The sequence below is a fragment of the Akebia trifoliata genome, chromosome 5 (assembly GCF_017979445.1).
Source record: "Akebia trifoliata isolate Shusen 1 chromosome 5, ASM1797944v1, whole genome shotgun sequence".
Taxonomy (NCBI): Eukaryota; Viridiplantae; Streptophyta; class Magnoliopsida; order Ranunculales; family Lardizabalaceae; genus Akebia; species Akebia trifoliata.
The window spans coordinates 24,187,168-24,259,256 of record NC_141379.1 but is presented as its reverse complement, the minus strand read 5'-3'; the positions used below and the strand labels follow the sequence as shown (position 1 = coordinate 24,259,256).

The following is a 72,089-nucleotide window of genomic DNA, read 5'->3' as shown; positions in this document are numbered from 1 at the left end:
ACCGGTTCTTGGTTTGGCCGATCCAACGTGCATCCCTAGTTAAATAGGCCCTTTTGGTGGAGTGAGAACAAGAATTTTGAAAATTTCTTTTTTTGTAAACATTATTTATTACATATTTAAGCTATGTTTGGTAACACTTCTGAAGACTGAAGTCTGGAGTCTAGAAGCATCTGAAGTTTGAAACTAGAAATCATACTTCAGAAATTTCATCCAGCATCCCTCTATTGCTAGTTCAAAACTTCTGAATTTTGATTTTGAAGTTTGAAATCTGAATCAAAACAAACGTAAACTTCTACAGTCTGAATTTTAAAAGTAGACCACCTCCATTCAGACTTTAGAAGTGATACCAAACACACACTTAGTTTTGTTTTCTGTTTTTATTTTTATTAATTTCCCTTTTCTCTAAAAAATTGGTAGAGAAAATGAAGTGATCCAAAAATTCGATTGACATGAGAGAATGTAACTCGTGGCATGATGGTTATCCCTATCAAATTTATGAGAGTCCCGATCATATGCACCCGGGTTGGAGGATTGAAACCTCCTCCCACACCCCCTAAATGCAACAATTGCTGACCCTTTGGACACTCGGATTTCAAATACCCCAGAGGGGGAAGTGCCAAGAATCCAGAAACCTAGAAGGATAATCCATGTGAGGCTGCAGTTGGGGCTGCTAAGGCAGCAAATACTGGTGGACATGTTACTGATGAAGGTTGGTCCAAGGTTACTCACAGCAAGAATCCAGAAACCTATAAGGATAATCCATGTGAGGCTGCAGTTGGGGCTGCTAAGGCAGCAAATACTGGTGGACATGTTACTGATGAATGTTGGTCCAAGGTTACTCACAGCAAGAATAAGCCTTGTCACAAGTCTGTGAACACCAATGAGGTCGAGGGGATTGATGGCAGCCAACCTCCTGTGGATAACCAGAAGGAAGAAGGGGAGGTCTTAGAAGATGAGGAATGGGCCACTGGGGTTGAGGAAGGTGGAAGCTCCATCATTCTTGATCCAAAGATGGTCGGATTAGTCACTAAACCAACCAAGCTAATCCATTGTTTCTATTATCATGAATTAAGCAACGAAGAATGTGAGTTATATATAAAGTTATACAGCCTGAATAAATTAAACATTATCATAAGTAACTCAAGGAATGCACGATGGACAGATTACTAAGGTTAATAAAAAAATAATACAAAGAAGAATAGGAGACAACAACAACATCAATGACAAAAACAAAAATAAAGCCGTATACCAAATATTTGGGGTTGGCTAAATGAATCATGCTCCTTCACTCCATTTAGAACAACCAAGTCTTTTGTTATTGAGAGCAAGTTCATATCCCTTTCACAACTTCCAACCATATTATTATAGGCCGTCCTCTCTCTTTTACGACCTTCAACTTCATTTCTTTTCTTTTATTTTTTGAAGCATTATGTGTTTTTGAATAGATGTTGATTCAATTTGTGTGACTGATACAATCCAACTTACATTAAGAAGCTGCTTAGGTCCGTTTTTTTTTTTTCTTGCAGTGGGCACATTTTCCTTACATTCACTTTAGGCTAATGGTTGATGGCAGCAAGCGGGTAAAAATGGATTAAGATTTTTCAGGGGAAGGATCCCAAAAGACTCAAGAATTCTATTATGATGACAAAAATTATAAGTAGAATCTAGTGTTTCTATATATCCCTACTGAACAAAAACTTGGGATCATGAAGCCTTTGAGTCTAAGAGGGAGAAACTCCCAAACATTCTTAAATATCTATTCCTTGTATTATCCTCTTTTGATAAATGTTCCTTCAAGGGGATTGCATTTCTCTACAATTTTCCTAAACATTACTAATCTCCATAAAAGGGATATGAAATTACTCTCTCAAACATAGAGATGATACAAAATTCCAAATTTTAAGTGTTAAATGCATAGAACTAGAAAAAAGCTAAAGATTTTGAGCATACCACACAACCTCCTCCATCAAAATTGTCCAGTTTCATCAACAGGGATCGAGCAGCCTCTAATGTGTATTGTTTCAATTGGTTTCCAACTATTTCTAGACTCGTTTGAAGGCGTGTTCTCTAGGGTTCTACATGTAAATTTCAACTGATAATTAGATATCAGCAAACAACTAAACTTCAAATGAATCAAACAAAATATGATCAAATAACCTGTTGATAGAGAAAATAAGCAACAATTTCATCTTTTGAACTTAATATTCAATTGGATTCAAAATTACAGGTATCAAAAGATATTTTGTGGAATCAAAAATCCTAAATCTCATCTTCAAAACCTAAATAGTGTTATGGATCCAAGAGAAATTTCAAGAGTGAATTTGATGTTGAGTTTAATGGTTTCTTCTTCACTCAATCTTTCCGATGTTGAGAGACTGAGAGATCATTTAGAGATATTAGAAAGAAAGAGAGAAATTGATAGATCACTTCGAGAGATGAGAGACAAAGAGAACGAGTGATCATATATAGATTGAGATCGATTGATCAAATAGAAGAGGAGATGAGATCTATCGAAGGAGACAGATTGAGAGAGAGATCGATCAATCGATTAGATAGAGGGGGAGATAAGATCAATCGAATGAGAAAGATCGAGAGAGATCGAGGGAGAGAGAGAAATGGAGAGTAAGAGTGAGAGAGAGAGAGAGAGAGAGAGAGCAGATGTGTTTAATGTAGGGAAAAAATAACAAAATTCATGGTCCAAAGGCCGTGGAATTTGGATTACTAAAATTCGTCGGGCCAGGCCCAACAATTTATTTTGTTAAAATTTGCAATTTTCACGTTGTGCCCTTGGTGCAAAACCTCCTAGTTCAACCTCACGTCAAGACCAAGAGCAGAACAAACACAAAATCTCTCTGTAATATTGGAATCACTCCAAAGAAAATTCGAATTCGTTGAATGGCCAAAAAACTACCCTCATTCTATTCCACTTTTCTTAAATATCAATCCAATATTACAATCTCCAACTCCAACTAGGAAAGCAATAAACTAGGAAGAAGTAAACTAGGAAAGCAATAAACTCGGAAAGAAATAAACAGAACCAAAAAAAAAAACAAAATTGCAACAAATAAGTAAACTTCCTAAAAATCCTCTGCATATCGTCACAGCTCCATTGTTTACGAGATTATGGAGTATCCTTCTCCTGATTTGCATCAGCCCTAACCTCAAATTTCATATACCTCACCTATAAACCTCATGCCATTCTCTACCTTTTAAATTTTCACCCCATTAAAAGTCACCTCCGAAATCCTATAAACCTCCCCCCCCAATTCTCTCACAAACCCCTAATGCTTGAATAGCCCCCCTCAAGTCATCTCTTTCAACTCTCTCATCACTCAACTCTCATCATCTCTCCCAATTTCAAAAAAAGAACTCCTCAACTTACTACCTCAACCCACTCAACTCTCAACACAAAAAATCCATCAATCTTCAAGTTCTACATTATAATTTACTGAAGTTAAGACAAAGAAAAACACCCCAAAAATACAAAGAAGAAAAATCAAAGAAGAAGAGTCAAGAATTAGGTAGAGTAAGGACAAAAAAAGAAAGGAATTAATCCCCATTCTCCTCGTTCCGTTTTTCCCTCTTTTACTTCTCCCCTTTCTCACTTTTTTTATATTTAAAAGAGCCCTAAGATATAATGGATTCCCTCCCCTATTTTTGGTAGATTGGGCTGTGGCTCAGTCAAAGATTAGGGGTTGAAAACTCTTTTCAAAAATATCTCTCTTAAAATCCCAACACTTGTGCACACACTACAAAATGTTTTGAAACTAAGGTCTTGGAATCTTAATCGAGTAGTCTAAAGTTTTTAAAAAATGTCTAAAAGCGTGGAACATGGAAGGCCCTTTTCCTCAATAAGGAGGCTCTCTTTGGTTTAAACCGAAATCAAAGCTCTTCGCATTTAAGGGCACAAATCAAGTTTTTTCCGAGTTTCTTTTCATTTTTCAAAAATTGACTGAATCTGAGGTTTCTATCTATGGTGGAGGGAATAGGGTACCTAACACCTTCCCTATTCCCTAACATGAACCCCTTACCTAGATCTTAGGTAGCCCAACATGCCTTTATTTGTACGAGTGTCAATACAAAAACTATTTTTCTCAAAATCATATTTCGGGTGTCCATTCACACCCTTTTCTAAAAAACAATGGTGACTACTCCATATCCAAGTAGTAGAGATCTTCAGACTCAAAAATCTTATGTCTACAGTTTGGCGACTCCACTGGGGAGCATGTAGGTCCCCCATTTTTTGATTCGATCATTTTTCAAACAAAAAAATATATGTTTTCATTTGTTTGTTTTTTCTTAACTACTAACGTTTTTTATGTCTCTTTTTTTATTTTTCATTTTTGCAAAAATGCATATGCACATGCACTTCACAACCCCTTACACAACCACCCTCCTTCATTGTTCAAAAGTAAACCTTGGTTGCCAGTACTCTCAAGTCCCCGAGATCGTTATTTTGAGTGGCAGAGAAGAAAACATCCACCTTATTCACCAACATAAGATGTGGATACTTTGGTGTACATCAAGATTTGAAGAATGGGTATCTAGAAACTACATATGAATCCGCATGCATCAAAGCACAATTAATAGACTTAGGATACTAAGGTCTTTAAAATTAAATGCGTATCTATCCTATGTTCATGGTGTTGTAATTTCGAAAGCCTACGAAGGCAAGGTTGTAAATCCTATGAAGGCACCCACGAAGGTAAAATTGTATAGATTTAAGTGGTGTTTTTCCTCCTAGGTAAAGGATGAGCACATTTTTTTATTTATTATTTACTATCTCATTTGCAAAAAAAAAAAAAAAAAACATATGTGACAAATTTTTCGCCCAAGGAAAAAATCAAAGGCAATGTGCCTTAAAATTCGGACCAACAAGCTTAGAAAATTGCTTGAAATTGAACCTATTGGTTTGTATTTCAAATACGGACCAATATAAAATACCCCAGTCCGTACTTGAAATACAAACTTTTTTTAAAATACTTTTTCTCTCGTTTTTTGACTTATGATCATAGTTATTATTATTTTTTTTCTCGTTTACCTCTTAGATTTAAAGCTTAATAAGTTAAAATGTGCCAAATTGTTCAATCCTTTAACCCATCAATTTGTGGCTCTCCGATTAAGTGATGAAACCTTTGTTTTCATTTAACGTTTCAAAATAAACTTCAAAAAAGAGAAAAGTTTCAAAATTCTCAAGTACTTATGTCTTATGAAACCCACACTTAAAATTCATCAACAAATTTTCACTAATGGGCCTCAATCGAGCCCATTCATCACTCGAGCCCATTCATCACTCCCCACTGATTCAAATCCACCACCTTTCTTTAAAGGTGGGACATATTTTCTCCTATTATTAATGATGATTCTTCAAATGGGATTTTATCAGTCAATGTTAACACGAAAGAATAACCAATTTTGGCTTGACATTGTATATCATCGACCACTCAATCTTAATCGGGCTTATTCACTCTTGATTTGCCATTTACTTGGGATCCTCATTAGGTTCACATTTTCAACAAGTGTCTACTAATCATAATGTTTGCTTGTTATCTCTAATTTATTGTGAGGCCTAAGTTGGCCAATCCTTACGTTCAACCCTTATTGGGTCCAATATCATCCAATCAATCATTATCAATCAAAGTCAATACCCTTTACTCGACCTGAACCGAGTCATCCACGATCAACCTGAACTGGGTCCACAATTCATACTCGATCTAAATCGGGTCCACGATTCAAATTCAATCTAAATCGGGTCCACCACTATCCACAATCGCCTCCAACCAGGTCCATGATCCAAACTCGACTCAAACCGGGTCCATGATCCAAATTCAACCCAAATCAGGTCCACGATCCAAATTCGACCCAAACCAGGGTCCACTATCAACAATCGACCCCAATTGGGTCCACAATCCAAATTCGACCCAAATCGGGTCTACGATCTAAATTCGATTCAAATCGAGTTTATGATCTATACTCGACTCTTACCAGAACCACGATCCAAATTCGACCCTAATTAGGTCCAAGATCCAAACTCGAGCCGAACTGAGGTCCATGATCCAAAATCAACCCAAACCAGGTCCACGATCCAAATTCGACCCAAAACGAGTCCACGATCCAAATTCAATCGAAACCTGGTTCTCGATCTACGATCGATTTACCATCTATAATGGATCCCAACGAGAACTACTGTCATCCGATCAACCCTAATCATGTCAACGATCGATCCTAATTGGGTAAACTATCTTTTGATCACCACTATTAGATCCACTATCAGCGATCGACCCAATCTGGTCCACAACCATCCAATCGACTCTAATCGAGTCCACTATCCACCATCCACAATCGACTTCAATGGGTTGACGATTCAAATTCGATCCAATCAGATTTACAATCAACCTAATTAGGTCCACAACTATCCAATCGACTATAATCGAGTCCACTATCTACAATTGACTCCAATCAGGTTCACTATCTTCAATCAACCTTATCGGGTTCATTATCTTCGATCAACCCTAACAAGTTCAATTAGTTTTTCAAGGAACTCTAATGAGTTCAACTATATGTCAATCGATCCTAATCGAGTCAACTAATCACAATCGATCACAATCGAGATCGTCATCATCCGATCAATCTTAATCAAATTCACTATCATTCGTTAGCTCCAACTCGATCCATCATTCTTGATAACCTTTTTTCTTAAAATAAATAATAAAACATGAAAAAAGTTTGAAGATTGAAGGAACAACTTGTAAGGATCACAAGAACTCAAACACCCTATATTTTCCAGTTTCTTATCGATACTAGCTCCATACTAATGAATTTTTTAAAAAAATCTTTTCTTTTAAAAAGTTTTTCCCAACTCCACGTTGATGCCAACTCCTTGCTAATTCAGTCTTTTACCAAATCTCTAAGAGAACTTTTTCAATTCTATACAAATGCCACTTCGTGTTGATGACATATTTAAAAAAAAAAAAAAAAAAGCTCCCCAGCTCCGTGCTAATGCTGATCCACGCTAATAAAACATCTCGTAGGATAATATCCAACTCCACGCTGATGCGAGTTCCATTCTGATGTATCATTTGCACTCCAACCCCGCGCTGATGCCAGCTCTGCGTTGATGAATCTCGTTTTAATCTTATTCATCTTAAAAAAAAAAATTTGATACCATTCCTAAATAATTGAACCGAACCTAATAAATCATCATGCATTTCATTTTGTTACCTATATAATATTTTTCCTAGTGTGCAAGTGACAAGTGATAACATAAATTCATTCAAGATGACAATTGATATTTTATTTATGACCTACAACATCAAAGAAAGTTCTTGAACACTTTTTTATTTGAAAAAAAAAAAAAAAAAAAAATTCCCTTCCTAAGAATATTTATCAGACATTAGTCATCAGGAATGCATTAATTTAGAATATCCATCTTTTAAAAAAAATTCAAAAAAAAAGGGTTGTATTTCCTTCATGGGGATATTTATCGGACATTCACCATCAGGAATGTATTAATTTAAAATATCAATCAATCTCTTAAAAAAATTAAAAAATTTCAAAAAATGAGGGTCGCATTTCCTTTCTAGGAACATGTATCGAACATTCGTCCTTAGGAAGAGTATTAATTTATAATGTCCATTTTAAAAAAATTAAAAAGAAAAAATATGCATCTCTTCCTGAAAATATTTATTGGGCATTTTTCCTCTTGAATGGTATTAATTTAGAATGTCCATCTATTAAAAAAATAACAAAAATTAAAAAAAAAAAACAATATATGCATTCCTTTCCTGGGAATATTTATTGATCCTTCGTTGCAAGAAGGGCTTTAATTTAGAAAGTCCATTTAAAAAAATAAAAAAATTATTATTATCCATCCCAATATATATATATATATCTATCAAAAAAGTCAAAATATTTCAAAAACATCTTTCACTTGTGAGCTTTATGACTACATGGGTGTCGTGTCAAAATTTGAAAAGTTACTCATTTCGCTAAGAAGATTGAAGATGACTTAAGAAACTTAAATATTATCATCATACTTTCTTCAACTATTTTGATTACTCATAGCCCGCATGAGTATAAATTGTGAATGGTAAAAGAATAAAACTTTTACGTTTAAATTGGGGCATTTCCCATATTTCTCAGTCCCATGCGATTAAAAATCTCATTCAACCACCAAAAACCTTCATTTTAAAAAAGTACGAAGTTTAATTTCAACCAACTACTTCTACTTTAATGTCTAATTCTCAAATGAAACTCACAACTTAGAAAGAAGTTTATGTCAACGATAAACTAATTTGTTCTTCTTTAATGATTTTTCTTGCAAGACTTATCGAAGAAGAAAATGAAAAGTATATGTGTCGATTCAGGGGCAAGTATAAACAAACAATCCTAGGGATTCCTGGAAAGTATATCGAAAATAATCAATAATTAAAGAAGAATGTCGAAAGATTATCGAAAAGAAGAACAAATTAACAAAAGTCCAACAAAATGATTTAACTCTCATGCAAGGAGATCTTAAGAGAATAGTTTAGTCCAATCACGAATGACCATTCATCATCAAGGATTCAAATCTACAAAAGGTCTATCTCTTGAGCTGACAAGCATTAAGTAACATCAAAAGATGTTATTGAAAAATCAAATCTCGAAATGAAGAGTGGCCTTCTTTTTACTATCCTAACATGTCTACTATTAGTAAACCCATTCGAGCCTTCATTATCGTTCAATCTCCTAGAATCGAGGCATGCCATCCCATGCTGGGAAAATTTTGAAAAAGTAAAAAAAATATATCATTTCAAAAAAGAAAAAAAAAAGAAAAGAAAAAAGAGGATCTCGCTCAAAGTTACTCGGATCAAGCTCAATGAAGTATGGCTAAAAGCATCAATCATCATAAAATTCATCAAATTTAAGATTTCAAATATGTGTTATCATCCTCTCCACCCTTCTAAAAATATCAACAATCACCCCTTACACCACCATTCTAACTAAAACCCACTCCCATTAACCCCACCTAACATTTAACCCAAACGGGTTGAAAGATCCAACCCATTTGAATAAAAAAACCCACTTACACCACCCACCACATATACCCACCCCCTAACCTCAAATTTTATATACCTTACCTATAAATCTCATGCCATTTTATACCTTTTTACAGTTTCACCCCACTATACCCCTAAAAGTCACCCCAAAATCTTATAAACATCCCCATACTCTCACAAACCTCCCAATGCTTAAACACCTCCCTCAAGTCATCTCTCTTAATTCTCTCATCACTCAACTCTCAACTCTCATTTCTCCTAATTCAAAAAGGAACTCCTCAACTCACTATTTCAACCCACTCAACTCTCAACATAAAAAGTCTATCAACCTTCAAGTTCTACACAACAAGCTCCTCAAGTTAAGACAAAAAAAAAAAACTCCAAAAATATAAGGAAGAAAAATAAAAAAAGAAGAAGCAAGAATAAGGTCGAGTAAGGACAAAATAAGAAAGGAATCAATCCCCATTCTCCCCCTTTCATTTTCCCTTATTCTACTTCTCCCCTCTCTCACTTTTATTTTATTTTTAGAATAGCCTTAAGATGTAATGGATGCCCTCATCTACTTCTGATAGATTGGACTTCGATTCGATCAAAAGGGTAGGGAATGAAAATCCTTTTATAAAAGACATCTCTTAAAATCCCAACACTTGTGCACACACCACAAAATGTTTTGAGACTAAAGCCTTGGGCCCTTTTTTATGAAAATGGACCATTGACCAAAGAATCTAAAGTTTTAAAAATATGTCTCAAGGCGTAGAACATGGAAGGCCCTCTTTGTCAATAAGGAGGTCTTCCTTGGTTTAAGTCGAAATCAAAGTCTCTCGTACTTGAGGGCACAATTATTGTTTTTCCCGATTTTCTTTTCATTTTCATAAAATCGATCGAATCCGAGGTTTCCACCTATGGTCGAGGGAATATGGTGCTTAACACCTTCTTTATTCTTTAACATGGATCCCTTTACCTAGATCTTAGGTAACCCAATATGCCCTTATCCATACGTGAGTCAATATCAAAAACTATTTTTCTAAAAATCATATTTCGGATACCTATTCACACCTTTTTCTAAAAAAGAATGGTGATGACTACATATCCAAATAGTAGAAATCTTCGGACTCGAAAATCTCATGTCTATAGTCATAATAGGTTGGTTTGAATCCTTGACCTCCCTAATGGAGTTGCAAAGTTATAGATTCATGAGTCTCCTCAAATGGTGGGATTGAGTCCTCATCTACTTGGGTTAAGGAATCGCCACTATTCAAAGAGTTTGTATGTGAATGGACACCATAAAAATAAATTTTGAAATTCTATATTTCACTTTTGGTGACTCACATATCCAAAGGATAAGGGGAATGTCTACCTAAAAAACTAAGTAAGGAGGCTCGGTTGAGGGATAAAAGAGGCATTTGGCACCTTGTCCCACCCATCAAGTGATAGTTAACATTGGTATGGCCATAGGTAAAGTAGGAAATCCATTTTTATATTTTGAAGATATAAGGAATTATATAGAGATTAAAGTGGAAATTAACTATGCAAAATGGATAAATCAAAGTAATGAGCAAGCCACTATTAGAAGTAGGTGCTTGCTGGATTTTTTTCTGGGCTTGGGACTGGGTGGAAATCCACTTGGACTCCATTCTTTCGAGTCCTGACACACTATTTTCTACTTATGTGCTCATTTGGGAACTATTTTTTTTTGGTTTGGTCCAGAAATAGTGTTCATGGGTTAAACCAAAGAAAAACAAGGAGCAAAAGAAAGAATTTTATAGACCCAAGGATGAAAAAATAGGTTCAAGATCAAAAGATAAATAAAAAACCCTAAAAACAGCCAAACCAAACTCAAAAAACGATGAAGAAGGGTTCAGAAATACAATCTGCAGCAACCTGATCGATAAAATAAGGTTATAGAATGATTCTATACCAAAAAACGACCAATCCTTTGTGGGGGTTTGTCAATCAGAAATCTAGATCATCATCAGATCAATGGATTATAGAATTCGAGGAAAATACCAAACAAACTGTAACACAACATGCGATCTCACTTTCTTCCTCACCTAGAGTCTACAATAATGGCTTCTTCCACTGGGTTGTTGTAGGGATTTGTGGACTTCAATTGGTGCGCAACATCTACATCAACTCTTAAGTAAAGGTGACGAATGAGAAAAAAAGGCAGCAGGAGATATCTGGATTACAGAACTCTCACTCACTAGTCTCTTTCGTTGTGTGTGTGTGTGTGAGAGAGAGAGAGAAAGAGAGGTTTGAAGGGATACCAAAGGCTTCAAACCTTAATCTCATATCAAGTTACTTTCGATGATGAAAAGTTAAAGAGGGCTAAGGCTCTACTAAAGAATATACATATAAACGATAAAAGAACAAAATTACACTTATAACCCCCACAACTATATATACACACCACAAGATTATTATACAAACACCAACACCTGCTACTCCAAAAGACTATCTTTTAGAAGGAGGATAACTATATACACACCCACACACACTTGACAATGAATTTTCCATAAGTTTGATTAAAGGAGAGAGAGAGAGAGGGTTTCTATACGTAAAAAAATCAAGCCATTGACATTTTAAATAGGGTTGGGATCCATTGACTCATGAAACTGTACAAACACAATCTAACAACCAAGATTTAGATGCAACTCTATATCACATATCTCAATGATAAATCTCAATCATTGGATTTTGTATTTAAACTCTCTGGATGATGTGTTTTTTCCATGAGTCATTTTCTGTAACACCTCATTGCAATTAATCTTTTTTTTTTCTTAACAATAAATCTTTGTATTGTAGGTGGTTTCCTCGCCTACCTTTACTTTTTGATTTATTAGTAAATCTTTTTACCTTTGCCTACCCAAAAAAGATAAAATAATCACAATAGCATGATCCTTTACAAAACATTATGACACTGTTTCAAACTTCAAACAACTTCAGTAGTTTATTACAATTATGATTAGGCCCATATAAAATCTTAAATCCAAAAATTAGAATTCTAGTAAAAAAAAAACAAAAAATCCTATATGAACTTCTATTGGTATCCCAACTTTTACTTATTCTCAATCATTTTTTTTATTTTTAATTGGAGTGTAATAAGTAAAAGTTGGGGTGCCAATAGCAGCTTTCTTTTCCCCCTTAAAAATTCAGTTTCGGATTTGACTAGACCGGATTCACACATACATCCATAAGGAAAAAACTTTGAAGTGGGCAGCCCGCTTCAAAAGTTTGAAGAAATCCTCTCCAATTAAAAATCCACGTGGCATTTAAAGGAGATATTTAAAATTTTGGCGGAATTATAACGGTGAGAAATAAATAGAAAATGCAAAGGGTTTCTTCGAAATTTGAAGTGGGCCGCTTCAAAGTCAGACTCCATCCATAAAGCAGTAGAACGATGAAGACTCCAAGCATGGTTTCAAAACTCATCTGAGTCATCTTGGTACCAAGTATGAACGAGACGGACTCACAAGTCGATTTTTAGAACGAGATTTAATACTTCGCGTTTATTTTTGAAAATTTTGGACGAGACATTTCAAAAGTATTGGAAAACTTGTCCGAGACGACTCGGTATCAGGCATGAACGAGACGCGAAACTGAGTTTTAAAACCATGACTCCAAGTGACTAACATTCTCATGATTTAGTTGTACCCCTCTATATTTTAGTTAATATTTGAGGTCCCCTCTGTATTTCAAACTGATGACATGCTGCTTGACCTCTCTCAATCTCTCTCAACTGAAGAATTAGCAAATGACCTAAACCTTTATAACTGAAATCCTTACTTTTTTCCCTCAAAACCAATCATCTCCAATGTGGCAAACTTTTTTACCCTTGTTTTCAATCTTTCATACTATCCTTTTCTACCTATAAACCTTAAGAACAAGATAATTTTATTTGTAATAATAGTAGAGGATGATAGAATTTTGGGTAGATTAGCAAAATAATAATAGAAAAAATGGATTTTTAGGAAGAAAAATCAAGGATGTTCTAAAAGAGGTTGAAGAGCAAAAGTTGAGGGCATTTAGGCCAATTCATGTTAGTCTCTCTACAAGACTAAGGTCAAGGGGTATAATATTATCAATTAAAAACAATGGGGTATCTCAAATTTTCCCCTAAACAAGAAGGGGTATGTCTATATCATTCCCACATCCCACCATGGTTTTTAAACTCGTCCGAGACCGAGATGTATCCCCCTAGTTAACTCTGTATCAGAGCTGAACGAGACCAACTCATAAAGTATTTTGAGACAATCGCGTATCGTGAGATAAGTGAGTCGTCTCAAATGATATTTTCCAATATCTTGGGCGATACAAATGAGACAGCGCAGAAAATGATTAAGTCACAAGTTAAACAGGATGTATTAGACGGGATTTTGAAAATCTTGTCCGAGTTAACCGAGACAAATGAGTTAAAGCCTCAACCTTCAATTCTTTCGACCCCAAATCGATTTTTTTAATTAATTTTTTTTTTTTGAATTCATTTTTTATAGGAATCATTTGAAATGATTCATTTCTGAATTTTTTCAGAATTTTTCAGAATTTTTAAATAATTAAAAATCATTATCTCAATGTCGAATGAGACAACTCAAATGAGACGAGACATCTCATCCGAGTCAACTCGGTACCGGAGCTGAAGGAGACGAGATCACAATACCTAGTTTAAAAACCATGCATCCCACCAATCAAGATACTCCAAAAGATTCTGTCTCTTTCTTTTATGATTCTTTAAAGTAATATATTAACACACTACCAACAGTTTCAGTAGAAGTGAGAGAAAGATCAAATCTAACCCTCCAATTTTACAATCTTTAGACACACTCAGACATACCCACAACATCAATGGATAAATCTTCAACCTCGAGACCATCTTCAGTGCATCCTTACCAGACCAAGAATCTAAAAGATCTTTACCACATAGGCAAAGAACTAGGCAGAGGTCGGTCTGGAAAAACATATCGCTGCACAGAAATATCAACAGGTACCGAATATGCCTGCAAATCCATCATCAAGAGAATAGCCCACAACGATATGTGGAATGAAATCAAGATAATGCACCATTTGTCTGACCACCCAAATGTGGTAAGAATCAAAGGTACCTATGAGGATTCTGATTTTGTCCACTTGGTTATGGAGCTTTGTAGGGGCGGTGAGCTTATCAATCCAATTGAGAAGAAGAAGAAGGCACGTTACCCAGAGAGGAAAGCTGCCCAAATCATCAAAAAAATTGTTGAGATTGTGGAGAATTTTCACTCTCTTGGAGTCATGCATAGAGATTTGAAGCCTGCGAACTTCTTGTTCTCTAGCGTCGATGAGGATGCCACACTCAAAGCCATCGATTTCGGCTTGTCTATATTTTACAAACCAGGTTGGTTTATGGGTCTCTTCCATTTTTCTCTGTTTTTAATTCTTGATTTTATCTTCTTTTTGAAATCCTTTTCATGTCATCTTTTTGTTTTACAAACCTGGTTGGTTGATAGGTCTCTTCCATTTTCTCTGTTTTTATTTCTTGATTCTATGTTCTGTTGGATTCTTTTTCGTGTTATCTTTTTTGTTTTGATGTGGTTAAGTTTGCATAATCTTTTTGTAAGAAATGGGTTTCGTTTGTTATGGGTTGATGAGGCTTGTGATTCTTTGATTTAAATGATTTGCTTATGTTGGCTTGCATCATCTGTTAATTCTTATTTCTTGTGTTGCTTTCTTTGAATACCTTTGAGTTTTTGGTTGAAATCTTTTTGCAGGAATTGAGAATATTTGTTATGAGTCGACATTAGTTGAGTTCTGTTCTGTGGGCCTTCTTTCGCTTAATAAAAAATTTTCAGTTATCAAGATCCTATGACCTTATCAAGCCATCTGAAAGCAAAATCTTTGAACCAATAGAAAAGAAGTTGCGTTGTTCTTCAAAGTTTATGGAATTCGTGTAGCCCATCTTGTTTCGAAATGAATCAATTTCTTTCTTTCTTTTCTTCTAAAATCTTCTTGAACTTTGATTTAATGGATTTAATATTTATAATTATAGTACCACCCAACTAAGAATTGGGTTTCGGGATTACAAGGTGGTGTCCCACTACACTATAAGTTCATAACTTCTAACACAATTTAGAGCTAATTTTCTTTCTTTTTTTTTTTTTTTTCTCCTTTTAGGGGACACTTTCTCTGAAGTAGTTGGAAGTCCCTTCTACATTGCACCGGAGGTTTTGAATATGAATTATGGACCTAAATCTGATGTATGGAGTGCTGGTATTATCTTATACCTTTTACTAAGTGGCGTAACTCCTTTTTCGGAAGGTACTTCATCTCTTAAAAGTATTTAAGAATATTACTTCTTTCTATCCTTGCCATGTATTTTTAATTACCAACTTTTTATTGTATCACTTGTTAACTGCAGCCGAAGATTGTACTACCATCTTCAAACAGATTGTAGAAAAGAAGATAGATTTTGAGTCTGAACCATGGCCTGAAATCTCAGAAAACGCTAAAGATCTGACACGAAAAATGCTTGAAAAGAATCCAAAGGAAAGACTGACTGTTCATGAAGTTTTGTGTGAGTGATTTTAATTTTATTAGTATTAAAAAGAAAGGAAAAAAAAAAATTCTGTGCCGTAAAATGGTGATTGTGATAGTGAAGTGGGTTTCTATACTAACAGGTCACCCATGGATTGTGGATGACGGAGTTCCCCCATATAAACCTCTAGAATCTGCTGTCTTATCACGTTTCAAGCGTTTCTCTACAATGAATAAGCTCAAGAAGATGGCTGCAAAAGTAAGCCTTTTATCAATTTCTTCTGTAATAATAACACTTACGCTATCCTAATTTGAAGAGTTTTGAAAACTTTTGCCTTTTAATTTGTTCTTTCTGAATTAATTTTCTTTTGGATTTTCAATGTCCTCATTTCCTAACAATTTCATTTTGCAGGTTATAGCAGAAAGCCTGAAGGAGGAAGAAATCGCCGGTTTGAATGAATTTTTCAAAATGATCGACACAGACAACAGTAAAACAATAACGTTTGATGAACTGAAAGACGGTTTGAAGAAAGTGGGTTCTGAACTTGAGGATCCTGAGATAAAGTCACTTATGGATGGAGTAAGTAAATGTTGGAAAAACTAAGATTAGATGGATAATGTCAAATTCTTACATGTGGCAATTTTGGCAGGCTGATATCGACAACAACGGAACCATAGAGTTTGGTGAATTTCTGGCTGCTACTCTGCACATGAACAAGATGGAGAGAGAGGAAAACTTAATGTTGGCCTTTTCTTTTTTTGACAAAGACAAAAATGGTTACATAACCATTGATGAGCTTCAACAAGCTTGCGGAAAATTTGGTCTAAGTGACATTCACATGGACGAAATAATCAGAGAAATTGATCAAAACAATGTAAGTCCTCCTCTGCCTCGCTTCTAGAGAAAGGGAAAAGAATCTGTTTTTAATTATACTTCATCTGACTTGATCATTTTTTGCAGGATGGGCAGATAGATTATGACGAATTTTCTGCTATGATGAGGGAAAGAAATTGAGGAGAACCATGAGAAGTGATTTGAAGTTCAAAACTTGGACAACACTATGAAAACACCAGATGCTTGATATACCATTGATATACCATTGGGGTGCTACGAATTTTTTTTTTTTTTTGTACAATGAGAAATGCTCGGCGGTATAAATGAATTTGCTAAATCTTTTAATTCTTACGAGTCTCTCTCTCTCTCTCTTTTGGGTGATTGGTAATGAAAGAGTTCATCAAAAGCAATTTATACGGTAAGATTGATTACCAGTGAACAGTCAGTCATCTTTCAGTTGGTTTGAGTATAGTAGGTGAGAAATCTCAATAATAGTTTCTCAGGTCGGATGAGCTGGAAACTTGATATTATGTCTTATAGGTGAAGGTACAAGACACATCTAGGAAATTAGGCATTCTTCTTGAAAGACTCTTGGATGAGTGGCAAAATTATTTAAACCTTCAAACCCAATGGGACAAGACCCATAGATATATGTAGAAATTGATTTACAATTTGAAACAGATCATGGACCATTTGTAAACACATTTATGGAATTACAATAGCAGCTCTCATTATGATAGCTGCTATTAGCACTCCAACTTTTACTTATTACACCCCAATTTCTTAAATTATTTCTCACCCCAATTAGAGATTAAAACTCAACAATTCATACATTAGAAAGCTTTGGCCTCAACATTACAAAACATGATAACACTCATTTAAACAATTTAGGTAGTTGTTGCAATTATCAATTGGCTTATTTAAAATCCTAAACCCAAAATATAGAAATCTAGCGAAAAGAGAAAAAAAAAAAAAATTATATTAGTACCCCCAATTTTTACTTATTCTCAACCGTTCATTTATTTTTAATTGGGGTGCCAATAGAAGCTCTCATCTTAAAAAGGGCTTTTTTTTTTTTTCCTTTTAAAGAGTGTACCCTAAAACCAAAAAGAACGGAAGGACAAAGAAAGAGAGAGAGAGAAATTCAGTTAAAAAACAAATCAAGCCATTGATTTATCCCAAATCCTATCATTGCATGACTACAGAGAAGTGTTCGCATCAAACTTTTCATATCATAATTGCTTCCAGTGATTACTATTAGCATGTGTGGACTGTGGAGTGTATTCTAATTTGTAAGACAACCCAGGATAATGATACGAAATTAGTGAGTTTACGTCAAATCTAATTGGGCTTGGGTCATAATAGTGTCAACCCATGTAACACGATTATCAAACGGATTGTGTCCAGGATGGTGATGTCAACCGTTTAAACTGTTTTGACGTGTTTAATTATTATGTCATTAATCTATCATTTTAAATTATGAAATATAAGAGATATCTCAAATATCAATAATTATTTAAAAAAAAAATTTCTAGAATTCCGTAGAAGTTCTTTATAATATCATTTTTTTTTCTTCAAATTTCATAACATGTAGAGGGTATTTTAAGATTTTTACAAATAATTAAGACACACTAGGAGAGATAGACACAAGAATGTTATATATATTGAAATCTCAACACAACAAAAGGACTACTCAATGATAGTTTCTCAGGTAGGATGAGCTGGAAACTTGATATTATGTCTTTGCGATGAAGTTGCAAGACTCATCTAGGAAATTAGGTATTTTTTTTCTCAAAGACTGACAGAAGGGTAAAAATGCCATTACATCAATCTCAAGACATGCCTCTTAATTCTTTTCTCCAGAAATATATTAGTTTTATCGTATTCAACCTCATCTTCAACCCAATAGACCCTCTTCAATATATTGTAGAAACTCCTTGAATTTTCTACCCAATACTCCATCATTGTCTTTCTAAAATCCTACCTTGTACTTGGGGTTTGAAGGTTGAAGGAGATAGAATCTCAGGGTTTAAATCTTCAAGTTGTTAAACTCTAGGGTCAACTATTTTGTACTATTCAATATTTTCATTAATTTCCTGGAGAAACTGATAATGTTAAACCCAATATTTTTTGTAATTAAAAATATTAAATCTTCAAGTTCTTTAAACTCTAAGGTATTGTTCTTAGCCATTGAATCCCATCTTCATGGTCCTGTAGAAATCCTTGACTTTCATACCCAAAATTTCATTTGTCTTGAAAAACTCTTATATTGTTCTTGCAATCTTCGAGCGTTTCTCTACGATAAATAAACTCAATTTGAATTATTTTGAAGACTTATGGTGTTACTAATATGAATCCCGTTTATGCCAACCTTTATATCCAAGTAGTATTTTTAGATAGCATGTACGCATTGTAAAACTATTGCCATACAACTGAGTCTTGGCTTGATTAATAGAAAATAATCAATGTCAAAACATAAATAAGAGGGGAGATCTAACCCTTCCACTAATTCAACCATTAAAGAAATAACATGTGATATACACTACGTGAAAACTGGAAAATTCGACAAAAAAATTGACGGGCCAAGGTCCACGAATTTTAGAAACTAAATTTTGATGGTCTAGGACCGTCGAAATTCTTGATGTTCCTAGATTTGACGGCTTAGAGCTGTCGAATTTCTCCCATCCTTCATTAATTTGATAGTTTCGGCCTGTCGAAAAAAAAAATTGACAATGAAAAATTCGACGCCTATTCGACCTCTTGGTCCGTCGAATTTTATGAAATTTGATGGCCCAAAGCCATCAAATTTGGGCTTTTTTCACATTGTGATATGTTGATGTAGTAGTAAGCAGCCTTGAAGTTCTCCTATACATACACAAACCTCTAACATGACTTTCTTTCGTAACTATGGACCAATAAATCGAAATAACATTCCATTATACAATTGGAACTTTATTTGAATATGATTCTGTAATTTTTTATTGAATAGGTATTTTACCAAATACCTTGTATGCCACACCTTTCAAGACCTTGTTTAATAATGACAATGAAGGATAACTCAACTAATAATAGTAAATGCAAAAAAGATAAACAATCACACAAAGAAAAGAGTAAAAACACAATACCCACAACACGAGATTTTACGTGACTCACCTAAAGGCTACGTCCACGGAGATTTGAGCATTGGAGCTTGATTTCACTATGAAGAAAATGGGGCAAATTGATAAAAGGAGTCACCTTTATGTTTAATTACTTGGTTTTTCTTATTCTTACTATTCCTTTTTGAGATAACCTACATAAATTTAATAATATTACAAACATATCATTCTTAAAAAATGATTAATTAAGAAATTTGTAATAATTTATACCTGAGCCTCGGGGGAACTCCAGTAATGGACAAGCCAAGTCCAATCAGTTTTTGAGATGCTAGTAGGAATATGTAGTAATCTCTCTTCATCTATCTTATACTTTTTGTAATCCTTCTTTAAACCATTTTTCTAATCTCTATACTTCGCTGACATACGTTGCATCACCCACTTCTTCTTTGAATCATCAATTTCGGCCTTATTTTACAAAAGTGCACAATTTAAGAAATATATAAAAAATGATATTATTAGAAAAATGACAAACATATTAATTTATATTTACCTGAACCTCTTGCCACAATCAATCCTTTGAATGCTTTGGAATGTCAGCCCATTTTTTACATTGCGAAGGGGCATAGCTAGAATGCCTAACAATAGTCCCCAATAATTGTGAAAAATGACTAGCATTCTCCCCTATCACTTGATCATATTTATTCCAATCTAATGACATCTTTTGGCCTATCTTCTGACCAAAATTACCCACGCCTTGCGTAGAGCCTCTCCTCCTCATGTTAGTAGAAGCTAAAAAGATGAAAACATAACAACAACAAAAATATGTCACCGATAAATTCTCTAGACACACATGTCATTTAACGATAGTATATGATATTCAAAATAATTTAATACAACATATCATACTTGCATTACTAACATTGTCTCTAACATCCTCGGATGATATATAGCTCTAGAAGATTCTCCAAGAGATATATTTAACTAACCAATTCATAATAATGAAAATCAATATATTCGTTAATTAGAAGGAAATTTCACTTAACAAACTATCAATAAAGAAAGATTTTATTGAAAAATGGATAATGAGCCCTCAAGAGAAAAAAAAACAAGAAAAAAGAAGTAAAACAAAGTGACTAATCATCATCATTAATGAAGTCATGATCACCACCATTTCCTTCGACAAGTACTCCTTAGATATCATTCCTATACCAAGTGACAACATAGTCATTAGTGACGATCTCGATTTGGTGCAATTGATGCTCATTCTCATTTTCTTGGAAAAACTTTTTTTCAACATCTTCTTCAGGCATCACATTGTATAATTTCGTAGTTGCGTATTTATTACTACATGCCAATCATCATTAATATTGTCTTTAATATAAAAAATTTGTTGTGCCTAGTTTGTAAGGATATAAGGTTCGTTGGTAGATAATACCTATGTAATATTTACACAATTGAACCCATACTTATCTTGCTTGAATCCCTCACGACTCAAAACATCCCACCAATGACATTTAAATAATACAACTTGATACCCATTAGAATACTTTAACTTTAAAACATCATTTAAGATGTCATAATATCCAACATTGCCTGTCACCGGATTCATGTGCCTCGCGCTTACAAAGCTATGTGTTTCTATATATACGAACACACCACCATTTTGAGTATTTCGTTGTCTGTCACGCTCTTTTGTGTGAAATCTAAAGTTATTCACAATGTATCCCTTAAAACAAGTCACATTATGTGATGGGCCCAAAACTAGATTCTCGATACATTCATCCACAGGCTCACCATGTAATCGCATTTGAATAACCTATTTAAGATTAGAAAATGGGATAGTTAAAGTTACAAGTGTATTGAAATGAGTTTAATAAAAAAAGTTTAATCATGATATTGAATACATATGTGATGTTTAAACCATTCAGAAAACTCTTTAATAAGTTTTCGCTCCATATCCCTCGCACTTATGTGATTATGAGTGTCTTTAATCAACTGTCTATGTTGTCTATAAAATAAATTATTTCATTAATAAGTGAATAATGAAAATTATGAATATATAAAAAGTAGATTTGAAAAAAATTATCTTACCGAACAAATGGAACAATTTCATTACAATTGTTTAATACTTAGAGATGTGCTTGTTCCCACTCATTGGATCCCTATATTTGTGGGATAACCTATCCAATAGCACGGCCATTTTTCATAAAAATTGATAACTTTTCACTCGAACCAGCGTCAATACCATTGTTATTACGCTCTAATCGATTAAATCTCGTCTTGATCCCATGCAAGTACCTTGAGCAAAATGTTAACGATTCTTTATAAAGGGCAGTAACAGTGTCCCCTTTTCCGGTATTGGGGGAAGTTCTTTCCTTATACCCCATTAACTGCATATCAAAACGACTTTTCAAATTGTCTTTTGTTGAACCCTCAATGTTCAAAAGTGTTCCAATCAAATTAGCGAATACAATTTTTTTTGATGTGCATGACATCTAAATTGTGACACAATAAAATATCTTTCCAATATAGTAAATTGAAAAAGATGTTTTTTTCTTCCAATGTTTTAGTAACTTGCATTCATCCTTTTTTCGCTTCCTCACAATCTTATTTTTATTTTCCTTACAAAAAATAATTTGCTTGTATTCTCGTAATTGATCAAGCACATCCTCTCCACTCAATGGTTTTAGTGTATGTTCCAATTATTTTTTTTTCCATTAAATGAAATTTTTTTTTTCAAAATCTGTGATCAAATGGTAAGAATCGATGATGTTCCAAGTAACATTCTTTGTTTTCTTTCCGCAATTTGACTGAGCAAGTGTCTTTGTGACAAGAGGGGCAAGCAAGTTTTCCTTTAGTGGATATCCTGATAAGTTTGCATATGCAGGAAAGTCGTTGATAGTCCATAAAACGGTTGCATGTATCTTAAAATTTTATTTTCTTGAGGCATCGTATGTCTCAACTCCATCTATCCACAATTCAGTTAATTAATCTATTAATGGTTGTAGATACACATCGATGTCGTTCCTAAGAGCCTAAGGACCTGGAATGAGTAATGACAACATAAAAGAAGCTGGTTTCATACACATCCATGGAAGTAAGTTATACGGAATCAAAACAATAGGTCATGTGCTGTGAGGAGTACTCATGTAACTGAAAGGAGTAAAGCCATCACTTGCCAATCCAAGTCTAACATTCCAAGGTTCAAAACCAAATTATGGATACTCCTTTTTTAAAGTATCCCATGCCATAGAGTCAGCTAGATGCCTCAACACGCCGTCTTTTATACGATTATCGGAATGCCATATCATGTTCTCGGCTGTTTTTGAAAACATAAAATATCGCTTAAGCCTCGATTTGAATGGAAAATGATGCAAAATGTTTGCAGCTATTTTCTTATTTTTTGCAGACGAATGGGAAGGCTCCTCAGTTGACTGGCATCCAATTGATCTCCATCTAGACTCACCACAAACTACACATTCTTTTGCATTCTCATGATCTTTCTAATATAGCATGCAATCATTCGGGCACGAAGGTATCTTCCTATAATGGAAGCCAAGTTCTCGCAGGATCTTCTTCGATTCGTAATAATTCTTTAGCAACTTTTCACCAGTAGGAAATGTATCTTTTAACAATTCGAGTAACATATCAAATGATTATTACTCTATTTATTAAGATATTTTAGATATGACAACTTTACAATGTCAGATAGTTTCAAAATTTTAATGCAACCTAGATATAACTCAGTCTCGACAGCTTTCAATATTTCATAAATCTTGTTTGCATCCTCGATTGTCTCCTTTCCTGATAGGCACATCATCATTAGAACAAGATTGCATATTATCTCTCTAAGACTATGTTGATATAACATTTCTGAAACAATCCTAAAAATCTTTGAGATCGATTTCTAAGGATTTATATACAAATGACATATGTTGCCTCACCTATATCCACCATCTTAAAATTCTTAATGAGATAATTCTTGATTTCATGTAATAAATCAAGATCACTACTAGTTAACAAAATATCATCTACATACAGAACCAACATAATAAACTTGCTCCTACTAATCTTCAGATATATACACTAGACAATAATGTTTTCCTTAAATTCAAAAGAGATAATGGTATCGTTAAATTTTATGTACCATTTCCTTGAAATTTGTTTAAGTCTAAATGGATTTATTAACTTTATAGGCTAAACTTTCATTTCCCTTTTCTATGAATCCTTTAGGTTGTTCCATGTAGATTTTTTCATCTAAATTCTCATTTAAGAAAGCTATTTTCACATCCATCTAGTGTAACTCTAAATCATAATGAGCCACCAATGTTATAATGATTCTAAGTGAGTTTTTTTTTTAAACTAGAGAAAAAGTCTCAGTGTAATCAATGCCTTCTTTCTGAGTAAACTTTTGGTCAGAAGTCTGGCTTTAAATAGGTTGACATGGCCTTTTGCGTCGTGCTTAGTCTTAAAAACTCACTTGCAATCGGCTTTCTTACATTTATGAGGTAATTCGACGAGATTTCAAACATAGTTCTGGTCCATAAATTTTAACTATTCTTTCATGACATTTATCCATTTGATAGAATCATTACTTTTCATTTCTTATGAAAACGTAACCAGATTTTTATTTATACCATTATGAAAGTCAGATTCTTGTACATACACCAAGTAATCATCTGAAATGGCAGGTCTTCTTACTCTGAATGGTTTTATCAGAATTACTAGTGATGAATTTTCAATTACAATGGTAGTGTCTTGATGGAGTGGTGAACCAACTTGCTCTAATTGTTATCTATTCTCCTCAAGTTATTGAATATTTTAAAAATTAGTAGTTTCATGAAGATGAAGAGGTGGTAAGATACCAACTCTTATTTTTTTAAGAGTTATTTTACGTGGTTCGACACTCCCACTAATCTCACCATTTTTCAGGAATCTCGTGTTTCTGATTTCAATTATTCTCGTACTATGGTTAGGGCAATAAAACTTGTATCCTTTAGATTTTTTTGGATAACCAATGAAATATCTAGATATAGTCTTGGGATCTAATTTATTTTTCTGTGGATTATGGATCCTTGTTTTTGCTAGGCAACCTCAAACTTGTAAGTGTCTTAAATTAGGTTTCCTACTAATCCATAACTCGAATAGAGTTTTAAAAACTACTTTATTGGGAACTCTATTTAAGATGTACATTACGATCTTTAATGCTTCTCTTCACAAGAATTTTAGAGTTGTTGAATGACTCAACATACTCTTAACCATGTCCATAAGTGTATGATTACGCCTTTCAGGTACATTATTTTGTTAAAGCGTTCCAAGTATTGCATACTGTACACAAATACCTAGTTTTTTTAAAAGTTTAACAGATGGGCCAGAGTTCTAACCTAATTCATTAAATCTACCTTAGTATTCACCTTCTCTAGTTGACCTAACTATTGTAAGCTTCCTGTCTAACTATCTTTCTACCTCAATTATAAATATTTATAGGATATCCACAGACTGAGATTTTTCATGAATTAGATAGATATAACCAAACCTAAAGAATTTGCCTATAAAGGTGATGAAATATCTTCCCCCACTCAACACATGTAGTGGGAAAAGTCCACAAATATCAATGTGTATGATCTCAAGAAGTTTTTTTTATTTCTTGTGGCTCCTTTCTTAGTATGTCTAGTTTGCTTTTCTTTAATACAATCCACGCAAATAGAGAAATCTTTGAAGTCTAAATTATCTAAAATTTTGTCCTTCACTAATTTCTCTATCCTAGCTCTGGAGATGTGTCCTAGACGTTTATACCATAAGATTGAGAAATTTTCTGTAATCAAGCCACATGTCAAACTATTATTCGAATGCAAGGAAACTAAATATTCGATATAATCATAATTTGAATTTATTTTATATAAACCATTAATTAAAATTCAGATCCAACTAAAACTGAATGAAAAAATAACTTTAATTGTTCACATTTAAAAGAAACCGAATAACCCAAACTATCTAATCTAGATATAACAAAAATTATATGCATAGATATAGTATGAACATAAAAATGACTTTCCAGATCCATCTGATGACTAGTCTCCAATACCAAGCGATAGGTCCCTACAACTAGCACTTGCGCTCCTAGACAATTTTCCATGAAGATAGACCTTTTACTTTGTATTATTTTTCTACTTGAAAAGAATCTCTGCATTGAATTCGTAATGTGAGTTGTGGCTATAGAATCAATCCATCAAGTATTAAAAGGTACTTGAACTAAATTTTATTCATGACATACAAAAGAAAGAGACATACTTTTCTTTTTGAACCAATTTCTGTGTTTTGTGTAGTCCTTTATGTGTCTTGTCTTGCCACATAAGTAGCACTTAACACCACTATCGTTTTTCCCTTCCGCCTAATTTGCATTCTTAAATAGTTTACCTTTTCCTGATGAATTTTTCTTCCATTTCCTTGATATTCCTCATTTTTTTCTTACTCCTTGAGTCATCACAAAAGCAGATTGTTCCCTTTCCTATCTCAATCTCATCTATTCTTGAATACACATGTTAGTTAGTTCGTTTACACTCCACTTATCTTTATTAGTATTGTAATGGATCTTAAAAGATCTGAACTAAGTTGGAAGAGAGTTGATGATAAACTGAACCAGGAAGAAATCATCTATGCTTATTCCTAATGCTCTTAACTTTACAGTCTTTTCTGTTATGTTGAGGATGCAGTCTTCTATTCATCGCGTCCCATCATACTTCATAGTTGTTAACCATCACTGTGCCTGCAAGTGATTATCAGCTGATTTTAACTTTTCTTCCACGTTCTTCAAGTACTCCTACGTGCTGTCAGTCGGAGGTAGAGATGTTATGATATTATTAGCGATAGTCATCCTTATAAACATCAAACTAAGCCTAATTGATCTTTTCCAAATAAGAAACATGTTTTCTTGTTTTACCATACTACTCTTAGTTAGGTCTGTAGATCTTGTAAAAATGAGTGTTAGGTCAAAATCCTGAACTCCTAGAGTGAATTGGATGTGCTCATAATAAGCTCTAATTAGTGCTTTGAGTTATATTAAATAATGATGAACTCATCAATATCACCAAAATTTATTCTTTGGGTTAAACTAGGTATATTCATTGTTCACTCATCTAAGTGTAGAGACTAATTTTATTCACCCTATAAGACTAACATAATTTATATAATTTATTCAGTAAATTTTATTACTTTTTGGTATCCAATCTTAACTCTATTAAATTATGTAGATTATATTATCTTATCCAGAGTTCAATTAGTTAAATGAAATTTTCCTTTATGCTAATCTCATTTTCCTAATTGAGTCTGCAATTGTAAACATTATTGTTCTTTAATGTCACTCCGATGATCAAATTTAATACAATTAGAAAATTAAAAAATGTTGATAATTAAGGCCACTTTGACGATTATAAAATTAAGAAATTTATGTTTCTCTAAATTGTTCAATAATATTTACTAAATTGGTTAAATCAAATTTTAATATTTCACTAACATGATATGGCATAATGTTTTTGATAATAAAAGTCCAATGCCAAAACTAAGGTTCAATTGGTAAATAATCCTAAAATAAAATATCAATTTATTTTGTCCTAATCTTGTACAAAAACAAAAGAATGTCAATAATCAAAATTGGAATAACCATTTTAGAGGGAAATAATTGCATATTAAATCTAAGCCGCACACGTGTCAGAATTGACTAAGTAGTACCAGGCACAGAATAATACACGAGGTGCAATCCTATAGGCAGGGCAGGTCAGAACAGGGACCACCCTAATCTAGCTGGTAGGGCAACATAGTAATAAGTTAGACCAGGCCTGCTAAGTAGGGTAGGCCAGGTCATAGGAAAACCGTAAAACTGTTGCGTGCACATCTATCCCGAAGATCATGGAATAGATCTCTGTAGGTAAGTATAATCGATTCAGAAAATCCCGATTAGATAAACAACTCCACAGAGTTAGTGAAAATCCTATGATTACAGCCTACAGAGGAGGAAACCCTATTGGTAGTTAGGGGGGATAAATAACATAGTAAACATTATAGAGAGAGGTCTTTTTGGAGAGATTATAGTCTAACCAGTACGAAGGACGATTTACTTGATTTCTCTAACTTGAGCGTCGGAGTGATTTTGGCAGGTACTACATCACCGCGAGGAGGAAGGTGCTAGGGACAACTTCAGATCAGTGCGGTTGGATTCATCGTAGCTGTTCACCAAATTTTGACCGCACAACCATATACACATCACATCAAAATCTCAAAATCGAAATTGACAACTTAACATACATGTATTAAACGAATTTAAAATTAAACATACATGCATAAACCAAAATTGGAAATTAAATATATATGTAAAATTGGAAATTAATATTTATGTAAAACTGAAGTTAGAAATCAAATATACATGTAAAACCAAACTTGGAAATTGACATACATGTAAAACTAAAGTTAGAAATTAAATATACATGTAAAACTGAAATTGGAAATTAACATACATGTAAAACAAAAATTGAAAATTAAATATACATGCAAAATCGAAATTAGAAATTAACATATATGTAAAATCGAAATTAGAAATTAATATACATGTAAAACCGAAATTAGAAATCAAATATACATGTAACACTGAAATTGAAAATTAACATACATGTAAAACTAAAGTTGAAATCAAATAAACATGTAAAAGAAAACTATAAAAAATCCAGCAATTATGGTTACATAGTGAGTCTAAGAAATTGTCACAAGAATTTTATAAGTCATTGAAATCATTTATCCATTTATGATAGCTAAGATATAGAGATTCAAAACCGATGTTCTGATACCACATGTTGATTATTTTATGCATTCAAATCTCAACACAACTATTATTTTGTCCTAATAGAATCAATCAACACATATCTCAAACAATCATTCATGAACAAAATCTAGTTCAAGTTATCATTACTTATATTGTGTTATCCCTAACCTTTAATCCAATGCTTTTGAAGATGCTCCCTTTAATCTCCTCTTTCCTTCCTTGTATTTTGTGAAACCTCAATCAGATTGGTCTTTTCTTCTAGACTCACATTCTTCCTTCTCTCTATCTAGATTCCCTGAGTTTTTTGTGATTGATGGATATCATTTCTTTTATCTGACCGTTTTGTGTACTTTCAACAACTCTAATATGAGGTTAGCCAATCCCTTTATAGATGAAGGTTGATGGCCTAGATTAATTCTTTTAGTAGATTTTCTGTCCATCAAGGTCTCCTGCTAATTTCTTAAAGAATATAATTCTAATGATATTGGATTTTCATTTAAAATTGATATCTATTATATTATAGAATTCACATGCAATTTAGAAATTAAAACCATGGAGGTCAATGAGGCCAAAACATCACATGACTTCTAACATTTTTACCCTTGTTTTTAGTTTTTCAGACTATCATTTTCTACCTATAAACCTTAAGAACAAGATAATAGTAAAAGATGATAGAATTTTGTGTAGATTAGCAAAATAATAATAGAAAATAATAGATTTTTAGGAAGAAAAATCAAGGATGTTCTAAAAGAGGTTAAAGAGCTTGAAGTTGAGGGCATTTAGGCCAATTTATATTAGTCTCTCTCCAAGACTAAAGTTAAGGGGTATAACATTAGTAGTTAAAAAACAATTTGGTGTCTCAAATTTTCACCAATCAAAAGACTCCAAAATATTCTCTGTCTCTTTCATGATTCTTTAAAGGTATATTAACAGACTAACTGACTATAACAGACAAACAGTTTTAGTAGAAGTGAGAGAAAGATCAAACCCTCCAATTATACAATCTTTACACACACATACATACCCACAACTTTACAATGAAGAAATCTTCACCGTCTTCAACCTCAAAAGCATCTTCAACCTCGAAACCATCTTCAGTGCATCCTTACAAGACCAAGAATCTAAAAGATCTTTACTACATAGGCAAAGAACTAGGCACAGGTCAGTCTGGAACAACATATCTCTGCACAGAAATATCAACAGGTACCCAATATGCCTGCAAGTCCATCCTCAAGACAACATTCGACAGCAATGAAAACGATTGTGAAAATGTATGGAATGAAATCAAGATAATGCACCATTTGTCTGACCACCCAAATGTGGTTAGAATCAAAGGTACCTATGAGGATTCTGACTCTGTCCATTTGGTCATGGAGCTTTGCTCGGGCGGTGAGCTTTTCCATCAAATTGAGAAGAAGGGACATTATCCAGAGAGGAAAGCTGCCCAAATCATCAAGACAATTGTTGAGGTTGTGGAGAATTGTCACTCTCTTGGAGTCATCCATAGAGATCTCAAGCCTGAGAACTTCTTGTTCTCTAGCATCGATGAGGATGCTGATCTCAAAGCCATCGATTTCGGCTCGTCTGTGTTTTACAAACCAGGTTGGTTGATGGGTCTTTTCCATTTTTCTCTGTTTTTAGTTCTTGATTTTATGTTCTGTTGAAATCTTTTTGCATGTCATCTTTTTGTTCTACAAACCATGTTGGTTGATGGGTCTCTTCCATTTTTTTTTTCTGTTTTTAGCTCTTGATTTTATGTTCTGTTTGATTCTTTTTTGTGTCATCCTTTTAATTTTATGTGGTTAAGTTTGAATAATCTTTTTGTAAGAATTGGATTTTGTTCATTATGGGTTGATGATGCTTATGATTCTTTGAGTAGGGAGGTTTAGTGGGCAGAATCTTTAATCACAATAGTACTAAATGCACAATTGATTTAAATGAATTTTATTTTTTATTTTTTATGTTGGCTTCCATCATATATTAATTCTTGTTTCTTGTGTTGCTTTTCTTTGATTATTTTTTAGTTTTTTTAAGGAAATCTTTTAGCATAAATTGACATTATTTGTTATGAGTCGACATTAGATTGAGTTCTGTTTTGGAGATAATAGGATTGCTGATGCTTGAGATCTGGGTTTTCTGTTGTTTTGCTGTGGGCATCTCAACCATTCTTTCTCTTAATATAATTTTCAGTTATCAAAAAAAAAAAAAAATGTATCTTAGATATCAAGACCCTATGACCTTAACAAGTCATCTGAAAGTAAAATCTTTGAACCAATAGAAAACAAGTTGCCATATCCAATTACTTTCTAAAACTAAAGAGTAGGAGCTACTAACCACACAATTTATCTGAACACTAAATAAAACTTTCCAGGAATCGTGATTCTGGATTACTATGTGGTTGTTACTTGATAGAGCTAATTTTCCTTGTTTTATTTTATTTTTATTTTTCTCCTTCTAGGGGACACTTTCTCTAATCCAGTTGGAAGTCCCTTTTACGTTGCACCGGAGGTTTTGAAAAAGAATTATGGACCTGAATGCGATGTATGGAGTGCTGGAATTATCTTATACACTTTACTAAGTGGTGCACTACTTTTTTCGGAAGGTACTTCATCCCTTAAATTTAAGAATATTACTACTTTCTATCCATGTTATGTATTTTAACAACTTTTTATTGTATCACTTGTTCACTGCAGACAAAGATTTGGATTCCATCCTCAAACAGATTCTAGAAGAGAAGATAGATTTTGAGTCTGAACCATGGCCTGAAATCTCAGAAAATGCAAAAGATCTGATACGAAAAATGCTGGAAAGGGATCCAAAGGATAGATTGACTGCTCATGAAGTTCTGTGTGAGTGAGCTTAATTTTTCCAGTATTATGCCTTTGATTCTTCCTTGTGACTGTGATAGTGGGTTTCTATACTAACAGGTCACCCATGGATTGTGGATGATGGAGTTCCCCCGTATAAACCTCTAGACTCTGCTGTCTTATCACGCCTCATGCGTTTCTCTACGATGAATAAATTCAAGAAGATTGCTTTAAGGGTAAGCTTTTATCAATTTTTTCTTTAATAATAACACTTCATCTATCTGAAGCACACATTGATCCCAATTTGAAGAGTTTTGAAGAATTTTGCCTTATAATTTGTTCATTTTGCCTAATATATATATACATATGAAGAATGAAACAGGGCCTAAGAAGAAAAACCAAAGCTCTAACATTCGATTGCAAAATTGGAACTCTCTTTGAATATCAGTAGTCAAAATAGTGAGCATTTTTAATTCAAGTTTTCTTGCCCAACTATGCTTCTGTAGTTATGCTCCAACAAGTACTAGATTCAGGTAAAAATATGGCAAACATTTGTTGGTAATTTTAACTTGTTAACCACTTCTTTTGCAGCCATATTTCCTTTCATGGCACATAAAACTTTGCCACAACTGTAGTTCAGAAAATAATGTTGTGGCTCTCAACAAGCGAACGAGTTAATGATGACTTTTTGTTCCTCATTCATTTTGTTGCTTGTATGAGAGCAATATAGTTAAGTCTCCATAGCTTCTGTTCATATAGCGTGTGGGCCTCTTATTGTCGTTTGATCCATCTCATTCCATGTTCATTCCACATTACAATTTCATTTTGCAGGTTATAGCGGAAAGACTTAAGGAGGAAGAAATCGCCGGTTTGAAAGAGTTGTTCAAAATGATTGACACAGGCAACAGTGGAACAATAACATTCGATGAACTAAAAGTTGGTTTGAAGAAAGTGGGCTCTGAACTCAAGGATCCTGAGATAAAGGCTCTTATGGATGGAGTAAGTAAATGTTGGCAAAACTAAGATTATATGGATAATGGGTTTAAAACCTATGATACTATGAAATTGTAATGAAGCCATTCGAGCATGGGTTTCTATATAACTGTGGCATAGCTGAGTGACCAATATGCGTGAAATCTTACATGGGCTAGTTTGGCAGGTTGATATCGACAACAGTGGAACCATAGAGTACAGTGAATTTCTTGCTGCTACTTTGCACTTGAACAAGATGGAGAGAGTGGAAAACTTAACGTCAGCCTTTTCTTTTTTCGATAAAGATGACAATGGTTACATAACCATTGTTGAGCTTCAACGAGCTTGTGAACATTTTGGTCTAAGTGACATTGACGTGGATGAAATAATCAAAGAAATTGATCAAAACAATGTAAGTCCCCTTTTGCCTCTGAGGAAGGGGAAAAAAATTGTTTTTTAATTACTTCATCTGTCATGAGTACTTTTGCAGGATGGGAAGATAGATCATGTTGAATTTTCTGCTATGATGAAGAATGGAAATGGAGAACCATGAGAAGCATTTTGAACTTCGACTTGGATGATGCCATGAAAATACCAGACACTTGATGTACTGTTTCTGACTGAACCAAGTTACTAATTGGATTTATTTTTGTTAGAATTTGGAGGGTTGAATTTTGAAAACCCTTTAATATTCAAAAGGTTTTAACCGTTTGGTAAAATAATATTTTAATCATAGGGTAATATAATCCCATATTTACTTTATGCTTTATGCTTTTACTTTATTTAAGTTTAATTGAAAGTTTTGTTTTGCCTTGAGTAATTTTAGACCCATAGCAACTAGGAGAATAATTGATTTGCAATTCTTAAATAGTTGTGCTTCTAATAGTTTTAAAGTAGATAAAAGTAGTGGACGGGCTCACACACCCACACGGGGGCCCAAGAGGAAAACCCAAGGTTCCAATTGGGATTTGGATCTACCGGTCCGAAAACCTTAATGCATATGTGCATGTACGATGTTTATTTATTTTCGACTACCAGTACATCTTTCGTTGTGAGAGCACACAACATCGTCGAGTTCGAAGTTACATTCAAATTTAGAGTACCCTTTTGGATACGTGAGTTGTTGTATTCTACAGAACGAACGCCTATACACTATGGTACCGTAGTAGGGGCGAATTTCGTTTTAGGACATTGCTTTGTACACGCCTCAACCATTTTTTTTAAGTAATAATTTTCTATTACGTTCAATTTGAAAATTAAGATTTGTTCAAACTTCTTCTCTCTCTGTCCATAAGAAATCAGTACTCAGTGGATAACAATTTTTTTGTATGATGAAAAATGCTTAATGGTAGGAATGAATTGGCTAAATCTTTGGTCTTTAGGAGAATGGATTAGTTGTAATTTTTTTTTCTTTTTTTGGATAGGTAATGGAATAGTTCATAAAAAATACCCCCAACTTTATCTCAGTGCAACTTGAAGAACTCAATGATAGTTTCTCAGGTAGATCAGCACTGGAAAGGCACTCTTCTTGAAAGACTCTTGGATGAGTGGCAAAATTTAACCTTCAAACCCACTGGGTCCATAGATATGTGTAGAAATCTACATAATAAAACACTATGGTGGTGGGTCCCACTCCCTTTGTCTCAAGATTTATACCCTAAACAACGTATTTTTAATTTTTCTCTTTTTTCTTTTTTCCAAAAATACCATTAACTTTATTCCTTTTTTTTTTTCTACATTTTTCTAATATTACCCCTCTAACTTTATTGTCTTTCTTCTTTTCCACTACAACAATTTTGTTGTAGAGCAATGGATGACAAAGGCGGATTGTAACCTCAGCTGCTACATGTGACATAATTTCGAGAATTTTGAAATCTCTCTTTTTTATAAGTTGTAGACTCTGGAAAACCTCTCTCGATCTCTCTTTAACAACACAAGAGACTTGAATCTTTCGATCTCTCTCCTTGTTCGGATATGCCAAAGCTTCCATTCGGGTTTAGTTGGATGAAATCTACTGTGAATTCGAGATCTCCATCCCAAAAGCCAGATTGAAGTTCGAAATCTCGAACGTTCATATGCAACTCTTGTTACTTATTTCTTCTTCTCAAATTAATTTTCTTATAACTAGTGTAGATTAAAAATGTTGTAGGATACTTAATTTATAGTTGACTGGAATTTATAGATCCACCACAACAGGGATAGAGTAGGGGCATATTCCTTCCTCCCTGACCAACCTGACTCTGTTCAGATTTCTTTTTGTTTGTGGATATGGGTGTCTGTGTGTGTGTGTGTGGGAGGGGTTGTGTGCTGTGTGTGGGTTGTGGGTGGGTATGTGGGTGTGGGTAAGTAGGAGGGATAGCCTCCTCCCATGGTCCAATCCGATCAAAGTGTTTAAATTATGTTTGGCACAGCTTGTACGGATAGACATTAGCTTTGTGTCTATCAAGCGCTTTTGGGAGTCAAAATCTTGAGAGATCTTAAGAGAGAACAGTTTGAGGACTTTGTTTTCAATGGACATAATTGTAAGATAATGGGAAAAAAAGAACCCCCGCCACTTTGCCATTGTCCTCAACCTTTAGCAAAGCTACAAGATCCAAACTAGAAACGTTCATGCTTATTTATCGTTTGTTCTAATAGTAAGTAAAACAGGTGACAGGAAAACCCTTAAAAAGGATAATCCATATCAATTTTTATGAATTTGCAGTGCCATACATTATGTCATACACACATTTTTGGACATAAACTAAACCATATCAATTGTCTGATTGTCTTGATATGTTGGTTTTTTGGTGGTTCATGTCACAATGTGATAAAAGCCCAAATTTGACGGCCTTGGGCCGTCAAAATTTTCATTGTCAAATTTTTTTTTCGACGGGCTGAAACTGTCAAATTAATGACGGATGAGAGAAATTCGACAGTTCTAAGCCGTCAAATCTGGGAACATCAAGAATTTCGATGGTCCTAGACCATCAAAATTCAGTTTCTAAAATTCGTGGGCCTTGGCTTGTCAAATTTTTATATCGAATTTTCCAGTTTTCACATAGTGTGTCTCCAATACTTCATATTAGTGTTAGTGACCAAATCATAAGAAATGTGCAACATATATGAAAAACCATTAGTGGGGACAAAGTTTTAGTTTGGGAAGGAAAAACACTTTCATTACTACATTTTCTTGTGGCATAATTTGATGCCACAGGGATGGAGAGCACAAAATTTTAAGAACATTGGAATTTTTTGTGGAGGAAATGAAATTCATTTTTTTTCACTCAAGATTAAAATTTTGTTGAACAGATTACACGGGTTAGGCTAACTATTTAATAAATGTGTCCGGTTTGGGTTTAAGTTTTTGACATAATTATTAAATGGATCGGATTTGGATTCAATAAATTTTTAGAATATCCTAACCTCAAAATGACACGAAAACGATCCGACCCATTGCCACCCCTACTCATTTTAGCCAAGGAGATCTATTTGGTGGGACTCACTACCAGATTTAACAGTAAAGATCACAGTATATCACTCATTTTGCATTCTCCATGGGAATATGGTTAAGATGAAATTTTCGAGATTCTATGGCCCTGCTAACTTTTGCTAATGCCACCCCAATTTGTATGTAAATCACCAAAGAATTTGTACAATCTTGAGGTGGCATTAGCAAAAGTTGGTATGGCAATATAAACTCTAATTTCTCCCACAAACAGATCAACTCGCAATTTTTCAAAAGGAAAATTTTATTGACACGCCACCAAACTCTAAGAGGTCAAATTTTAGAATAAAAAATTAGAACTTCGTTTTTAAGGGTAGCTCTTGGTTCCTTCTTCTTCGATAGCTCTGCATCTTCTCTGGCAAACCAACACACTGTCGCATCTTCTCTGGTGAACCTCACAGACAATGTTGATCATTCTAGATTTTTGGTGACATCTATTTCAATTGACAATGAATTTTTCTTAAGTTTGATTAAATTATGGTCAACTCCTAAAACATTGAACATGTTACCCAATCATCAGGTGTTATAATTTTTGTAAAAAAATTATATAGGCACCCCTAACTTTTACTTACTCTCAAATGTTCACTTATTTTTAATTGGGGGTGCCAATAGAAGCTCTCATCTAAAAAGGGGCTGTTTTTTTTTTTTTTTTTTCCTTTTTTTCTTTTAGTGAGTGTTGTACCCAAATAAAAAAAGGAGGGAAGAACGGAGAAAGAGAGAGTGAGAGGAGTTGAAGATTATGGCGAAGCAAAAAACCCAAAAAGGATAGTTTGGATGAAATCTTTCTTGCCTAAATGTTTGAAGATTATGTAAGCCATCTTAATCTATTTCGTTTCTCATCCTCTTATTATTATTAAAATGAGGATGACGAAAAAGATCTAGTTTAAGCTGGTTTACATTCTCTTTGATCATTTACAAGATCTTCATGTTTCTCAATCTTGAGAAATATTTATGTATCTCGAGAAAGGGATCCTAAGGGTTCATGGGAATTTTAGGGTGTTAGTATTAGGGTATGTATAATTTGGGTTAGGTTTAGGGTTTATATTTTATGTCTTAGGATTTAGGTTAAGGATAACTTCTCAGATGTAATGTCTTCCATTACACTCTATGTTACCGGTCTCAAACCCTGGATAAAAGAGTACTATGAGGTTTTTTTTTTTTTTTTGTTAAGCTTGATTTGAATGAAGAGTCGTGTTGGAGTGTCCTCAGTGGGGACACCTTGACATGGTGGTGCGTGCATGTTCATAAATGCATTTTACTCGTATCTCGGAGAAATACATCTATGGGCATGCGCACCCCACCACATCAAGATCCCACCCCCCTCCCCTGTGTGGCTCCTATTGAGATCACTCCACCATTAATCTTTAATGAAATAGGTCTTGTGTAGTCGGAATTGCTAACCTAATTAGGTTTAATGTGTTAAGGGATTTGACTTGTACCATGATTCGAAAATGAAACGAAATTAGTGGGATTTGGATCAGGTCTAACTAGGTTTGAATCATAATAGTATTGACTGGTCCAAACGTCAACCCATTTTGATACTTGTAATAATTATTTCATTAATGTGTCATTTTAAATCACAAAATATAAGAAGTTTCTCAAATATCAAAATTATTTAAGGGTTTTCTAAATTACTCTTTTTCTAATAAAATTTTGTAAAATTTTTTCTTGATACAATTTTTTTTTTTAAACTCTTATAATAGATGGTATTTGAAGATATTTTTCAAATAATTAAGATAAAGTTTTTCATTTGGAAAGGAAAAACACTTTCTTTACTGCATTTTCTTGTGGCATCCAAAAATATAATTTGATGCCATAGGGATGTAGAAGAAAATTTTAAGAATGTTGGAATTTTTTGTGGTGAAATTTATTTTTTCATGTAAGATTAGAATTTTTATAAGGGTAAGTTTTACTTGAACCCACAACCTCAAAGTTGTTTTGCAATGTGTAAAATCAATTGAGCTATGGGTTAAATTTATATTAGAATTTTGTTGAACAGATAACACGGGTAAGGTAAGCTTACCTATTTAATTAGTGTGTCCGGTTAGGATTTAAGTTTTTGACACAATTATTAAATTGCTTGGTTTTGGGTTCGATAAATTTTTAGAATATCCTTACCTCAAAATGGCATGAACATGACCCGACCCGACCCATTACCCCCCCTACTAATTTGTAAACAGGAGATCTATTTCGTGATTTAACAATAAAGATAATGGTATATCAGTCACTTTGCATCTCCATGAAAATGTGTTTAGGATAAAATTTGAAAGATTTTATACCAACACCAACGTTCTTTAATACCACCCCAATTCATATGTAAATCACCAAAAGAAAAAGAAAAATTAGAACTTTATTTTTAAGGGCACCTCTTTATTTGTTCTCCTACTCCGACAACTCTGCGTCTTTTCTGGTGAACCAGCACCGTTGTGTACTCTCTCTCTCTGACTTCAATTGACAATGAATTTTCTTTAAGTTTGATTAAATTATGGTCAACTCCTAAAAGATTGAACATGTTACCCAATTATTAGGTTTTTTTTTATTTATAACCATACCCAATTCATAGGATCATTTGTACCTGTAAATTTGGATCCAAACAGGCTCCAATCTGTACCCAACCCAACCCACTCCATTCACTTCCATCAACACGTTGCCCCCCACCCCCCATGTTCACAAATGGATCTATTCGAACCATTCAGTGTTTTCGTTTTTCTAAGTGGGAGTGTATTTTTAGACGGGTGGGGGCAATGAGTGCGAGTCTTTCCCAATCAATCTCGTTGTATTTTTTTATAAGCTGTCTATTGGATTTCTAGAGTTGATGGTAAGTGCACCAACAAAAATCCGGGACAGATCTTCTAAATTAGCATTTCTAATTGAGGTCTGAAATCTTGCTTCCTAATATAATCTCAAAGTTTTCGCAAAATGTTTTTTGTTCCAATCTCTGTTGAAATCAGTTGTTCATTAAAATATTCCAAAATGGCACAAAACTTTGAACCACAATGCTTCTAGCACGCGGGCAATATTGTAATGTGAATTTCCTGGCACACAAAAAGGCATCATAAATGTCCATTTTTTATTTTTAAGCTTCTTCTCCTTTTCCATAAGATATCCTTATTTCAAAAAAAAAAAGCATACATGTAGGTAGGAGGGACAGCCTCTTCCCAATAGTCCAATCTGATCTAAGTGTGTAAATTGTATTTGGCACAGCTTCTGTTGATAGATTTCGGCTTCTCCTCTGTCAAGTGCTTTTGGATGTCAAAATCTTATTTAGGTACTACACACTCAACTTTCAGGCTCCTGCAAAAGCCAGGAGTTGAAGCTGTTCTGAGTTCTGACCAGCTTTTGGTTTATGGCTTTTGCGAGAATCCAAATGTAATTTCAAATTGATTATAATTATTTACAAAATACCCCAATCCTTTCACTCTCCGCAAATATCACTGAGTGGTATTAAAGTCAACAAACACAATCTAGGATACATTAACAGCTTTTTACCAAGTTTCTGAGAATTCATTTGAAGTGATTCAAAGATAAGTTATTCCATAAAAGCACTTCAGTTGAAAACAAGGCAATCCCAAACAAATGTACTCTTTACAAAAAATAAATTCTCACTTTCTGCTTTATTATTCACAATTAAATTAAGATTAGGCTTCAGTTTTCTGTCATTACTCTTCCACTGATAAATCAAAATGTGACACAACAAACTGGTGGAAGAAGAATTTGCAGATTCCTTGAGGGATTGATGTACATATGAACTGTAAATACATGAGTTACTGATTGGTGCCGTTGAGTGGTGTGGTTTTGCACAGCCCTGACAGTATTCTACTCTGAAGATTGGCTGAAAAAATATGACCATGGGCACTTATAAAATGATGTAAACAATTTGCAGAGCTTCTCAGAGATCCTTCAAGTCTTGCCTCCGTCCTTGTGGTGCCTCGGCGAAAAGTGACAGCACTCGCATCGTAATGCAAACAAAACCAAGACATCAAGTCAAGACATGGAGTAAGAACCATCTGATATTTCACCTTGGACAAGCCTTAATAGAAGAAAAGTTTCTCAATTTTGCAAATTCTAAAGCTGGAACTTAGATTTAGAAAGGGATAAAAAAAACACTCCGAAACTTACATTGACAAGAGATTGTTGGCAGTCCTGACAAATCAAATATCAGCTCGACAACTATCTCACTGTAGATTCATTTTCCAGTTCTATCTCATGACTCAATGACACATTCTACTAGAGTCGAGCTTTTAGCAAACAATGGAACAATTTTTTGACATACTTCAATGTAAATCGTGATTCATTGTCTCAAAGTGATGGTGTTCCCATTTTGAGAGATCTGAAGGGCTAACAGTTTGAGGACATTGTTTTCAATTGAAAAATCTTTTAAGATAATGGGACAAAAGAATCCCCCACCACTTTGTTATTGCTCTCAACCTAGAGCAAAACCACAAGATCCAAACTAGAAACTTTCATGCCTTTTTATCTTCTATTCTAATAGTAAGTAAAACAAGTGGCAGGAAAACCCATGAAAAATAATTTGCAATACCATACATTGTGTCCTACCCATTAGTGGAAAACCTAATTATTTTAGTTCTAGTTATTATTTAGATATAGTTTTTATTTAGCTTTTATTTATTTTTGATTTGTAAGGGCATTCTTATCTTTTAATTATTTTTTTTAATATAAATTCCTACTAAGCTCTCACAAAGAGACTTGACAATTACATTTCAACAATTCTTCTTGATATCAAAGCCTTAGAGGACTCATCGACCTCCTCTTAGGTTCCCCTCTTCGGTTCTTGGGTTCTCGATGTTTCTTCTTTTCTTTTCTCTTCTCTCCTCTTTCTCCCTTCTTCAATACCTTTAGAACTTGTGACCTAATAACCTAGTGGTAGCTTCGTTAGAAGGTCTCCCCTTTGGGGACTTTTTTTTCTTGATTCTTATCCCCTTAATCACATGTTGCGATAGGGATTTTATCCATGTTTTACATGCTGCAATAGCTTTTTTGCATTGTGTTTTTTTTTTTTTTTTCCTATGATAGGGTTTTTCTATCTTTCATAGGCTGTTTGGTTTGATTTCTGCCCTACGATAGGGTTTCTCCCCTTGTTGTTGTGAAGCCCTGCCACATCACTTAGGGTATTCTTTTGGTTTGTGGAAGCAGTTAGGTTGAATTATGTGTGGTTTGCAACAACAACTAGAAAGATATTGGGGGCTTGTGATAGCAACTAGGGAGTATTTTGGCCTTGCGACAGTAACCTGGGTGTTACTTGGTGGCTTACGACAACAATAAACTGTTGTTGGGTGACCTGCGACAACAAGGAAAGCATCCTTGGTAACTTGTGATAGCAGCAAGATTTTTTTTGGTTGTCTGCAACTGGGTTAGTGGCTCTCTGGTGGTCTACACATCACCATAGCCGTGTTTGGTAGTCTGCGACCCTAGTTTAGGGGATTGTGACAGCATTAACCTACTTCTGAATGGTGCCGTCAATCAGCAATGGTTGTATATTATAGTAACAGAGGTGTTATGCCATTGATTTATTTTGTCGTTCTTGTTACCGCCCTTTGACAGTACTATTACGGGATATCTTCCTTCAATCCCAAGTTTTTTTTTTGTTCATAGTGTGCAATGATGACAATTCATGAGACTAAGGATTCCAACACAATCCTTGTAGTCATTTCCTTAGTCCAGTGTATAACCAATGCCCTACTGGATGGTCGGAATTTTCAGTCTTGATCTCAATTTATGTGACTTTTGGATCATTTGCCCCATTTTTTTTTTTTTTTCTTTAGATTGGAGTCCTATTTATAGGATTTTGGGAGATCCTTGGGGGATAAACTTATCCTAAATCATAGGGTTCCCAATATTTTCAATAAAATTTCTAGAGAAAATCCAAATTACCTCTCCTCAGCTTGAATTTGATGGTCTTTTACTCACCTATAAGTCTCACCAATTATGATGATAAAAAAGATAGGATTTTAAAAGGTCATAGTTTCTAGATAATTCTTTGAGGAGGGTAAAAGAGTCATAGGTCATTGGCTTTGGATCAAATCCTAGAGAACTAGGCTAGATGAGATGTAAATACAGATTGAGATTTTGGATATTAATGTCATCTGCTCGAGTTGTAGATGATGATAAAATAAAAACAAAAGAAGACCTTGGTAAATAAAGGTCGAACCACATAGACAACGTTAATCCAAAGTATTTTTACTTCCAATCCAATTCAAGTTTATGTAATCGATTAAAAATAGTTTTCGAGAAATTATCTAAGGTAAACTATTAAAATAAAAAATTCAAAATATGATAGAAAAATATAAATCAATTGGATTTACCTTAACAAATTTTATCAGTGAATTCTAGTTATCTATTTATCTCGATCCACTAAACAAAACTAATGTTTGTGGATCAGAAAATCAAATTGTTATAATATAAACGATATCAAAAGTATGCAATAAATTAAGTCGAGAATATTAGATAAACATTAATTATATTTCTGTAAAGCATGGTTCTTTTTGAACTAATCAAAAAATGAACCATCAAAACTTTGAGAAACATTCAATGTTTAACCTAATAATAAATACCTAACATTATCACAATAAAACTATAAAGCAATTACGAAAACAATAAAAACACTGATAAATCTTGCTCTGACTTTCTCAACCTATCTAACGGAGATTTAGCCAACAATTATCGTAAGAACAATAAAGTGCAAATAAAATAAAGAAAACATGGAAAGAAAAAGTAGAGATGAGATAAAGGTATTCTTTATTGCTTCTCGAATTTGAAATTGACAAAGCCTCCTTATAACTTTCGTAAAACTAAGAAATAGAAAATAAAAATTTAAAACTAAAAGAATAGAAAAAGAGAAGTTGATCTCCAGGGAGATGAGAGATGATATATCCTTTTAATCTGGTCTCTATTATAGAGATTAGATTAGGGTTTCTAGGGTAATTAGGATTTTGAAAATATTTTGTGATTATAAAAATACTGAAGCCTTACTTTAGTACGAATGTATTTCAACCGCCAATGTTCAATACAAATTTCGAGGCTAGACTTTCTTCGTTAACCACAGTGCCACCGTAAAATTTGGCTCAATTGACGACTTTTAAGAGACTTTATTTGTGATATTTCAGCTTACTCACGTTTTTGCCATTGACGACTTTCACCCTATTGAAACTACTTTATTTGGCCACATTGAACTCTTTTCATTTTTGTATTTTTTCAGTTCTAGCATCCTTGTTTTGATTTGATCTTTTTAACATATTTTTGCTTTTTTTCTTTTCTCAACTTTTTCACATTTCACCATTTTTCTAGTGTTTTTTTTTTCAAAAAGTAGGTAGCCTTTTTCAAGGTACCTAGTCTAATCCTATGATTGTGGTCCAATTCATATTAATTCTAGTTCTATTTTTCTTCTAACTAGCCAACTAAAGGACAACGAAGTCATAGTTCACTAGATTCGATTTCCCCTAACACTCTAGACAGAGAAGAGGGTTAACACTTATTCCATAAAATCTTTTTTTTTTTACTCAATCAGAAGTGTTGTGAATTTTCATAGTATTATTTTGATTTTCTAGATGAAGAATAACAAAAAAAAAACTTATGATAAAAAATTAGGACATGAGCTTGAGATTTAAAATTCATATGTAAACAACATGTAGAAAGAATTTGAAGAAAATATTTTGCAAGTGTTAAATATTTTTTTATTTTTTATTTTTGAAAACATGAAACTAAACTAGCAATAAAATGCAATGCAATTGTGAGCTAACCTAATACCCTCAAACCTAAGTGACATATTGTTCTCAATATGCAAGCAGTAAGGAAAGAGAAAAATGTTAAAACACACCTGAAATAGATTGAGCATTAATGTGCAAAGTCTAGTTACAACTAATCTGAAAAGAGTAAAAGTTATAACAATAATAGTTTTCAAAACAGATTTTGCATAAAAGAAATCCTACCTAATAATTGAAAAACATTCTAATATAAGAAAGATATCCTAATCTGTATCTGAACTCTCGACAGCCCGTGCACGTGCCTTCTTTTCTTCAATGTAAGTCATTATCATCTCTACTACTCAATTAACAATTATTGACCAGTTAGTTCTAGTAACGCTGATTGATTGGTTTGATTGAGAGTTGGCTTGGGAAAAAAAAGAAAGAGATGGAGATTAAGGTTTACGTGAAAATTTAAAATTACAAGAAAAGAAATCCTAACTATGCTTGGGAGTTACCTCCCAAGCAGCGTTAAGCTTAACGTCTTCAGCTAGACCTATCAAAAGATTTGATTCTTATGTATTTTCCTAACATCTAATTTGAGGAACACGACAATTGATTTCCCACCCCAAATGATAGGCATGCAGATTTGGATCATCATTAGGATATGAAAATGATTTTTCAAGATGATCAACAACCCTCATTTGTCCTCAGTTCTTAATGTAGTCACCTTTTTGAAATAATTTTCAATCATCATATTCCCAAAGAGAATGGAAGTTGTAAGATAAACATGGTCTTTACAATCTTGTGAAAGGATAGATTGGATGGGGTACGAGGTTGGATCAGTAGTGTTTAGAATTGGTGTGACAAAAAAATTAGAGTTGATTCTTGGTTCCTCTTGAACAACAATATCCTTTGATTGTGAATCAATTTCTTTAGTCAAATTTTTGCAATCAACTTGCTCATTAGGAATTTGAAACACAACTTAACTCTCGGGGATTATTTTATTTGAAAACTGATCATTCTTTCTTTATTCTAAGGGCATAGTGAGTTAATCTATTTAGACTTCCATTATTGCTTCGACTGGAACTGTAACCTCATTAGTTTGTGTTTGAACTTCAATTGAGACGAGATTATCAATTATTGATAGATAATCATTGAAATCTTCAAAAGAGTGGAACTGGTCACCAAGATTATTTTGAAAGAATGGTGAAATTTCTGAAATTAGTTGGTCAATTTTTTCTAAGTTGATTATGGATTGATCAATGTCTTGCTGTTATTAATGTTGGATGAACTATAGTTGTTGGGTGAATTGTTTTTGTTGATTTAAGAACTCAATCATCATAGACTCTAATGATAAAGATTGAGAAGAAGACAAATATGAATGAGTAGATGTTGACTTAGGCTCTGTAGCTATATATAATCGAAGAATTTTTGAGAATCATAGGATTGTTAAGGACTTATGGTTGGATTCATTCTCGAGGTGTCGTGCATATAAAAATCCTCATGATTAGCAAAATGACTACCCTGAGTGAACTCGTTCTGACTAGGTATGGTATTTGAGGGAAACCAATTGTCTACGTGGTATGGTTGGTTGAACGAATTAGGTGTCCTTATCCAATAAGAATTTTGAGAATTATGGACTATGGGCAGACTTGGACAACACTCGAGCAAATGACCATAATTATCACATAGAACACACGGGGTCCATGATTTTCTCTTAAACTCCATGACGATGTAAATCTATTTGAGGTTCTGTATCTACTTTTTTTTTTTCAAAATACACTACGGACTAGCATATAAAGTAGGGAGGAATTCATACATACTTTATAGGTTCTTATAAGACTAGAAAACTTATAACTATTTCAAAGGGATAACTCAAGCCTCCAACCCAATTCTTTGAAATCGAAATCAACCAATTTAATCTTTAAATGAAAGGTAGAGCATAATGCTGAGCAAGGGCACTATTAACTCACCTCTTCATCTAGAATAGATGTAGTCTATCCTCCTAGTACAATAGGGTACAATAGGGTAGGATTGCGCTTAGGCACTGACTTCGATCAAGAAGTGCAATTGGTGCAACTTAGGCTAACTTTGTCTATTGAGCTCGATAGGACCTATTATCAAGTTTAATAAGAATTTAATTAAAATTGGGCTAATGTGAATTATTTTCCTAATAGGGTAAGAAATTGACGATGAAATCCGATTCTTATCTTATTTGTACCATCCTCGTAAGGGTGCCATTTTTTACTATTGTGCAATTAGAAATATGCAATTAACTTATTCAAATTCAATACAAAAACTTACTTGTAAGGGATGCATGGGGGTTTTGAAGTTTACCGCGCTGATCGCGATGAGTCGACTCGGGCCACTGACACCAATCTCGGTGTACGAAATTAAGGAGTCGAGACAATTACGTCATACTATCGTCCTTCCTTAATTCTATTATAGTCCAAGCCTTCTCAGATTAATTAAAATCAAATTCTAAAAATAAATTAAAATTTTCTAAAAAGAAAATCATAATATTGGTTTACTTTAAATAAAAATAAATTCTAGTTTCTTCGTCAAAGAGTCGAATCTGGGTGGTGGAATAAAATTTTCCAACTACGTTGCTCCTCGTTGAATCCTTCTGTTGAAAATAAAAGAAAAATCAAAATTAGAATTCTAAAAAACTTATGTGCTCATTGAAATTCAGAAGTTTGAAGAAAGATTGTGTAAAAATTCGAAGTACTAATCTCGAGGTTTGACCGCAGTGCCATAGTTGACTTAGGCGCCTTGGAAAAATTCTAATGAAATTTACTTCAATTTTGGGATTTTGTTCATACTGACTTTAGGAATACAACAGTATTTTTTCGAATTTTTCTGAAATAAAAATTTTGATCAATAGAAAATCGAATAAGATTTTCGGATAAAAAGATGTTAAATTACACTGTTGTCCGTGGTAACAACGCCAATTTATTCGAGCTGTGGATGATGATAAAATATGAACAAAATAAATCCTTGGCAAGTAAGGGGTCAAACCACAGAGACAACATTAATCCAAAGTATTTTTACTTCCAATCTAATTCAAGTTTATGTAACCGATTAAAAATAGTTTTCGAGAGAAATTATCTAAAGTAAAATACTAAAATAAAAACTTCAAAATACGATAGAAAAGTATAGATCAATTGGATCCACTTTCAAACGTTTTATTAATGAATTCTGGTTCTCTATTTATCTCAATTCACTAAATAAAACTAATGCTTGTGGATCGAAAAATCAAACAATTATAATAGAAACGAGATCAAAAGTATGCAATAAATTAAACCGAAATTATTAGATAAACATTAATTGTTCTCTGTAAAGCATGATTTTTGAACTAATCAAAGAATGAACCATCAAAACTTTGAGAAATATTCAATGTTTAACCTAATAATAAATACCTAATACTATCACAATAAAACTATGAAGCAATTACGAGAATAATAAAAACATTGAAAAATCTTATTCCGGCTTCCTCAACCAATCTAACAGAGATTTAGCCAACATTCATAGCCAGAACAATAAAGTGCAAATAAAATAAAGAAAACATGGAAAGAAAAAGTAGATATGAGAGAAATATATTCTTTATTGCTTCTCAATTTTGAAATTGGTAGAGCCTCCTTGCAACTTTCGTAAAACTAAAAAATAGAAAATAAAAATCTAAAACTAAAAGAATAGAAAAAGAAAAGTTGATCTCCAAGGAGATGAGAGATGAGATACTCTTTAGTCTGGTCTCCTATTTATAGAGATCAAATTAGGATTTCAGAAGAAGTCCTATTTTAATAAAAATGTCTTTTAGTTGCCAAGCTTCAGTACAAATTTCGAGGTTTGACTTTCTTCGTTGATTACAGTGCCACCGTTGACCAAGGCGCTGCGGTAAAATTTAGCTCAATTGTCTTGAATTTTAGTCTATGGTCTTGTTTTAGATCCTAGATCACAATAGTAACTTCGATTTTTTTTTATTCGTCTTGAAACTTTGCGAATATTTCCTAGTACACGTAAATAATAATAATTAGTTCCGAAATACATAATTAAATTAAAATCAATGATAAATATGGACTAACCATGTATTATGTCTAATGAGGGGATTTAATATGTAATTTATCCGTAAAGTTCATATAATAAGGATTCTAGAAATGACTTTCTAGACCCTGATCATCATTTAACCTAATTAATTTCCTAACATCCTAGGGTTAAGAATGTTTACGCTCACAAGTTCTAGAGAATTTTATAACTTGGGCAAAGTTGTCAAAGTCCTTTGAACTTGATCTACTTACATTGACCCCTTTAAAATTGGGGATGGACTTGGAGGACATGAGGGTAATCTACCTTGGCTTAATTCTAACAAGATGACGTTAGACTAGTAATTGCACTCATGTGGGAACTGATTTTATTCTTTAGTAAATATTTCTGATGACATGATCCTTGATCTCTCTCATCTGACAAATAAACAAATGAAAATCAAGGATGTTCTAAAAGAGGTTGAAGTTGAGGTTTTTCAGAGACAAAATCAGGGCCTGGGTTTATTGGAAACGTCATTTAGGAGAATTTATGTTAGTTTCTGTTGAAGACTGAGGTCAAGGGGTATATTATCAAATTACAAACAATGGGATATCTTAAATTTTCACCAAAATGAGGAGGGCTGTGTCCATGTCACTCCACATCCCACCAATCAATCGATTCCAAAATATTCTCTCTCTGTCTCTTTCTTTCATGATTCTTTGAAGGTATATTAACAGACTAACAGACTATAACAGACCAACAGTTTCGTAGAAGTCAGAGAAAGATCAAATCATCCAATCTTACAATCATTAGAGATACACATACACATATCACCAATGGAGAAATCTTCTTCATCTTCAACCTCAAAACCATCTTCAGTGATTCCTTACTCGACCCAGAATCTAAAAGATCTGTACAAAGTAGGCACAGAACTAGGCATAGGTCAGTCTGGAACAACATATCTCTGCACAGAAATATCAACAGGTACCCAATATGCCTGCAAATCCATCTTCAAGAGAACACTTCTCAGCCAAAAAGATTATGAAAATGTGTGGAATGAAATCAAGATAATGCACCATTTGTCTGACCACCCAAATGTGGTTAGAATCAGAGGTACCTATGAGGATTCTGATTCTGTCCACTTGGTTATGGAGCTTTGCTCGGGCGGTGAGCTTTTCCATCGAATTGAGAAGAAGGGACGTTATCCAGAGAGGAAAGCTGCCCAAATCATCAAGACAATTGTTGAGGTTGTGGAGAATTGTCACTCTCTTGGAGTCATCCATAGAGATCTCAAGCTTGAGAACTTCTTGTTCTCTAGCATTGATGAGGATGCCGCTCTCAAAGCCATCGATTTCGGCTCGTCTGTGTTTTACAAACCAGGTTGGTTGATGAGTCTCTTCCATTTTTCTCTGTTTTTAGTTCTTGATTTTACATTCTGTTGAATTCTTTTTTTTTAAATCTTTTTGGTTTTGATGTGGTTAAGTTTTCATAATATTTTTGTTGGAATTGGTTTTTGTTCATTTGGGTTGCTGATGCTTCTGACTCTTTGAATGGGGAGGTTTAGTGGGTAGAATCTTGAATCATAACAGTACTAAATTCGCAATTGATTTCAATGATTTGTTTATATTGGCTCCCATCATCTGTTAATTCTTGTTTCTTGCGTTGCGTTCTTTGATTACTTTGGAGTTTTTAGTGAAAATCTTTTAGCAGGAATTGAGATTATTTTTTATGAGTTGACATTAGTTGAGTTCTGTTTTGGAGGAAATAGGATTGGTGATGCTTGAGATCTTGGTTTCCAAATTTAGAAGTTTAGTGCATTGAGTCTTGAATAAGAGTGTTATTTAGTGCACATGTAGGAAATGATTATGTTAACAAGTGACCGAAAGATTGGTATATGCTGGCTCATTTTATCACACAGAGGTTATCTAAAGGGGCTCTTTTTCGAAGACTTTGTGAGGAGATGGGAGCGGGTCTGTAATCTTTCCGTGTAATTGTGTTTTGTTGTTCTTTTGTCGTTCCTAGTTTGTTTATGTTGTTTTTCTGTGGACATCTCAACCATTCTTTCTCTAAATAAAGTTCAGTTATAAAAAAGGAAAAATGCATTTGAGATATCAAGACCCTATGACCTTATCAAGCCATCTGAATGCAAAATCTTTGAACCCATAGAAAAGAAGTTGTGTTTTATCTTCAAAGTTTATAAATGCATGTACCCCATATTTTCTTCAAAAACACGTCCATTTCTTTCTTTCTTTTTGAAATGGCTTAACTAATGGCTGAAAGAAATAATCTTCAAAGAGTCCCTCCTGGCTTAAAGGACCTTCCTAGATGCCTCCAAAGAACCCCAAAGAAGAAAGAACTCAAAGAAATAACACTACAAATGATCCATGAATAACAATACAAATGCCACTCAATTTCCCTGCTTTTCCTAATTGTGAATAATTCCCTTCTACTTATCAAATGATCTATGATTAGTATATTATTTGCAAATCCCACCCACACAAAGAAACCTACCTTGGTAGTAACCCATAGAATCCAAATAACTAATGTCGGGAATGAGGCTTGCCCAATTGAAACAATGTCTCAGTACTTGTGACCCATCAACTCTACTAGGTAATTGGCCCAGTTTCGAAGTCCCAATCACTAATTTTTCTTTCAAAATCTTCTTGAACTTGGATCAAATGGATTTAATATTTATAATTTCAGTACCTCCCAACTAAGAATTCTATCACGAGCTAAAAAAAATAGAAATCAAAATGGACTTTGCCAGATCCTTCTACTTTCTAAAACTAAGAGTGGGAGCAACTAACAACACAATTTATGTGAACACTAATTAAAACTTTCCAAGAATTGTGATTTGGGATTAATATTAGGTTGCCCACTACACTATTATGTTGCTAACTTCCAACTGATATATAGGTTGATAAAGATACCTTCATATTCTAGAAAATTGGCATGCTGTATTTCTTATGTTTCCTCTAGCATTTGTTAGAACTAATTTTCCCTTTTTTCTCCCTTTTAGGGGACACTTTCTCTGATGCAGTTGGAAGTCCCTATTACATTGCACCGGAAGTGTTGCAAAAGCATTATGGACCTGAATCCGATGTATGGAGTGCAGGAGTTATCTTATACGTTTTACTAAGTGGTGTACGACCTTTCCAGGAAGGTAGTTCATCCCTTAAACCAAATACCGATAATTCTCTACACATACAAGTATTTAAGAATATTACTACTTTTTATCCATGCTATGTACTTTTAGCAACTTTTTATTGGATCACTTGTTAACAGAAGGAAAAGATTTGGAGATACGGATTTTAGAAGAGAAGATAGATTTTGAGTCTAAACCATGGACTAAAATCTCAGAAAATGCCAAAGATCTGACACGAAAAATGCTTGAAAGGAATCCAAAGGAAAGACTAACTGCTCATGAAGTTCTGTGTGAGTGATCTTAGTTTTATCATTATTAAGCCAAGCACATATTTTAGATTTTATTAGAAAAGAAAGGAAAAAAATCTGTCCCTAGAATGGTTATGCCCTTCGATTCTTCCTTGTGATTGTGATAGTGAAGTGGGTTTCTATACTAACAGGTCACCCATGGATTGTGGATGATGGAGTTCCCCCAGATAAGCTTCTAGAATCTGCTGTCTTATCACGCCTCAAGCATTTCTCTACGATGAATAAATTCAAGAAGATTGTTCTAAGGGTAAGCTTTTATCAATTTCTTCTTTAATAATAACACTTCATCTATTTGAAGCACACATCGATCCCAATTTGTAGAGTTTTGAAGACTTTTGCCTTATATTTTGTTCTGTCTGCATTAATTTTCTTTTGGATATTCAATGTCCTTGTTTCCTAATATATATACATATCAAGAATTTTGTTTCATTTTCATTTTGTTTTTCTGTTCATTAATTGCTTGCCATAACAATGTCATTTTGCAGCTTATTGCAATAATCCTGAAGGAGGAAGAAATAGCCGGTTTGAAAGAGTTATTCAAAATGATTGACACAGACAACAGTAAAACAATAACGTCTGATGAACTAAAAGAGGGCTTGAGGAAAGTGGGCTCTGAGCTCAATGATCCTGAGATCAAGATTCTTATGGATGGAGTAAGTAAATGTTGGCAAAACTAAAATTATATAGATAATGGGTTTCTATATAAACAAAAACAATAAAGACATACATTTCTCTTTATAACTGTGGCCTAGTTGAATGAAATCTTACATGGGGCAGTTTTGGCAGGCTGATATCAACAACAGCGGAACCATAGAGTGCGATGAATTTCTTGCTGCTACTTTGCACTTGAACAAGGTGGAGAGAGAGGAAAACTTAAAGTCAGCCTTTTCTGTTTTCGACATATACAACAATGGTTACACAACCATTTATGACATTCGACAAATTTGCAGACCGTTTTGTCAAAGTGACGTTTACCTGGATGAAATGTTCAGAGAAATTGATCCAAATTATGTAAGTTCCCCTCCACCTTGGAGAAAAAAAAAAATAAAGAAAGAAAGAGGAAGGAAAAAAATGTCTTAGTATGTGAGAATTTAATATTAGATTTCCATTTTTTTATTGGTTGTTGAATTTAATATTATGTTCATGTTTGGATGTCTATAGAAAGGATAACACTAACAATGAAGTATGCTGAAATAGGTGGTCTGTACATTTTCTTTTGAACAATTCGTAAAGCTGATTTTGAAATGTTACGATGAGCTTGACATCCCTACAAAAAAGGATGAAATACACCATTTATCCCAAAGTATCAGGTATCAACGCCATGTTCAAAACTCTGGAAGTGCTTGTGGTGATGATGTTTGCGATATTCGCGAATGGCTTCCAAAATCTAAAATGGATCTTAAGTTGTGGAGACTTGTTGTTTTGCTTATCGGTTCTTATTTAACTCTGGGACAAGCTTATAAGGATGATGACCAGTTGAATCAAGCTCTTAAGGCTGTAGACTTAGCATGTGGTATCTATGGATCAATACCTCAACATCTTGATGATGCAGTATTTGATAAGTCCTCTTTGAGTCGTATTTTCTGGGCTAAAGCATGGTTACTTGTAGGGGATGTATATAATTATGAGCACCATAGACAACAGAAAAATATGAAATGCCATGATATTAATTGTAGATGCAAGAGTGATAGTAGACAGAGCAGTCCTATCGGTACAAGCAGTAGTAGTAGTAGTAGTAGTAGTAATAATGTGCCTCCATTAAGAACTTATGGCAGAAAGAAGAAATTGGCTACTGGTTTGACAAGAAATAATAAAATTTTCAAATTTCTGGAGGTGGATCCCATAGTTGGTGATTCAAAATATAATCTTTCAGTGGCCAAAAGCATTAGTAGTGGTGATAATGTGCCTCCATTAACAACTGATGGCAGAAAGAAGAATTTGGCTACTGGTTTGACAGAATATGATAAAATTTTCAAATTTCTGGAGGTGGGTCCCGTAGTTGGTGATTCAGAATATAATCTTTCAGTGGCCGAAAGCTGTTATGATGCCAAAAAGAAAGCATTGTTTAGATTTTCTACTGGTTCGACAGAACTGCAACAACAAGAGGCTGAATATTCTTATTTTCAACATGGTTGCTACCACAGGGATTATTGTTTGAAGTCTTTGGAAAAGGTCAAGCAAAATGCTTCTTTGGCTGAGACAAACTGGCAGAAGTCCAAAGAATTTTATGGCCCAAAGACGCATCCAGTGATGTACCTCACTATTCTTATGGAAGAGTCGTCTCTCTTAGAGAAACTCTCGGATTCTTTCCACTTAAACGAAGTATGTTCTCTTGAACTCATCTGTTCACTAATATTTTTTATATAAGTAAATGCAAATTGTGTTAAAATGTGGTTGAGATGACCAACAAACAAGTACATGAGACACAATAACATGAAGTCTTCAAAGAAGACACATTTAAACTCATCAAAAAACCTTTTAACATTATCATCTATTCACTAACTTAATTACAATTATGTGATCATGGATGATTGTATTTGACTCAAGTGAATATTCCAGATGCTGGAGTCTGCTCTATCTCGCCTACTTGAAGGTCGCCACGTACTTGGGGGGACAACCAAAGATTTTTCAGAGATGAACAGAAAGTTTTTGAAACAATTGCGGGATCTTCTGAACAGGATGTGTCGAGTAGCTCTATCTGGAAATACAAGCAAATCTTCTGTTATTGTTCCTCATTCAATTCCAACCAATACTAATAGGTCTGGAGATGTGGGGAAACTCAAGAAGCTTTACGAGATGTCGTTGAGGTCAATTGACTTGAGTCAGTTGAATGCTATGTATGAGTTGTGGAGTTCTTGATCACACAGACAGATTCTACACTGAATTCTCATCTCTGTTTTGTCTCAAGATTTTAAACAACAAACAGCAACAAATTTTATGAAGTTTTCAGGAAAGCAAGATGGATGTTGATAGTGAAATTGAAGGGAAATGCCATAATTATATTTGCATTTATAGGGTTGTTTACTTCTAGTAGGTGTGCCTTAATGATTAGGGTTGGTTTGTATAAGAGTCCCATCCAATTTTTTCTAGTTTACTTGGATGTTGGTCAATGTGGGTTTTCGGAGCCGAGTTAATTCCAAACCTCTTAGAGCAACTCTAACGCATGACCTATCCCACTACCCATCCCCTTTCAACTGCCATTTTTTGGGTCATGGGATTTTGATTACCAAAATAGGAAGCTCCACACATCTTCCCTATTTTTTGGAGGGAAAAAATTCAAACATTTAGCTGAAAATATTACAATTTCAAACTGATTCAAATCTGAGTCGAATTAAAAAATATTAGAATATTTATGGATAGCAATTTTTGGGTAGCACAATTGGAGTGCATAGCCCATGGATATCCATAGTGGTTACCATAGAAGTGTATAAGTATGGTTATCTCCCTTGGAGCTGCTCAAAGAACACCTGACTAATTCTTGGGTATGTGTAATTTCTAGGATAAATCCCTGGGAGTGGCTCCTAAGATGGGATTTGAACTCAAGACCTCCGCTTCCTAAGGAGTGGTCATGGCCATCTCACCAACCCTTAGATCGGCACATTTAGGAACAAGCCGCTTCACTATTGGTTTTCGTCAATCGATTTATGTGTTTATCATGAACTAGCTCAAAAAAAGAAAATCTAAAAATTCACAAATCAGACTCAATTTTGAAGAAACCTTTTCATTTTCATGACATGTGATTGCATATATTTTCAAGGTGGTGGCATGCCCTCCATGATTTGGGTGAATATTTGAGATATTTCACCTCAAATCCACCAACAAGAGTAATTGTCTGTGGAAAGGAATCTGATATTTATATTCAAGTTAAAAAATGAAAAACAATTTTAAATGTTTGATTAACGGTAAGTAGACAACACGAATTTGAGTCTCTCTGATAATTATAAGAACAATTACACTGAATTACAGGGTGTCAAAGAATAATTTACCCTGATTAAATTTTAATTTTAAAGAAATTTAATATGAATTTGTCTTACTTTAAGGTGGCTATGTGGTATTTGGACTTCAATTCACTTCATGTTTATTTTTGGAAAATGTATCTGCAATTTGGTTTTTATATATTCTCACTGTGGCTGCCCTTGGAGGGTTGCCTCATAAAGAATGAAAACAATCTTGAAAACCTTTGTTTTTCTAATGAAGCTTTTGTTAAAAAAAACAGAGGCAATTGAACCAATAACGAATTGAAAAAAAAGGCTAATCACACAGATTTTATGCAATTTCCTCAACATTGACACTATGTGAAAAAAGGGTAAGTTTGACATCAAGGTCTGTCAAATTTGACTAAATCCAAGCAAATTCATAAAATAAAATCTCCTTGATCTGTACACAAATTGATTCTTTTCATTCATGAAGATTCTCTGTTTCAACATCTTTAGCAACTTTAGCCATCTTTCCATTCATAGAGGTGAATTAAAGAATTCTGAACATATATATCAAAATAGAAGTAATGGACATGGTCACTATCACTCTCCACATCACCATACCAACTCAGGAAATGATTCTTGCTGCCTGGTGTCTAACATAATTGGCCACACTACCTTATAATATATATACCGAAATCGCTTCAACAATGCTTTTCAACCACCAGAAACAGGATTGGTTACGACTGCCTTTTTAATACAACAAGTGTTCCTGATGAATGCTGGTACCCTGACTCTTAAGCATCAAACCATGTCACACCAAATTTGGAAAATCTCTCAGATTCATTCTGATTACAAGGGTAATGAACAAATGAAGGTTGGAAATGGAGGCTCCTCTAAATTTTCTTCATCGTCAAAAATATTTATGATGGAAGAGATTTTACATGGTCCTTCAATTACTTGCAATTTACTATCTGTAAATCAATTTGCTTGAGAAAACAATGACTTTTTGAACTTCACCCTGATTTTTTCTGTATTAAGGATCGTCTAATGGAGAGAACTTCATTCCAAAGGCCGAGTAGAAATGGGCTTAATCAACTGACCATCAACCACATAGAGAATAAAGATTGCACGTTTGCAGGAGAATGAACAACAATAGATCGATGGCATCACCGACTTGGTCATGTAGCTATTCAATTGGTTTAACAAATTATTTCTAATAACCAACCCTGAATCCTATGTAATAAGGTCCAAGAGGTTTGCGAAGCTTGTCAGAAAGGAAAAAGTCATAAATTACCTTTTTTCTTGATCTTTCTCTAATTCTAGTGAGCCATTAATAAACTTGTTATTTTCTAACGTTTGGGGTAGGGCCCTGGTTTGTTCAATGGATGGACACAAGTATAATGTGGCTTTTGTGGATGAATTAAAAAAAATTCTTGGATCTTTCACTTGGTAAGGAAAAACGATGCCACTAACAACTTTGTTACATTAAAAAACTTGGTTGAAACCTATTTTGATCGAGAACTTAAATCTATTCAAACTGATTGGGGATGAGAGTATAAAAAACTAAACCCTTTCCTTGCCCAATGTGGTGTTGAACATCGCCTTTCGAGCCCACGTACGCATGAGCAAAATGGTTCCATAGAAAGGAAACACCGACAGATAGTTGAAACGGGGCGTACATTGTTGGCTCATAGTAGCATGCCTAAGCATTTTTGGCATGATGCATTCGAAGCCGCTGTCTTCCTGATCAATAGAATACCTTCTCCAGTTGCTGGAAATAGATAGCCCATGGAGAAACTCTATTCTAAAACCCCGGACTACAAGTTTTGAAGGATATTTAGTTGTGCCTACTATCCCTATTTGGGTCTATACAACCATCAAAAGATGGACTTTCGTTCCTTACGAGGTGTTTTCATGGGCTATAGCACTCGGCATTGTGGTTATAAATGGCTTAACTGGTCCAATGGAAAAATCATTATCTATCGTTACGTTATTTTTGACGAAAGTGTTTTCCCATTTGCAGATGTGTATCCTACTTCCTTCTCAAGATCCATCACAACAAACTATGTTGTACCTGCACAGCCTGTTGCCTTACATGGGTTCTTTAAGCAGCTCATTACATTGTGGACCTGCTGCTGAACCCATTACACCACCTAGCCAATTAACCACTATAACCCCACCCCATATGCCAACATCTGTAACTATTATTTCTCCTTCTCCAAACCATCACTTCCTCATTCTAATGATTCTCACATCCCATCATCACCCCTTCACCCTATAAGGTAAGATCACACAAATCAAGCAAAGGACAATAAATCAGATAAATAGCCGAAAATCATGCTTGTACAGCTAACAAATCACATCACATTAATTCTCTGAAACAGTCAACTTTGTACAACCTTACTCTTAGCTAGTTTCCTAGAATAGAGTTTGTAATTCCTGTATTTAAATGCACATGACTACCATGTAAAAGTCAATAAGAAGAGTTTTGTCATTTTACTCTGGAATAAAGATATTGTTCTTATTCAATTCTCATCATGGTATCAGAGCGGCCATCCTCTCAAGAGAATTCGATCCCCACCTTCCCCAACCCCACCCACAACCCATCCTCTCCAACAGATACTCCCTTGATTGCCCTAAATATTTCAGCCCAAATCAATGACAAACTCACTCCCTCCACCTTCCCACAGTGGCATGCTCAATTTGAAGCTTTTCTGATTGGGTACAATCTCCTCGACTATGTCACTGGAGATAAACCTTGCCCCCACCAAGCCAATACCCCCACATCATCTCTTTAGAAAACACATTGGGTAAGGCAAGATAAGCTCATTCTGAGTGCTATCCTTGCCTCCACCGCCACCACCATCACTCCTCTCATTTCCGCTGCCAAAACCTCTCAAGAAGCATGGAAAAAACTCAATACTCTCTATGCCAGCAAATCCCGAACCAGGGCAATGCAACTCAAAGAAGAACTCACTCTGATAAAAAGGGGCAACCAAAAAATACAAGAATACCTGCACATCGTAAAGTCACTTGCGGATGAAATCGCTGTCATTGATCATCCCATTTTTGACGATGACCTCACCTTATACATCCTCAATGGCCTAGGTTCTGATTATCGTGAAATCGCTGCTCCGATTAGGGCACGAGAGAAATCTCTCACCTTTGAGGAGCTCCATGATCTACTCGTGGGTCATGAGGCATATCTTCGTTGTCTTGAAACCCCCATGCAGCAGCTGCTTGCCACAACTAATTACACGAATCAACGCTCTAGTTCGTCTTCCTCAAATGGAAACAATGGTAACTCCTTTAGGAGTTCAACTAAGCAGCAAGTCACTAAAAGCTCTTCGGCCCAATCATGCTCAAACAATGGCCCGCGTGAGAACAAAAGAAACCAAAACACAGGCTGATCCAATGGACAGCGTAAGCTCCAGCCCAAATGTCAAATATGTGACCAGTTGGGCCACATTGCAAAACATTGTCCAAGAGTGACATTTTCTGAAGCCATCACAAATTGTGTCTCTAGTTCTCAACAGCAGGACACCAAGTAGCTCATTGACTCTGCAGCATCCCATAATATTACGGGTGACCTATCAAATCTACCAGTACACTCGGAATATGACGGGATGGATGAAGTGATAATAGGTGACGGTTCAGGTTTGTGTGTCTCACACATTGGCTCTTTGGTTTTTCAATCACCAACACGCACTTTTTACTTAAATGATACACTTTGTGTTCCAAGTATCCATATGAATTTAATTTCTATTCACCATTTTACCACTCAAAACAAAGTTTCTCTTGAATTTCACCCAAATTATTTTCTTGTCAAGGATCAGATCACGGGGGCGACTATACTCAAAGGTGCATGTGAAAACGGTGTTTATACCCTCCCGGATTCATTGGTGAATTCCACTTCAAAAATGGTTGCAAATGTGCACGAGTAGTCGATTGATGAGTGGCACAAGAGACTTGGACATCCATCACAAAAAATTGTCCATCATCTTATCAAATCTTTTTCTCTTCCAATAAAAAAAGACCAAGTGCCTCAAATTTGTACTTCTTGTTCTATGAATAAAGCACATCAACAACCATTTCGTTCAAATAGTTTAACAAGCAATGCACCTCTTGATATCATTTACACCGATGTTTGGGGTCACTCACGCACAATTGGTATTGATGGTTCAAAATATTACTTGATTCTCATTGATCACTTTACCAAATATATGTGGTTTTATCCTTTGACGAATAAATCTGGAGTAAGCACTATTTTTCCACAATTTAAACATCTTGTGGAATACCGTTTTCAACGAAAAATCAAATGTCTTTACTTTGACAATGGTGGAGAATTTGTGGCGCTGAAAAAATATTTATCTATCCATGGGATTAGCTACTATATGACTGCCCCCCATACCCCTCAACAAAATGGGGTTTGCGAACATCGTCATAGACATCTTGTTGAAACAGGTCTAACACTATTACAAGATGCCTCTTTACCTCCATCTTATTGGCCTCATGCTTTCCAAACAGCTATTTACCTCATTAACCGACAGCCAACACCATTGTTGAACAACAAGTCACCATTTCAAGCCTTATTTCAACAAAATCCAAACTATTTCAAGTTAAGAAAGTTTGGTTGTCTGTGTTTTCCTCTAACCCGGCCCTACAACTCAAATAAGCTTAAGTCCGAGTCAATCCCGTGTCTATTTGTGGGCTACTCTCAAACCCAAAACGCATACAAGTCTCTCGACCTCTCCACAAACCGCATGTTTCTCTCAAGGCACGTCCTCTTTGACGTAACCAAAAGTCCCATCGCGAAACCAGAGTCCAGCACACCGTCCAAGTCTCCTGCTTTGCCCATCTCGGTGCAACCTATACCACGACCACCACTAGTGCAGTCCGAGAGCATGCCGTCTTCCACTGCACCCTCAGGTATTTCTCCTAATTTCTCCTATCATAATTACCCCAATTTGAATTCCATTTCCTCAATCGCACCACACGAGTCACACATGAATGAGTCCACGCATTTCATGGTCTTACCCACTACAGATACGCACAACCCAAATGCTGAAATCCATGAGCCAGCAACCAATAACCCACCAACTGAACCAACCCGAACCCGTACCATGACCACACGCTCCATGAATAATATCCACAAGCCTAAACAATTTAACTCAGTCACAAAACACCCAATTCAACCAACCATTGAGCCAACTTGTGTGAAACAAACACTCAGTAATCCAAAATGGAGGATTGCAATGTCTGAAGAACTCACAGCATTGATGAGGCATGCTACATGGGAACTAGTTCCCCCCACCCACACACTGTAAACCAATGGGTTGTAAATGGGTATTTCGTGTGAAGAGAAAATATGATGGGTCTATTGATCGCTTCAAAGCTAAACTTGTTGCAAAAGGGTACAACCAACGCCTGGGTTTGGACTACAAGGAGACGTTTAGTCTTGTTGTGAAACTTGCTACAATAAGAACTGTCTTGACTATTACTGTCATGCAAGGGTGGATTCTAAGACAACTCGACGTCAATAATGCATTTTTACATGGACTGTTGACTGAAGACGTATACATTGTACAACCTCCGGGATTTAAAGATATGCACAAACCAAACCATGTCTGCCGTCTATGCAAGGCCATTTATGGCCTAAAACAGGCACCAAAAGCCTGGTATTCAGCTCTTAGACATACTATAATGAAGCTTGGGTTTGTCAATTCAAAAGCTGATTCTTCACTCTTCATATATAAAACCAGCTCTGTCACATGTTTTTTGCTAGTTTATGTGGATGACTTGGTCATAAGCGGCAGTGATAATCACTTTGTGGCCTCAGTAATTGAAAAACTTGGCAATTGTTTTTCTCTAAAAGGCATGGGACACCTCCATTTCTTTTTAGGAATGGAAGTCATAACTACAAAATCTGGACTTTTCTTGTCTCAACATAAATACATTAGAGAAGTTCTATCCAAACACAATATGCTGGGTACAAAAGATGTGTCAACACCATTATCCACAACCACAGCCCTCAAACTTATTGATGGAACAAGCTCAGTAGACATCACCGAATTCAGGAGTGTCATAGGTGCTCTTCAATGCTTATCTCTTACAAGGCCAGATATCTCGTTTGCAGTGAATAAACTATCTCAGTTCATGCATAAACCCACTACAACTCATTGGACAGCTACAAAAGGCTCCTACATTACTTGAAACAAATGATTTTTCATGGGATTTGATGAGTGGGTTTTATACCTACGAATTAACCACTTTTAAATATAATATTTTGTTAATTTTATAATCTTTTAGTTATTTTTATTTAAGTTTAGTTTGTTTTATATTTTTTATGTGATTCTATGTTTTTATTTGGTTTTTATGCTTATTTTGTAGTTTAGGAATAGTATGGAACATTAGGATATTTGGTCCAAATTGGCTCACTCTCGGAAGAAGGAAGCTAAGCATACAAGCTAAAAAGTTTCAAGCCACAACTTGATAGAAAACGAGGCCGTGGCGGGAATTCAAGAATTGCACAACAAAAATATTAAAGTACAAGCCGCGGCATTATATGTTTTGAGGCCATGGCCTGCTTACGTTTTCAGCATTACATGTTAATTTTTGGGATCGAATTAGAGACGGATTTTGAGACTCTTAAACCCTAATGACTTCATACCTATAAATAAAAAAGATTAAGCCTTATTGTGTGAGAGAAGTTTTGGATTTTTCTTGGAGGCAGAAGATTGCAAAGAAGGACGGGAATTGAAGATCGACTCTTGATTTTTATCTTCCTTAACTTTAATTCTTCTCTTAACTTTGTAATCTAAGAATGGCTGAATACTTTTGTGATTTTATTTTCTTTTTCCATGATGAACTAATTTCTATTCTAGAGGTATAATGGAACCCATTCATGATATTTGATTAATTTTTTATCTTTCTTCTTTGATTACTTCCACATGTGATGGTTTATTATATGCTATGTTTAATGCGATTTAATTAACTGGCCATTGATTGAATTGATTTGGTGAACCTTAATAATATCAGCAGAGTTATTTTGTGTTCATGACCTAGATAGAATAACATATGCTAATTTGAGATAGGCATATACTCACGTTGCGTGTGCATCCCTTATGAAAGCTTATTCTTAATGAATTTTTCTTGATTTAATTCTCATAAGCATATAGGGAGTTAGTCTAGAAGGATATTTTTACATGTCCATTGGAAGAGGCTTGTAGAGAATTTAGTGTTCTTGGATGACAATCATAGTGGATTAATTTATCATAGAAGGAAAGAGAATTTAATCAAGTGGATTTTTTTGGGGAAATTATAAACCTAGGTTTCATCACTCATTGATTTTAAATCTGTAAATTTATTCTCTGCATTATTTCCTTGTTTATTATTAAATCTTTCTTTTACTTTTGTTTGGATAAAATTAAAGTGAGATAAATTGGTAATTAGCAATAGATTGGTATTTAGTCTCTGTGTGAACTATACTTTCTTGTCACTTTATTACTTGTTTCGATACGTATACTTGCGTGAGTAAATTTAGACAAGTTTTTGGCGTCGCTGCCGGGGACTAATTTATTAATCTTTTTGTTAATATTAATTCAATCATATTTGATTTTAGACTAAATTTTTCTTTGTTTTGTAGGTGTTTGGCTAGTGTATGCGTAGTATAGGAAATTCAAAGCTTGTTCCTTTTGATCTTGAGATCAAGAAAAACTTGTCGAAGAAATAGAAAGAATAAGCGAGAAGCTTCTCAACACCATACCATGGCCAGTCAAAATAATGGTAATGAAGGTCCTAAGTCTATGCGGGACTATGCTGTTCCATTGGTGGATGGGATTCACACTAGTATTCGTCGTCTAGTGGTCCAAGCTAATAACTTTGAGCTCAAGCCGGCTACTATTCAAATGGTACAAGCATATCAATTTGGGGGTTCACATGTCGAAGACGCCAATGCACATTTAGCTAATTTTTTGGAGATGTGTTATTTTCAAGTATAATGGTGTTGATGATGACGCCATACGGTTGTGAATATTTCTATTCTAATTGAGGGACATGGCGAATAATTGGCTGAACTCATTACCAAGGGAGTCTATCACCACTTGGGAGGACTTGGTGAAAAAGTTCCTCGTTAGATATTTTTCATTGTCAAAAATTACAAAGTTGAGGAATGATATCACTACTTTTGTATAGTTGGACAGTGAATCTCTCTATGAAGCCTGGGAAAGGTATAAAGATCTACTTAGGAGATGTCTTCATCATGCTTTACCGAATTGGTTGATCATCCAAATTTTTACAATGGGTTGGTTGGATCTATTAGAACGAGTGTTGATGCTACAGTAGGTGGATCTCTTATGGCAAAGACATTTGAGGATGGGTATAATTTATTAGAGGAGATGGCCTCTAACAACTTCTAATACTATACAGAGAAGATGAATCCAAGAAGAACAGCAAGAGTGCATGAATTAGATGTTTTTACTGTTTTAACAGCTCAAGTGGCATTGTTATCTAAGAAATTTGATTCATTTATAGTTCATGCCATTCAAACTCCTACCGTTATATGCGAGATTTGTGGAGACAATCATTCAGGAGATATATGCTCTAATAATCCAGAGTCTTTCAATTTTATTGGTAATAGGCAGAATAATCCATACTCTAACTATTACAATCCGGGCTGGAAAAATCATCCGAACTTCTCTTGGAGTAACAACAATCAAGTTGAGGCCTCTTCATCTGCAAAGCCCATGTTTCAATCAGGTTATCATCCTCAAGATCCTCCTAGAGAAAAGAAGCCTTCTTTGGAAGATATAATACAGTAGATGGGAACCAATACTAATCAATTCATGACAAACACTAATCAGTTCATGACAGATACTAAGAAGTTCATGTCAGAGACTAGAACTCAACTCCATAGCCAAACAACTTCTATCAGGAATATGAAAATTCATTTGGGTCAACTTACTTCAACAATTAACGATCGTCCTCAATGAACTTTGCCTAGCAATATAGAGACTAATCCGAAAAGAGATGGTAAGGAGCACTGCAATGCTATTATATTGAAGAGTTGAAAAAAGTTGAATGATGTTGTCAAGGAACCAAGGGAACCAGATGTTTTAGTGGCAGAAGAAATAGTTTCTAAAGAAAATGGTGAACAAGAGAAAGAAGATACAAACCAGGAGCACAAAAAGCCGAGCTTAGAAAATATTACTCCTTACAACCCACCCCCACCATTTCCTCAACATTTCAGGAAGCAAAAACATGATGAATAGTTTGCAAAATTTCTGAATGTCTTCAAGAAGTTACATATTAATATCCCATTCGTTGAAGCTTTAGAGCAAATGCCAAGTTATGCCAAATTTATGAAAGACATCTTAACTAAAAAGAGGCGATTGAGTGAATTTGAAATAGTGGGTTTGACTGAAGAGTGCAGTGCTATCATTCAAAGAAAACTTCCAACAAAGCTTAATGATCCAGGGAGCTTTACTACACCATGCACAATAGGTAACAAATTCTCTGGTAGAGCTTTATGTGATTTGGGGGCTAGTATTAATCTAATGCCATTGTCTATATTTCAAAAATTGGGATTGGGAGAAGCCTGGCCTACTACTGTGATACTCCAGTTAGCGGATAGATCACTAAAGTATCCAAGGGGGGAAAATTGAAGATGTGCTTGTTAAGGTTGACAAATTTATATTCCCTATAGATTTTATTGTTCTTGATATGGAGAAGGATAAGGATGTTCCAATCATTCTTGACATACTCTTTTTAGCAATAGGCAGAACTCTTATTGATGTGCAAAAGGGGGAGCTTACTATGAGAGTTCAAGATCAAGAGGTGAAATTTAGTATTTTCAAAGCTATGACGTTCCCCACTGAAGAGCCTAAAGATTGTTATAGAATTGATGCAGTGGACACATATGTTCGACAAGACTATGAAGAAACATTGTCATTTAATCAGCTTGAATTAGCAATCATTAATACATACAATGAGAAAGATTTGGAGTGTTTGGAGTTGGTGAACTACTTGGAGGCTGCACCAAAATTCTCTCGTTCTAAACCAGAATTTGAATTGTTAGAAGTACCACCATTAGGTTCTCATTTGAAGTTGTCAACTCAAGAATCGTCATCATTAGAGCTCAAGTTTCTTCCTAGCCATTTAAGGGAGTTGCGAGATTACAAAAAAGCATTGGCATGGTCCATAACGGATATTAAGGGGATTTGTCCTTCTATTAGCATGGAAAAAATTTGTATGGAGGAATATCATAAGCCCTTTATTGAGCACCAACGTTGGCTTATCCCAATCATGAAGGAGGTGGAGATCTTTGATGTGTGGAGACTTGACCGTCAAAAATCCACCATCACTGTAGCAAATCCGACATAACTTCAGACAAAGTCAGGCTGATGACTTTAAAACAAGCGCTTCTTGGGAGGCAACCTAAGTGTTCTAAACTCTCTCTTCGTTTATTTTGATTTTCATTATTTTCTTTTTAATTTTAAAAAAAAAAGTTAATTAGTTTGTTTTTATCATAATTTTTATAATTTTTCTTAATTCTATTTAATTATGTTTTGTTGAAACATGTTGAGAGTTTCTAAGCAATTCAAGGGCATTGATAACATGATGCAAGGCTGTGGAAGTACAAATTGAATAAGTCGTGGCATCTATTCATTTACAGCCGTGGCATCTAAACTAGATAGAAGGTCCTAATCTCACAGTTCAAAGAGGTCGTGGCTTAACTTTTCTCAGGCCAAGGCATTAGTCAGTGACAAAACTAATCAGAAATATAAAAATGCGGGCCATGGCATGATACTCTACCAGGCCTCACCCCAAAATCGTACTAACATAGAAAATGGTTACACTTAACCTAATATTTCTAATATTACACAATTTCACAACCAAACTTCTCTTCGTGCCTCAATGACAGAAAACTCTTCATTTTTCTCCATCTTCTCCAGCAGTACTCCTACGTTTTCCTCTCAATATTCAAAAGTGGCTAAAGAAAGCTCGAATTCGTGGGTCCTTTTCACTAGATTTAGTGGATCTTCTAAGTCCTCTCGTTGCCAATACAACCAACTCAAGTGGAGTACCATCAGGTTTTTTCCGTAAGTGTTACATTCCATTAGCCTATATTGCATATTGTGAATAAAAATTTGATTATTTAGATTGAAAAATTTGCCCTTTGGTTGCAATTATGACGGTTTGGGAGTGTTTGATGGATTTAATTGGTGATTGATGCTAAGTGATTGAGTGGAGTGATTGACGTTGGAATGGGTGTTTGGATTGTTTGATTAGTGGAGTATTCGGTGCTGTAATATGTACGGACTTTTTTGACAGTGGCTGGTATTACTTGATTTTTGGATATCATTATCTTTTTTTGTATATCAAATGTTTGTGAAAAGTTCAATGACAATGAGAAAGGTTGGGAAGGTTATTTTGCTGTAAATGTTGGGGCTGTTGAATATACATGGTGCTTACTGATATAATTGAGAGCAATTGTTATCCTTGTCATTTCGACTATTGGTGATTGGGTTACGATTACTTATTGTGGAGTCTTGATTTTTGGCCACATGTTGTGAAAAGTAACAGAACACGAGTGAAAGCGCCCTCGATCCGCGGGGTGCGCGGATCCGCTTTTGACCCTTGAGGTTTGGGAGTCGCCACCTAGTTATTACGGTCTAGGAACCGATCAATGACTCTAAACGGATAAAAACTAATCTAAAACCAAAAAAACTGAATTCGGGGATCAAGTTACGGGGTTGGAAGGTGTTAGGCACCAACCCCACCCGGCCAAAGCCGGTCTCTACTAAATTCCCAAGTAAATTACATTGCTAAAACCTAGATAAGAAAATAAATAAAAATAAAAGGTTTACCTTTCCGATGGCAAGGACTTGATTCCCTCAGATCTGACAAAAAGAACTCCTTGTACCGTGCTCCCTTACTTCGTTCTGCTTCCGGATTTGACTTCGGATCTCCGAGGCAAGGTATCTTCTTGTTTTTGAATCTGAACTCTTCAATTTCGTTGTGGATTTGAGGGTGTTTTTAGAAGGCTTTTGGGTGTTTTCTAGATTAAAATTGAAGGAGGGATGTTAGCTAAGGAGTTGAGGCTCCAAAACTAGGGTTTATGGGGGGTTAGGGGAGCTTCTAGACCTACTTCTCTTAGGGTTTATAATTTGATACGAAAATAGGGTGTGAGCACCTCTATTTATAGATGTTTTTAGGGGTTGATTTGGATAGAGTTAGTGTTTAATTAGAGATCTTTTAATTAGAGTTGTGTTTTAATTTGACTTGTTTTTGGTAGAATTGTGTTTTAATTATAATTGTTTTAGGTAGAATTGTGTTTTAATTCAAATTGTTTTAAGTAGAATTGTTTTTAAGTTAGAACTCTATTAGATAGAGTTATTAATCAATTATAATTCTATTATGACTTTTGGTCTTATTTGATTGACTTTTAATGTTTTGACTTTAGTCTTAATTGATTGACTTTCAATATCTTGACTTTAGTCTTGCTTAATTGACTTTAATTTTGACTTCAGTCTTACTTGATTGACTTTAATACATTGACCTTAGTCTTGCTTGATTTACTTTTGGTTTTTGGAGAACCCCCCTCCATTATTTCTTTAATTCTTTGGACCCCCAAATGGAGGGGTCCTTAAAGAAATATCCCACGAACCCTCAACGATTTTGCCTGAGAGTCCGATTGATCGATTTTTTTAGGTTCAAAATTTTAAATTAATTTCATTAATGTTTAAATTTAATTATTTAATGTTTTATTTATTAATTTCGGAATTTTTTATCATGAAAATTGTGAAATTATTGTTTTGCCCCCGGAGAGGACTTTTCACGTTTTAAGTCGGTTTTTAATGTTCTAGGATGTTTTAGAATCAGTTTTTCGTAAGGAATTCAATGAGAATGTTGGTTTGTGTCATTTATGAAAATTTTTTGTGTGAAATGGTTGTGAACTTTATGAGGGGCATTTTGATAATTTTGTCAAATTCTGTTAAAATTGGTGAAATGATTTATTTGGTTCCGATTTGTCATTTTATGTGTTCGAATGGATTTTCCTAAGCGTAACGTAGGCTCTAAGGTTGTTTTGAGGTTAGGGGTATTTTGGTAATTTGGTAATTTTTAGTGATTTGTATCGTGAAGCTTCTTTTTGGTCTGCAAGATGATGATTTCTATGTTTCTGGGGTCGTACTTTTCCTAGCGTAGCGTGGTTTCTAAGGTTTTGTCAATTCGAGATACCTCATCTGGATTTCTGAAACAAATCTGGTAACAAAGTAAAGCAATGGAATACACATCCATCATTGGGAATCCTTGCGATCGGGTTGACGAGTTGATTAATCAGGCGGATGCAAAAATGGGGTGTCTACAGATGCCCCTCTTTGGCAGAGGGTTGAAGCAAACTAGATAGCAAATCTATTTTGGTAGATAGTGCGATATCCGAATGCCAAAGCTAGTGACATTTCATTTTGCAGCCTGATTTAGCAATTCGTCAAGGTGTTCGGATCCTTGAGGGTAAAGCTCTCCCCGAATTAAAAGGTTGTCAGGTCCTTGAGCGCAAACTCTCACTGACGGTGTCAGATCCTTGAATTTTAGAGAATTCTCCCTGACTAAAAAGTGCAAATGTGCAAGTGTGTGCACTGTGTGAAACTGAATAAAACCTGAGCATAAATTTAGCATAATCTGAGTATAAACTGAGCATAATTTGAATATAAACTGAGCATAATTTGAATATAATCTGAACATAGTTCCTGAGAAAACCCTCGGCGGCATCTGAGCATAGTTCCGAGAAAACCCTCGGCGGTATCTGAGCATAATTCCGAGAAAACCCTCGGCGGTATCTGAGCATAGTTCCGAGAAAACCCTCGGCGGTATCTGAGCATAATTCCTCGGCGGTATCTGAGCATAGTTCCGAGAAAACCCTCGGCGGTATCTGAGCATAGTTCCGAGAAAACCCTCGGCGGTATCTGAGCATAGTTCCGAGAAAACCCTCGGCGGTATCTGAGCATAATTCCGAGAAAACCCCCGGCGGTATCTGAGCATAATTCCGAGAAAACCCTCGACGGTATCTGAGCATAATTCCGAGAAAACCCTCGGCGGTATCTGAGCATAGTTCCGAGAAAACCCTCGGCGGTAACTGAGCAAAATCCAAGATAACCCTTGGCGGAGACTGAGCAAAATCCAAGATAACCCTTGGCGGAGACTGAGCAAAATCCAAGATAACCCTTGGCGGCAACTGAGCAAAATCCAAGATAACCCTTGGCGGCAACTGAGCAAAATCCAAGATAACCCTTGGCGGCAACTGAGCAAAATCCAAGATAACCCTTGGCGGCAACTGAGCAAAATCCAAGATAACCCTTGGCGGCAACTGAGCAAAATCCAAGATAACCCTTGGCGGCAACTGAGCAAAATCCAAGATAACCCTTGGCGGCAACTGAGCAAAATCCAAGATAACCCTTGGCGGCAACTGAGCAAAATCCAAGATAACCCTTGGCGGAGACTGAGCAAAATCCAAGATAACCCTTGGCGGCAACTGAGCAAAATCCAAGATAACCCTTGGCGGAGACTGAGCAAAATCCAAGATAACCCTTGGCGGCAACTGAGCAAAATCCAAGATAACCCTTGGCGGAGACTGAGCAAAATCCAAGATAACCCTTGGCGGCAACTGAGCAAAATCCAAGATAACCCTTGGCGGAGACTGAGCAAAATCCAAGATAACCCTTGGCGGCAACTGAGCAAAATCCAAGATAACCCTTGGCGGAGACTGAGCAAAATCCAAGATAACCCTTGGCGGAACTGAGCAAAATCCAAGATAACCCTTGGCGGAGACTGAGCAAAATCCAAGATAACCCTTGGCGGCAACTGAGCAAAATCCAAGATAACCCTTGGCGGAACTGAGCAAAATCCAAGATAACCCTTGGCGGCAACTGAGCAAAATCCAAGATAACCCTTGGCGGCAACTGAGCAAAATCCAAGATAACCCTTGGCGGCAACTGAGCAAAATCCAAGATAACCCTTGGCGGAGACTGAACAAAATCCAAGATAACCCTTGGCGGAGACTGAACAAAATCCAAGATAACCCTTGGCGGAGATTGAGCAAAACTGGCAAAGGAATGAATGAATTTTGGAGAAAACTGATTAGAACGAATCGGAAAACGAATAAATCTGGAAGATCTGGAAGAGAAATGATTGATTCCAAGAATGATTGAATCTGGAAAAGAATCTGGATAACGAAAGAATGTTATATCTCCTATGTGAGATCCAATATGCTTTTGTTTGAACCTCAAGGATTTATCAAAAAGTTTTATGAATTTAAAACCTGAGTTTTTATTTCTTTTGAACCTCAAAAGTTTTTCGAAAGAACTGTTATCAAGAGGGTAACCTTAACTTTGGGGTTCCTATTATTTTTTTGGATCAACATTGCTCGAAGACAAAATGCCCCTAGTTTGACAATGAACATGACCTTGAAAATAATTGAACACATCGTGCAAAAAAATGCCCCTAGTATAAGGGGGAAAAGTTACATTAAAAAAGAAAGAAAATGCCCCTTGTATGAAGGTTTGAAATAATTGATTACCAAAGCGCAATAAAGACTCAACTTTTAATTTTGATTAATTTTATTGAAGGTTCTGAGTCAGGCTCAAGAGTACAAAATTATTTCCTTTCGAGACTCATCGTAGAATTCACCCTTATCTCCCTTGGTTCACTTGGGGGAGTAAACATTTTCAGATCGATCGTAGACAAGATACTTGTGGCTTCTGAGTCTATGCCTGGTTTAAGCTAAGTATTGAACTTGATTATTCGGACTTCTGATGTTTCAACTTGGACTGCTCTCAGCTTAAGATTTTCTTCTATTTTTTCTTTATTGCTCTAATTTTTGCCTAGATCGCCTTTTCAGGTTTTCAATCTAGCGAGCTTGCTCTAACTTTTGCCTAGATCCCCTTTTCAGGTTTTCGGTCTAGCGAGCTCTTTTTTCTTCTTGGCTCTAATTGTTGCCAAAGTTGTCTTTTCAGATTTTCAACCTTGCGAGCTTGCCTTAATTTTTGCCTAAGTCGCCCTTTTCGGGTTTTCAACTTAGCAGGCTTCATCATTTTTTATCTTTTTATTTTGTCTCTGAACTTCTAGAGTTGCTACCTGATCATGCTTTGATATCTTCCTTGACTTTTCGCACGGTACTTAGGAGGACTTTTATAGGTAGGCTTAGGACTGGGTATAAAAAAGAAATGGATTTTGAGGCTCAAAAACCCAAATGCCCCTTGTGTGGCATTTCATTTTAAATTATTTCTTTTTCTTTAAATTTTATTTCCCACTTTGAATTTCTTTTTCTTTTGAATTTTCTTTTTTTTTTGATTTTTTGATTTTTTGATTTTTTGATTTTTTGATTTTTTGTGTGGGGAAATAGATTTTTTTATTTTGATGTGGTCGGGCCTGAAGTAACTTCTCAGGTTGCCTACGTACCCCAGAATTTTGGGATCAGACCAAAACGTAGTTCGAATTTTTCCCTCCCCTAGGTTAGGTGAACGGGCTGAGAAAGAAAAAGACATATTTTTTTTTTTTTGAAAATACTGCAAAAGGGTTGAGAAAGGATATATTGAATTGGGTAATATGATAATTGATTCGGCCAAAGATGGCCTCCTTAAATGTAGTACCGCTTGATCTGGTCAAGGTTGGTTGGTTCTGGTAGTTCACCTCCATCATGATCTTGAAGTCTGACGACTTTTCCAGACAATATTTCCTTAATGAATGAATTTTTCCAATTTAGACTTTCCCCTATAATCGAGGAAGAGTGTTCAATTTTCTTTGAAGTCTGATAGTTAAATCTTTGACTTGTAAATGATGAGCTTTGACCTTCTTGTCAAATGCACGGGTGACTCTTCTTAGATAAGCTTGCACATGGTACAGGGCTTTAACTCATTTTTTTCGATCAAGTTTAATTCTTCATACTGCTGACAAACCCAATCTGTTTCTAACAAATGATTTTCCAACACGACCCTGAGAGACGAAATTTCTATTTCAACTGGCAAGACTGCTTCCATGTCATACACTAAGGAGTAGGGAGTAGCTCCACAAGAGGATTGAATTGAAGTTCGATATGTCCATAGCGTGAATGATAATTTTTCTGACCAATCTCGATGTGATTGTCACATTTTCCTGATGATAGTCTTGAGACTCTTACTGACTGCTTCAACCGTTCCATTGATCTGAGGATGGTAGGGGGATGATTTGTGATTCCGGATCTTCAACTTTGAACACAGAGTAGTGATTTATGCTTTGAAGTACGACCCATTATCAGAGATCAATTCAAAAGGTATCCACATATCGATTGATAATATGTGATTTGCAACTCAAGATGTAGTGAGGATAACACTGATACATTTTTATAACATCTTCTTTGATTCCATTGATATAGACGAGTATTTATTCCATGTTGAACAACACCCAA

General features: G+C 34.9%; 1 protein-coding gene, 2 non-coding genes and 2 pseudogenes across 3 annotated transcripts; 4 read left to right on the top strand and 1 right to left on the bottom strand.

Moving 5' to 3' along the window:
• The first annotated feature begins 13,843 nt into the window (after positions 1–13,843).
• Positions 13,844–23,091, top strand: LOC147401715 (calcium-dependent protein kinase 24-like; annotated as a pseudogene).
• Positions 23,092–29,324: 6,233 nt separating this feature from the next.
• On the top strand, positions 29,325–32,672 carry LOC147401714 (calcium-dependent protein kinase SK5-like; annotated as a pseudogene).
• A 15,440-nt stretch (positions 32,673–48,112) lies between these two features.
• On the top strand, positions 48,113–53,647 carry LOC147401713 (calcium-dependent protein kinase 10-like). Its single transcript, XM_086444436.1, has 8 exons — positions 48,113–48,656; positions 50,296–50,442; positions 50,562–50,711; positions 50,861–50,976; positions 51,215–51,382; positions 51,516–51,740; positions 51,927–53,051; positions 53,289–53,647. Exons 1-8 carry the CDS (start codon positions 48,113–48,115, stop codon positions 53,586–53,588), a joined length of 2,775 nt encoding a protein of 924 aa, XP_086300562.1. The 3' UTR covers positions 53,589–53,647.
• Positions 53,648–57,711: 4,064 nt separating this feature from the next.
• Positions 57,712–57,850, top strand: LOC147401712 (small nucleolar RNA Z247). The gene has a single exon (XR_015178980.1). It is a non-coding gene; the product is annotated as a small nucleolar RNA Z247 (small nucleolar RNA).
• Positions 57,851–62,809: 4,959 nt separating this feature from the next.
• Positions 62,810–62,916, bottom strand: LOC147401711 (small nucleolar RNA R71). The gene has a single exon (XR_015178977.1). It is a non-coding gene; the product is annotated as a small nucleolar RNA R71 (small nucleolar RNA).
• Between the last annotated feature and the right edge of the window lie 9,173 nt (positions 62,917–72,089).

Bases quoted from the DNA above. Each gene is read 5' to 3' on its own strand.
- LOC147401713 (XM_086444436.1), top strand. From the start codon at position 48,113: ATGGAGAAATCTTCTTCATCTTCAACCTCAAAACCATCTTCAGTGATT. The intron at 48,657-50,295 runs GTTGGTTGATGA...TCTCCCTTTTAG, and splicing joins GTCTGTGTTTTACAAACCAG to GGGACACTTTCTCTGATGCA. The intron at 51,741-51,926 runs GTAAGTTCCCCT...ATGCTGAAATAG, and splicing joins GAGAAATTGATCCAAATTAT to GTGGTCTGTACATTTTCTTT.